Source organism: Bidens hawaiensis, unplaced genomic scaffold, assembly GCF_021521415.1.
Source record: "Bidens hawaiensis isolate Kalapana, Puna unplaced genomic scaffold, B.hawaiensis_p1.1 tig00058062_1, whole genome shotgun sequence".
NCBI lineage: Eukaryota > Viridiplantae > Streptophyta > Magnoliopsida > Asterales > Asteraceae > Bidens > Bidens hawaiensis.
The window spans coordinates 1-72,089 of NW_027500487.1; the positions used below are offsets into that span (position 1 = coordinate 1).

General features: G+C 40.0%; 1 pseudogene across 1 annotated transcript; it reads left to right on the top strand.

Moving 5' to 3' along the window:
* The first annotated feature begins 2,248 nt into the window (after nt 1-2,248).
* LOC143602159 (aquaporin NIP2-1-like) lies at nt 2,249-50,222 on the top strand (annotated as a pseudogene). Its single transcript, XR_013147782.1, has 6 exons — nt 2,249-2,426; nt 2,488-2,718; nt 33,317-33,510; nt 33,599-33,660; nt 33,737-33,854; nt 49,935-50,222. The product of XR_013147782.1 is annotated as an aquaporin NIP2-1-like (transcript).
* The last annotated feature ends 21,867 nt before the right edge of the window (nt 50,223-72,089 follow it).

Sequence of the window (72,089 nt, forward strand, 5' to 3'; positions counted from 1 at the left end):
GGTCCGTATCAAAATCACAATCCTCACTAAGGCTCGAGCTAATTACAAACCTAAGAAGAGTGGGGTAATTCAATAATAAGGATAAAATAACTCAACTTACAAACTAACCTAGTCGATAGCTAGAAAACCGCACGTGGTCTCGCAACGGGTAACTAAATCAACTAAAGCAGAGAGATAAGCTAACCACTAATGTTTTGGTCCAACTCAAAGTGGATGATCCTACTGACCTAGATGATTCAAGAAACATAAACCCTAATGGCACGCGTCTACCACAATCAATGAACACACTCAGTATTAACCGAACTAACCATTAACGACTACACGAAACAAATTCATGCAATAATCAACTACTCGGGGCTCATGCAACCTAAAATACATCTAATGGCAGCAAGGTTAATGGAATAATATCACAAATTATGAACTTTACAATAACTAAACAATCAAACACGAAATTAGCACCCGAAAAGTGATAAATCAACCGTTAAACATCAAACCTAGATGATTCAAACAAGTTTAGCCAAGCATAATGAATGAACAGCAGATAAAATAGATAAATATGATAAACATGTTCATTAGAATCTGATTACAACTTGTTTGAAAGTCTAAAACTCAAAAACGAACTCATAATCGTTAAAATACTCAAAACCGACAACCGGGTGATGAAATAACGAACCGGCTACTCCCCCCTCTTGGTATTTCGTTTTTAACTGATCTTGGAAGGCTGGAATTCTGGTCCATTCGTTTTAGGGTTTTGGGTTATTAAATATCTCATTAAACTTGATAAACAAGCCAAACTAGGTCCAAACAAGCTCATATAAGCCCATATAAGACAAAATAGTCATGTTAATGCATTTGGGCAGCCATGGAACACCCCTAGGGCCCTGAGCAACGTGACATTGAAGGGTCAGGTGGCCGCGCAGCGTGGCCATGCCCTTTGGGTCTTCGTTTATCGACTGCTGACTCGTTTAAACTTCGTTTGTGCGTACCGGCTTCATCCGAGCTCCGTTTTAGCTGATTCTTTTTTCATTTGACTCGTTTTCTCGCTCTTTTCAACATGGGAATCTAAAATAATCACAAACACGTAATTTCATGCAAGAATAATAAATAATCGTTAACGGTTTACGCATAAAACAACACAAAAACGGGATAAAACGCTATGTGTTTTGCCACACATCAAGATACAAGCATAGATGTAACGCTAGGGGCAATTTCATTTATACCCTTACAAATATTGAAAATATCATATATGCCCATGCAAAACTAAAAATATCGTATATGCCCTTACAAAATTATTAATATACCATATATACCCAATTAATCAAATAATTAAAAAATGACCATATTTGTCTAGTTTGATTAGATGCGATAAAAGGTTTTGCAATGTAGACCATTCGATGCGACAAATCTTTGAATGGTTTGCAATTTTGAAGAAGTTACGAGAGACAATTTATTTGTCGTTAAAGATAAGAAACATCAATTAAAATTAAGATAATAACATTGGGTATAAAGACATTATGTAATAGAAAGAGGTAGAATTGTCTATTCGTTATAATGGGCATAAATACAAGTCAATTTTTTTGATAAATAACTGTAAACTGGTTATTTATTAAATTATATTAATTAATAGGGGGTGTATATGATACTTTATTTGTGTTTATAAGGGCATATATGATATTTTAGTTACTTTGTAATGGTATATATGATATATTAAGTTTTGCTTTGGTATATATGATATTTGTAATATTTGTAAGGATATATATGAAATTAATCTTTTTTTATACATTATGTAATTATTTGTTTTACTAGTAATTTTTATAATTTAAATAATCATATGTATTACGCGAGTTTTAAATCTAGTAATAATAATAATCTATGATGTGATTGGACCTTTTCCCGTAATAGATTGTTTCATCGACTTACACTCGTAAATATCTAGCTTTTAGACACTATATTTTTTAAAATATTTGTGTCCACATGAAATAAGCAAGAAAACGATAACAAGGATGGTATAAGACACCACTCACTTGATTTTATTTTAGCGTCAAATAAATTAGTGTTAGTACATATGTGCTGATCAATAACCTCGTTTTATTATTTTTAGTGAAGATATTATATAATATTTTCTGAGAAAGACATTATTCATCCACTATCATGTCAAGACGACAAGAGAATATCGTATTATTGAATAGCCTTGCGATTTATTTTCAGATTTTTTTTATAAGGGGACACTACAAGTTATGACAAAGTATCAATAATATTTTATAGTTCTGAATACCCTATAAGTCTATAAGCATGCCAAAGTTGCAATCCAGTATTGATGGCCATGAGATACCCGTCATCAAAACACAAACGCCAGAAAACATTCAGCAAAAAGTGTGTATATTATCTCAACCTTACTACCCTCCTGGTTTTTCGCGAAAGGTAACGTGGCACTTAAATGGTTGTTAATTTTATATTATCATGAATTCATGGGATTTTTTCTGATAGGTGTTGGCTGTTGGCTGAAGTGGTGGCTACATTCATTTAGTGTTTGTGACGTGTGGATCCGCTGCACTTGCGAAAAGTGATGAACACAGAGTTTCACAACTTGGAGCCTCGGTTGTAGGTGGGCTCATTGTGACTGTCATGATCTATGCGGTTGGACATATCTCTGGTGCACATATGAACCCGGCTGTCACACTCGCATTTGCAACCGTTAGACATTTTCCTTGGATTCAGGTACCCGACTATAGAGGTAGGGTGCCAAAAAGACCCAAATACCCTTAAGGACTACCCGCGGGTCAATCAGAAGTCCCTCATAAGGAACCCACGGGACATATAAACCATCCGCATAATCAATTGACGAAGAAACACCCTCAAAGCACATGCGGAAGCATCATAGCACCCTCAAAGGTCATCCGCAAGAAGGAATATCCTTCCGCGTAAATAACCACGAAGTAAGTGCTTCGGAACAGCTGTCAATAACCAATTACCTTCTAGAAGATTTACCAAGATTCTTTCTTGGGCAATACGTGATCCCTCAGCCAATCAGCCAATAACACCTGGCAAGTTCGTTATAACCGTGCGCATGGTCAATATTCTCCCGTCAATCAATGGGAAAGAGACACGTTTCCAGGTTGTTATACATGCACATGCAACGTATAAGTTGACCTGTCACATAAGGACACGTGTCCAAACGGTTATGCAGACATCGTCTTAAGGGACAACTGGCCCAATCACCTTCCCACACTATTCGGCTATAAATACCCTCTCAATCATCATGAGGTATTCATTCACTCCCATTGTACTCTCTCAATTTACTTAAGTGCTTATCTTCTATAGAACAGTACTTATTCTCACGCCGGAGGGTGGTTACGGGAAGACCCCCCCTCTTGTCCTTCCCGTAACAAGCTCACGATGTCTGTTTTGCAGGTGCTTGTCATTGGACTTTAGGCAATTGGGTTCATATCGTGTTGGCAGTAAACCGTATCCTACTCTGTTGACTCATTGGATCCATGACCCATTAGTGGGGAGTGGATCCGTGTTTCTTCATTGGCGCCATCCGTGCTTGTGGTTAGAACAGCAATTTTTGTTTTCGAAGTTACGATATGAGCCAAATTCCTAAAGGGCCGACGGGGACCTCAGAACAAACCCCACGTGTTACTAACCTAGAAACACGTGAGAGAGCAACGTCATTGTTCGCTCAGAATCTTACTCCCGATGAGCAAGATGATGTTGTGACACCCGAAGGTTTTACTTTGGGTGGTTCATCAACTCGAAAGCATTTTACCCCACTGGCAGACGCTGCTCCAATGGGTACAAGAAATATAGTAACACCAGCTGGTACCCCACCCAACGATCTAGGAGGGGTTACAGCTCAGAGAGGTTCTAATTTGGGAGATCTTGGGCGAATTATGAGAGATAATCGCCGGACTCACCTAGAATTAGACCTCGAAGAACATTCAGGGGACTCAGCCCCAGTGAAAACTCATACAACAAGCCATAGATCTGAGGGACTCTTGTCTCTAGATGAGTGGTTCCGTATCCAACAGAAGAGTTTGGCCGCTGAATACGGACGAAGGGTACGGAATGAACGACTTCACGCCCGTACCCTGAGCTATGATGATCCTCCTAGGAGATCTATTTCTCCTCCAATAAGGGGAAGTCATATTCAGTACAGTCACCCAGAAGGGCCAAACCAGAGAGAAATTCCAAGGTTACGTCCTCGTCCCCGCATAAATATGCGAGTACCGTCTTACGAAGAAGAACTAGACGGACACAACTCGACATATCATCCGGGAGGTAGCTATTACAGCGGAGACAGCCGTTTTTCTTCCATTTGGAGAGGCTAGTTACCCGCGATCGGCTATTCGCCACGCAGAATATTACAGCAACGCGGAACACGATTTCTCCAAACCATATCGCCCGGAATCATTCGCAGAAAAATCAAAGTTCATTCCGGCCATTGCGACAGCTCCGTTCCCGATAAACGCAAAAATACCAACATCTGTTGGGACATATAACGGGATAACGGACCCCAGTGATCACTTGCTGAGGTTCGAAGTAGTTGGAGGAGTCAGTGGTTGGACTCTACCATATTGGTGTCATATGTTCGCATTGACATTTACTGGAGCTGCCCGAGAATGGTTTGAAAAATTGCCTTGCGGACACATTAAGAGTTGGAAAGACTTTGTAGCAAAGTTTTCCTAGCACTTTAGTCAACAAAAGAAACACACTCATGACCCGTCTGAAATACTTGATGTAGTAAGGCGAAATAACGAATCCATTGAAGATTTCATTACCCGTTTCAATAATGAGAGCCTTAATATTGGCGGGGTTAGTGAAGACATGCTGAGGGGAGCATTCCGAAAGAACGTAAATAGTGACGCTTTGATTCGTACTCTAACCGGAAGAGACGGTATGCCCAAATCTTGGGACGAAATCATGACGTGAGCTAAGTTATTTGCAAGGATTGAGAAAACCTTAGGATCCGGCAGTCAAAAACAAGTGCCAAAAGTCGAATTCCAAACCCCAAGACCAAATCGACAGGCCAAAGGGCCAATTTGGTCAAGGCTGCAACCAAGTACAGAAACACCAAAGCAATTTGATGCGAGATTATTGATTAGCAACAAGAACAAGCGTAACTTTCCCGCATGTTCGTCCAATAACAGTTGGACTCAGTTGTCAAAATCTCCATCAGAAATCCTCACGACCGAGAACCTGACTTTCCGCAAGCCTCAACCACTACCAAGGAAATCATTCTTTGACAGTAATAAACATTGTACGTACCATGATAACATAGGACACAACACAAATGAATGTGTGGCTTTGAGAAATGAAATAGAGGCAACGGTAAAAAATGGGAAGTTAAACCATTTGGTCAAAAGTGTGAGACTAGGGGCTGGTAAACCTCTCGCAAAGGACAACCAATGCCCAGCCAAAAGGCAAATAAAAGATCTGAACGTTCATAAGATTCACGGAGGCCAGCAGACCAGCGGAAAGAGGAAAGAATTTGAGGACGCGGAATGGAAGAATGAGCCTGTCATTTTTCCGCGTGTCAAAGGAGGGTCATGCAATAAAAGTCCTTTGATAATTACCGTCTTATTCGGACACTACCGGTCACAATATGTGTTCTTCGATACCGGTAGTACGTCCGACATTATGTATGAACAGTGCTTTGAACAGCTTGAGGAAGAGGATAAAGAACGATTGCGACCTATTCACACACCCGTTTCTGGGTTTGGTGGGGAAATAATACACCCGCGGGGTGTCATTACTTTCCCGGTCACACCTAGTGATGGAGTTCACTCAAGAACTGAGGAGGTTGAATTCTTAGTTTTACGGCAACCTCTAAATATGATATTATCCTCGGACGAGAGGCAATTAGTGACTTCAATGCTCACCCATGCACAGCTCACGGAGCAGTAGGGGTTCCGACCCGTACCGGTGTAGCAATAATTCATGTTAATCGACATTGCTTCACAACCGAAAGCTCAAGACCAAGTAAGGTTTCGAAACAAAATCAGAGAACTGAGCCAGAGAAATGGGTACTTAACAAGAAATTCCCTGATCAGACAGTAATAATAGGGCCAGCCATCTCCGAAATTGTTCGAACCTTCTTAAAACAATTATTGACAAAGAATATCGACATCTTTGCGTGGCAACCCACGGACATGACAGGTGTCCCGCGAAACATTTCAGAGCACAAGTTGAAGGTGAATCCGTTGATCACCCCAATTGTGCAAAAGAAGCGGAAAATGGGCCCCGAACAGACAAAAGCCATGAACGAGCAAGTGCAAGACCTTCTCCATGCCGGGATTATTCGAGAAATCAAGTACCAAACATGGGTGGCAAACCCAGTGATGGTCCCAAAAAGTAATGGAACATGGAGGATGTGTATAGATTATAAAGATCTAAACAAGGCATGTCCGAAAGATTGTTTCCCACTTCCGGAAATTGACTTAAAGGTAGACGTTGTGGCCCCATTCAAATTCAAGTGCTTCCTCGATGCCTACAATGGGTATCACCCAATTCATATGGCGGCTGGTGATGAGGATAAGACAGCGTTTCGCACCGACCAGGGCACATTCTGCTACAGAATGATGCCTTTCGGGTTAAAGAATGCGGGGGCCACGTATCAAAGGTTGATGGATCAAGACTTCAAAGGTCAGATAAGTTGAAACCTCGAAGTTTACATGGACGATTTAGTGATCAAAAGCATCAAAGAAGATCAAATGCTGAGGAACATAGAAGAAACTTTCGAAACACTGAGAAGTATCAACATGAAACTCAACCCAGCAAAGTGTTCCTTCGGGATGGAGGAAGGGAAGTTCCTCGGGGTAATCGTTACAGGAACGGGTTTCAAGGCTAATCCAGACAAGATACAAGCAGTAGCCCGCATGCCATCCCCCGCATCCCTAAAAGAAGTCCAAACACTTAACAGGAGATTGGTAGCATTAAACAGGTTTCTGGAAAACCACGCTGCTAAGTCTTACCCGTTCATCTCAACATTAAGGAATTGCCTCAAAAAGGCACAATTCAGATGGACTCCGGGAGCCGAACAAGCATTCCAAGAAGTCAAGAAGTGTTTAATGGAATTACCCACGTTAACTGCTCCACACGCGGGTGAACCAGTAACACTATATTTGTCAGCATCCGACATTGCCGTGGGGGCTGTCCTATTGACGGATAGAAAAAGTGTCCAAACTCCAATTTATTACTTCAGTAGAACATTATCGGACCCGGAAAAAAGATATTTGATGTTGGAAAAGCTGGTTTTGGCACTGGTCTATGCTGCCAGACAACTTTGCAGATATTTCCAGGGTCACCCCATCAATGTGTTAACCGGGTACAAACTCAAGAACGTGCTGAGTAAGCCTGAATTGTCCGGTCGATTGGCAAAGTGGGCCATAGAATTGGGGGAACACTCAATCGAATATAAACCAAGACGGGAAATCAAAGGACAAGTGATGGCGGACTTCGTCATAGAAGTCCCGCAGCATAAAGAACAAGAGTGTCTGATCGAACAACAACCCCAAGCACCTCCGGAACAAGGACAAGTTTGGTCATTGTTTACGGATGGAGCTTCAAGCAGTGAAGGATCAGGTGCAGGCTTAAGGCTAGTCAATCCCGAGGGGCATGAATTTACATACGCCATCAAGTTAGACTTCAAGAGTACTAACAACGAGGCAGAATATGAAGCCTTCCTGGCAGGCCTGCGGATAGCGAAAAAGCTTGGGGTGAAACATTTGGAAGCGCGGGTGGATTCTATGCTAATTGCGGGACAAATAAATGGAACATATGAAGCAAAAAACGATGTCATGGCTTCTTATTTGTCACAAGCGAAGGTCTTGATTCGCCAATTTACTTCCTTCAACGTTATTCACATTAAAAGGAGTGAGAACAAATCAGCGGACGCTCTTAACAAGTTAGCTTCAACGAATTTTGAGCATTTTGCCAAAGATATTCGTGTTGAAGTCTTAGACCACCCATCCGTTCCCTAGAATCAAGTCTTGGTAATTCAAACAGGCGTCGAATCATGGATGATGCCAATTAAAGCTTACTTATCTTCCGAAGCACTTCCAGCTGGGAAAGCTGAAGCTTGGAAGATCAAACATAAAGCTTTGAATTACCAGATGATTAATGGCATCTAGTACCAGAGATCATTTCTTGGTCCGCTATTACGTTGTGTGGACGCGGAAGACGCAAATTACCTCATCCGGGAAATTCATGAAGGTATTTGTGGACTTCATGCGGGTCCAAGAATGACAGTTGCAAAAATCATGAACGCAGGGTATTACTGGCCTGGTATGCATTTAGACGCTGTGCAAGAAATCAGAAAATGTGATTCTTGCCAGCGTCATGCCCCAAATACCTTACGCCTAAAGAACGAACTGATTCCGGTAACATCTGCCCGGCTGTTCCAGAAGTGGGCTATTGACATTATGGGACCTTTTCCAGAAGCACCAGGACGAGTCAAATTCTTGATAGTGGCCATTGATTACTTCACCAAGTGGGTAATGGCATCAACCGTCAAAAAATTCCTTTGGGAATTCATTATTTGCCGGTTTGGCCTCCCACAAGAACTGGTAAGTGATAATGGGACCCAATTTGCTGACAGCGGGCTACAGGATTGGTTGAAAGAACTTTAAGTCACTCAAATCTTCACATCTGTAGCACACCCGCAAGCAAACGGTCAGGTCGAACGGACCAACCGAACTATCAAGGAAGGGATTAAAGCGAGGTTAGGTACTAAACGAACGGGTTGGGTTGACGAATTGCCCCATGTACTCTGGGACTTCCGCACCCAAAAGAACTCAGCAATCTAGAAACACCGTTTAGCGTAGCCTATGGTACAAAAGCTATGATCCCAGCAGAAATCGGGATCCCATCCGCGAGGGTTCTGTTGATTAATGATAACGATCATGAACTCCGGATGAATCTCGATTTTCTTGAGGAAAGAAGAGAATTAGCATTGATCCGCGAACACAATTATAAGCGGCAGCTTCAGAAATATTATAATTCGCGGGTCCAAGAAAGCAAATTCGAAGCGGAAGACTTTGTCTTCCGCAACAACGACGCCTCCGGACAGGAGCCTCCGGGAAAGTTAGCCCCAACTTGGGAAGGACCTTACAGAATCAAACAAGTATTAACCAAAGGTGCCTACAAGTTGGAGAAATTAGACGAGACTGAGATTCCTCAGACGTGGAATGCAGCACAACTAAAGAAATGCTACATATAGTGCTCCTATTTGTTTTTTGTTTTCGGCCTGCGCGCCCACATAGTACAGTAATTGTGTAATTTCTTTTTCTAAGAAGGCTTATGCCAACGATTTAAAAATATTGAGTTAGTTCCACTTCATTTCGATAAGCTGTAATATTTTATTGACAAAAACGAAGCACCGGATAGACACTTATATAATAGTACATAAGACAAAGTGCACCGGAAAGAAACAAAGACTTCTTATTAAACAGTCAAATGAGATTACAAGCAACGGAAATATTTACAAACAAAGGCATATACATTTATGGGGTGGCATCCTCATCTTCCACAGTGTTGTTAGCTTCCTCCTCTTCTTCATCATCAAGATCTAATAATTCTTTTAATTGATCGATGGCACCCTCCTTGTCCGCAAGATCTGATATGTGATCGGAAAGGGAAAACTTCAGAGTGTCAAAATCTTTGGTTTTCTCGATGAGGATGGAAGCAGTATCTTTACCAGCCAAGATATACTCCTCCGGGGCCGGGCCCTCAGAACCAAACTTGTATCCTTCTTCGAAACCCATATGCCGGCCCGCTGGTTCAGAAGCACGAAGAAGTATCGCAACACAATTTCCAAGGTCATCGCTGTTGCGGACGTCAGTAACAACCTGTTAAGTAAATCAAACATGTGTAAGCTTATACACATTTGAATTGATTACGTAAACAAACAGACTTGGTACCTTGGGAATCGCCGTCGACAAAAGCCATTTCTTATCCGTTTGAGCCCGGATAAGATCCATTTTGTGCTTAGCACACTCCATAGCTTGGTCTCGGCTCCTAGCATTAAGAGCAGACAAGCGCTTGTCTTTAGCTGCTGAGTCAGCCTGAAGGGTCTTTATCAGCTCAGCTTGGTCATCCAGCTGTCTCTGGATAACAGCCCTAGCTTCCTCAGCAGCAAGTTGTTGGGCTTTCGCAGTCTCCATAGCCCGATGACTATCCCGGGCATCTGTTAACGCTTTAAGAGCTTCTTTTTTAGCGTCCAACAGTTTATGCTCAGTTCTTCCAGTTCGTCGTTCATAGCTAACCAATCACGGCGTAACTCCTGATTGGTGGAAACAGTGTTCGCCATGTGGTAAGAGTTGGAATCTAGAAGTTCCTGGCGGATGCGACGACGTTTTCGCTCCCGTTCTACGGGAGGAAGGCTTTCGTGAAGGTACTCGTGACAAACGTCCGCATCGTTCAAAATTGAGTTCCGACGCAATGACCAACGAGGATTATGCGGAGCAGTATCCTCCTCCACTCGGGATGAGGAAGCCTGCCCCCTATACGTGAACACATTAACCCCCCCTTGATCCCGGAAGTGATGCTGGTGGTGGGGGGAGATGTGGGAGGCTTCTCGAACTCACCAACCTCTTTTTCCCTGATGGGAAAAGAGTCTGATAGATTGATCGGTTCTTGAGTATTGATTAATGGAGAGGTTGGCGGAGTCGGAAGTTGTACAGCAGTTGAATCCTTGAAACCTGAAATTTCCAAGGCAAAGCTTTTTTAGCCATCAGTAAGTGACAAGGCCAAAAGGTAATCATAATGATTTAAACTTACCTTTGGAAACATCTCCGGAAGACAGTTCTCGTAGACGAGCACCTAAATCAAGAACCTGTCTTCTCCTTCTTCTTCTTCTTCTTCTTCTTAGGCGCAGCACCGGAAGGACGCGCTTTCCGCTTGCCAGCGGCCTTAGAAGTACCCGCATCCAAAGCCTGAGATTCACCCTCGACGGATTGAGGACCACCTTCCTCACCTGTTGTCGGGTCGGTGGTGGTCTTCTAATCTTGCTTACGGGTTAAACCTACAGTCGAAGATGAAGGGTTAGCAGCACCAATCGATAACTTCTCTTCACAGAGTGATGATTCTTCGTTGGACGAAAGAAGAACTACCACTCCGCTTGAGGTAACGGCGGTCACAGGGCGGGGTTGGAAAATACCTTCGCATTTTCTGACAAACTCCTCACCTTGGGCATACATTGCTTCGGAGACAATTGGTTCCGGAGTAAGAGTGGTGGAAAAAAGAAAATTCCTCTCCGTGCGATCCAAAAACGGAACGTCGTGTTGAGTAATGGGGCGGCGTACCATCATGCCACCCACCTTGTCCATAAGGGTAGAAAGAATTGTACCTTCGCCTGCAATAAAAAACATGTTAAACAACGTAAATTGAGTACCCGGAAGGGTATAGATGGAAACTTACTTCCGTCCGGATTTTCATAATATGGTTCCAGAGTGGGAAATGGCCATAAACGGCTCGTCTTGGAATGAACCATCGCCCCCTCATGAATAGGACGCATGGGTGTTGGAGACTTGGTCAAAGTAAGATACCAAGCATGTCCTTCATATTCGGAAGCAAGGACTTCTGGCAGCTTATCTTTGGGTTTTCGACGCGTCATAATAAACGGGATAACATCTTCCTGAATCCAAAAAAATTTAGATTTCCATCCATAATGCTGTGGAGCCATTCAAAGCCAATAACCCCTTTTCCGGTGGTAGCAAATCTATACCAGCCTTCACGATAAGTCATTTTGTAAAAAACAGCAAACATACCGACGGAAGGGTCATAGTCACGCGCCTGACAGCAGAATTCGAAGTGAAGAATTCTAAGCATCCCGGGATGGATATGAGACAAATGAATCCCATACACTGTCAAGATTGATTACACGAACTTGGTTACGGGCAACCGGAAATTCCCGGTAGTAAAGTGGTCCACGTAGACGGCCATCTTCTTCGCCGGAGGCGCCGTCGCAATAGCCCCTTTCGACGGGCGTTCAGCTTCCCACTCTGAAGGAAAGCCATATACGTTTTTAACATCATCGAAGTCCTTCTTCTTGATTTCGCATACGACTTCGTTGATAGCAGGAGGATGTTTCTTTTGGGCAGCCATTTTTTGGAAGGATGTGAAACGGATATAAGAGAGAAGAAGCTTTCTGATATTAGCAAGAGAGAAAATATGAAAGTGATAAAAATGGGTTGAAGACCCCAAGGCTTATTTATACTCACCACAATTAATGCGACCGTCTGACTCACAGAGGAAAGAGAAAAAATCCGGACCAAGGGATGACTGACACATCAGGCGGGAGATTCGAAAACGTGCTTACAGGCTGTCAAAACAGGCGTTTTACACGTTCTATCAGCCACCGTCTAGAAACCTCTCTCCGCCACGTCATCAGTATTATCTACCCAACTTGCACAAGTTCGAAAATTCAAAGGAAAAGATATTCCACAAAAGATATTATCAACATAGAGTTTCTTTTCATTAATATTCAAAACAGTGATTACAAAAACATGAAAAGAAATTACAAGTTTAAAATTCTAACGCCTACACATAACCTAAAGGTTAGGAGGCGTCGTGTTTTCCGGAGCAGTATGAGCCACATCCTCTGTCTCGTCATCATCAGATTTTTCATCATCAGACTCATCATCATCAGATTCATCATCAATGTATACCCGCAATTGCTTCACACCATCTTCGGATGAAGCAAATTCCCGAAGCATATTTTGTAGCGGAAAGACAAGGTCATCATACTCTTGAACCCGTATACCAAGTTCTTGCTCCGCGTCAAGTCCGTGAAGGGGATGGCTTTCAATAGGTTTTCCGGATTGGGCGAATGCCAATCCTTCGTCGAAGCCTTTTACCCGGCCAACCCTTTCAGAAGCAGTCGTCAAGTTCACAAAGCAATCAGTAAGCTCTGTACTTCTCTTAACATGACGGATGAACTACAAACGAAAGTTTGTCAACACCATAAAAGTAAGAATGCGAGAGTTAATCTAAGAGATACTTACTGAGTCAAGACCACGGTTGAGGAAGTATTGCCTCTCCCACTCAACACGCTCCGCCCTGCCACGAAGTTCTTCTAATTCAGTGGAGGCGCGGGTGTCCGCTTCAGTCTGGGATTGCAAAAGGGAGTCATAAGAAGACTGCATCTCAACAATCATTTTATCTTTCAGCTCAGCCTGCTCCCCTTGCAATTTCAAAGCTTCCTCGAGCTCTTGGATCCGGGCGTTTTGCTGAGACACTTCTTATTGAGCCTTCGCCAAATCATCCTTCCTCCTTTGAGTTTCAGCCCGGGAAGCTTCGAGGGTGGTATTAGACCTTTCACAGGCCTCTTTCCACCGTTTAGCAGCATCAACATTCCACTCTTTCTCCTTTTGGAGTGCAGCTTCAGCGTCAGTTTGCTTCCACCTAGCTGCACTCGCTGCTTTGCGATGCTCTTCGGCTTCCGCCCTGGCGACCTTCAAGGCCTCGGAAGCTGCACCAAGCTTCCCGCCCATCGTTCGCCACTCCCGCAGAATTTCCTGACTACAAGCTAAGCTATTAGTCAAAGAAACAACTAGATCAGTATGAAGTTCTTGGCGGGAGTGAGTCTGTTGATATGCAATCTCAGCAGGAGGCATGCAATGTTCAACAAAACTCATACAGGTCTTGGGGTTAGAAACCCGAGACCCGTTGACAATATCCCAAGGTGGGACGAACAAGTCAAAGTCCCCTCCTAATTGCACATTCGCAAATAAGTGGGGAATTGAAGGTCCAAGGCGAATGGGAGTAGAAGAGAACTGTTGTGGACCACCTTGTGAAGAACCCCCCTGGCTCCATGGACAGAGGGTCCAAAAAAGAAGTCATCTTCTCCGCCCAACGCGAAAGGCGAAGAAGCATAATCAAACTACAGAGCAGAGCGGGGAGGAGATTCATGAACCCTGAAGCCCTCAGCAGTAACCTCAGGATTATCACGCTGGGAATCGGTGGCATCCCCACCCTGGAAAAGATAATCTAGATCTGTTTCACCAGGAGGGGTAACAGGCCTATCCGCCTCCATCTCCGGAGGAGGCGACGGCTGTTTTCAACATTTGGGGTCGACGTCGGTAGCTTTCCAGCCGCGTGACCCTCAGCAATAGATGGATCTGAAAAAGAAAGCAACAATAAGATCATTCCTACCAAAAACAGCAGGATTACAAAAGATAATAACTTACCAGTAACAGCTCCCAAACGATCCGCAAGGCTAGGTGGTAGTGGTTTCCTCGGACGATGCGTCCAACGTTTCTTCATTTTTTATCCCTTCCCGGCGTCCGAGGAACTAGTTCCCGCGTCACTCGCCTGCGATACATGGAAGGACCTCTTCCGATAAAGTTCTGCTAAAAATGAGAGACAGATGAAACTTCAGTGGCATCATCTGAGCTTTCCTCTTCAAGAATAGCAGAATCGTCACTTGGAATAACGATTATCCCATCGGAGGTCAGCATGTTAAGAAGCGGAGGGTTTAGAATGTACGCACCTGTCTCAAAGATGGCCTCTGAAACAATTGGTTTGGCACGCAGCTTGATTGGGAAAAGGAAGTGTTCAGCAGTCCATTCAAGGATAGGCTTATTCTTGGCATCACGAACAGTTTTGCCCACACAACCCTTGCCATCGTCTAAGGCGTTCAACATCGACCCAAAACCTACAAACAACATATAAGCGTTAGACAAAAAAACTCAGAAAAAGAGAAAGTAAGAACAAGGTAGTAAAAACTCACGGCCATCCAGCTCGATAAAAACAGGCTCCATAAAAGGAGAAGGCCACAAATGACTCATACCCGCCCATACAAGGGCTTCTTCCGGAAGTGCCCGCATTGGTTTAGATGGGGTAGTAAGCTTTTGAAACCAGTCACGCCTCTCATGAGCAGCCGGCGTGATGTTGATAAGAGCGTCGTTTGGAGAACGGCGAACCATGGCCTCCGGTATCACATCCTCAGAGATCCGGAAGAATTTTTTCTTCCAATCCTTGGAAGTTTCTTCAATAACATTGCCGATAGTTCTATCCGGCAAGCTATGGCAAGTATACCATCCGTTCCGATTCACCATCTTGTAAAATACAGCGAACCGATCTAACCGAGGAACCAAGTCATGTGCCATACACACGAACTTGAAATGTCGAATTCGCATAACGGCACGGGGATGAAGTTGGGATAAGTGAATCCCAAATGCCTTGACCACTCGTTGAAAGAACTTTGTGATGGGAAGACAGAAATTCCATGAACGAAGTAGTCAGCATATAACGCCATCTTTCCAGGAGGTGGAAAGCTGGCTATGGAACCAGCAGAAGGGAATTCTGGCTCCCATTCCAATGGAATACCATAGGTTGCAACAAGCTTTTGATATTCTTCTGGGTCCCAACAGACCTCTATCTCGTCGACCTCAGATTGAACAGACGCCATTACAAATACTTGGTAACAATATTTGAATTGGTTCAAAGGAAAATCCGAAGATTATAAGAAAGAAAGCAAGTTCGCATATAAGATTCAAAGGCGATAAAACTTCAAAAAGAAGTTAACTCTCCCTATTTATACCCACCGCAATTAATGCGATGTGAATTGAGCAGTAGAGAGAGAAGAAACCATCCAATAACAAATCGCCAAGTCACGCGGGAAATTTGAAAAAGAGAAAAAGTTGTACAGTCGGGTACAGTAACAGCCGTCAAAAACGTCCTGTCACCTGCACACGCGCCTGCGAGTGGTCAACTTGTCATTTTTCATGATTATCCACAACAACAAAAGATATTTCTTACCAACTTACAAAGTCAAAAATCCCCAAATCCACATTAAGTCCAGAATTTCACCCGCATAAAAGACTTCACACGGAAGAAACACTGGACGGAGGGACTTATAGAGGTAGGGTGCCAAAAAGACCCAAATACCCTTAAGGACTACCCGCGGGTCAATTAGAAGTCCCTCATAAGGCACCCGCGGGACATATAAACCATCCGCATAATCATTTGACGAAGAAACACCCTCAAAGCACATGCGGAAGCATCATAGCACCCTTAAAGGTCATCCTCAAGAAGGAATATCCTTCCGCGTAAATAACCACGAAGTAAGTGCTCCGTGTGACACCCGGTAAATTCCCGATCCCTTAAACCAAGTAATCAACCTAAATATTAGGTAATTATGTTATATGCGCCTTGCGCGAGCGCGCTATGTTAGAATCAGCGCGTGCATTTGTTATGTGCGCCCTGCGCGAGCGCGCTATGTTAGAATCAGCGCGTGCATTTGTTATGTGCGCCCTGCGCGAGCGCCATGTTAAGAACCAGCGTGGGCATATGTTATATGCGCCATGCGCGAATGTTTTGGCTTTATGTTTTCATGTAACTTAACGATATGTTGTCTAATGGGTTGACCATCCCGCATGATGCTAAGGCGGGTGCATCCTAAATCGTTTATGCGCGTGCGGAAGGGAACTAACCTCCCCGCATGGCGGGAACATTGAGAGCTAGTTTGTCTGAAGCTCCAAGATGGAATTGACTTCAACATAACTGATCACTATGTTGAAATACCAAGACCACCTGGAGAATCTACAAATGAAACTCAATGTCCCTAACTGCGAGAAGGTTACGCACCTACCCGCAGCAAAGAAATGTCCTTCACGCAGAAAGCTATGCGCACAAAGTGATACGCACAGAACACTTAGTCTATTCTCCAGACGTAAGGAGATTACTCCCGCCCAAAAAGGGAACAGTAGCATGTTTCAGAGATTTTCCACTTTTTACTGTACACTGACAAAAGTACCTGAAAAAGCACACTGTAACATGAAAAGTCAACTGTCAGCCACCCTATTCTCACCAACCCCAGACCTGCATGTCCTGACCAAATCAAATCAAAATCTTTTATCCACTACTCCACTTTTAAATAAATAATAATAATTTCCATACTTTATCATCATTACACCTAGATATGAAAAGATTACAATCCCCTAAAGCAAGGGATTGTGTTCCCTTGAGTTTGACTATAAATATGTAACCTAAGTTATCACCCAAACACACTTCAAACTTCTCTCTTAAGAACTGCAAACTTGCACTAATCATCTCCCAAGCATCCGATCCTGTTACTAGGTAAGCCGAGAGTATAACCTTGAGATCTACCTTCCAACCCTCATATTCTCCTATTTCTTGATCTTAATATATATACTTCTTAATCGTATTCTAGACCTTCAATTCAAAGGCCAACACCAAGAAAACCCGAATCTCGATTAATCCCTTAACAAGAACCACAGGTGAGTCTCACAGCCCCTATTTTCACTGTTTTCACTATTTTTAAACTGTTTTCGGGGCGAGGGACACGTACTTAAATTACAATTTATCATGGTATACTTACAAGTTATGTAAACGATTATGTTTAAATTATGTTTCATGATGAGCAATGCAAACGGTTATCTTTGGTTTACAATGTATGTGCGCCAGAATTCGAGTAAGTGATCACTTTACCATTGGAACTCTAAGGGTAGGGACTGCTGGTTTGATCCGCCCACTCGTAGGGGTCGCACCTCTTACACAGACGAGTGCCTAGTATGGTCATGGGGCAGTACTATGGGTTTGAGCCCGCTCGTAGAGGTCGCTCCTCTTACGCAGACGAGCGCCTTGTTTTCCGGCACAACGTCTGCGCGTAACCCGCGGGACGGTATTATTCGCTCGTAGTGGCAGCGCCACTTACACAGACGAGCACGGTTTTTCAGATGTGTCCGCGCGTAACCCGCGGGACGGTATTACTTGTTTCGCTCGTAGTGGCAGCGCCACTTACACAGACGAGCACAGTTCCCAGAAATGTTCGCGCGTAAACCGCGGAACGATTTTTATCAGATTATGTTTTCAGAACTGTTTTACTAAGCATGTGTTTCAATGATGCTATTATGTTTACGACGCGATACGATTTATCAAGTTACTAAAACTTGTGAACTCACTCAGTTTATACTGATTCAAATGTTTTACGTGTCTTTCAGGAGATAACTAGGTAGCGCATGGAGTCACACTTAGAGCACCTCACGCTGAACATCTAAAACTAGCTTTTTTTTGGAAGATTTTAGTTCTATCCCTTTGATGCGCATGGTTGTTCCCGCCGCGCAAGGGGATATGGCGTGGAAATCTTCAACAGTTTTTATACTTGGATGTTTTATGTAATTTTTAAACAATGTAATGTATTTGTATTAAACATTTCATGCGCAATGAAAATCTTTGAATGTTTGCAATGGCCCGTGCTTAATTATCAATCCCCACTCGCGCGCACCCGGCTGTTTCCGCCGCTCAGGGCCGGGTGTGACAGATTGGTATCAGAGCACTGGTTATAGCGAACTAGGAAAAGAAGTTTTAACCTAGACTATAACCGTTGGGGAATCGCATGAAATATTTTTTTCAAAGAAAATATTTTCAAAAGAAACTATACACACACCTAGGAACACGGGTCACACAGTGTCTAGTGAATAAAGATAAAGAACATTATGTGCTCAGAGTACATGCGCTAAGTTTAATATATTTTCACTCTTTTAAAGCGAGAATGCCTCCAACCAGAGCCAAGGGAATTACCATGACACCCGAGGAACTCGCGGAAATAATCGCGCAGGCGATTGCGACACATGAGGCCAGCAAGGCCGAATCAAGTCAGGGTCGTCAGAACGAGACCCCAGAACCCGATTCAGGAGCCTTGGACAAAGGGTGCTCCTATAAGACATTTATGGCCTGTAGGCCTTGGCCATTCAAGGGTACCGAAGGGGCCATTGGGCTCTACAACTGGATTGACAAGATGGAGACAGTTCTCTCCATTAGCAGATGTAGTGAGAACCAGAAGGTTCTTTACGCGACCTGCATGTTCCAAGAAGCAGCTTCGTCTTGGTGGAAGCTTCAAGTGAAGACTTTGGGGCGAGAAGTTGCTCTTCACAAGACCTGGGAAGAACTGAAGGAAATGATGATGAGAAAGTTCTGCTCTCGCGCAGAAATCCAGAGTCTGCAGCAGGAATTCTGGAACCACACCATGGTAGGAACGGATATCGACGCCTACAACAACCGGTTCAATGAGCTTTGCCAGTTAGTGCCAGACATGGCAAACACGGAGGAAAAGAAGATCGAGAGGTATATTTTTGGGTTACCTCCTGTCGTTAGGGTTCCGCTCAACGCCGCAGCGCCTCCAACCTTTGATGAGGCGGTAGCGCGGGCCATCACCCTTACAAGGGATACGGTCCGTGCGGGTATGTTGACTACGCGCGGAAACGAGCAGCGAACCTCTGACTCCAAGAGGAAATGGAACTCTCACCACCGAGGGTCCGACTCCAAGCAGCCACCGTTCAAGAAGCAGGAAAGCGCAAGGGTTTACGCGATCCAAGCCGCGGAGCCATCAAGGAAAGGATACAGCGGGCCTTACCCATGGTGCAACAAATGCAAGTTTCACCACGAGGGTGAATGCGCGAGCGTCACGTGCGCCAAATGTAACAGGCCAGGGCACAAGACGGTGAATTGCCGTGCTAAAGAAGCTGGAGCCAGTGACAACTGCTACGCATGCGGAAAGCCAGGGCATTTTAGTCGGGATTGCCCGCAAAGGGGAAACCAAGCTCGCGGGAGAGCTTTTGTGATCGGCGCGGGTGAAGCTAAAGAAGAGCCGAATGTGGTAACCGGTACGTTTTTGCTTAACGGCCATTTTGCATCTGTCTTATTTGATACTGGCGCTGACCTAAGTTTTATATCTGCTGAGTTTAAAAACTCCCTAGGCTTAGCAACCAGTAGGCTAGACACGCCTTATACTATAGAACTAGCCAATGGTAGGCAGTTATGCGCGAACGAAAGAACTGAGCAATGTGTTATAGTCATGGGAGGTCACGGGTTCAATATTAACTTGTTACCAATAAACTTGGGAAGTTTTGACATTGTGATAGGTATGGATTGGTTAGTCGAGAACCGAGCGGAAGTTATTTGCCATGAGAAGCAGGTTCGGATCCCACTGTTGAACGGAGAAACCTTGGTAATTCAAGGGGAAAGAAGGGGAGTTGCGACGAAACTGATTTCGTGCCTAAAGGCGCGCAAGTGCCTAAGGAAAGGGTGCTACGCCTTCCTGGCGCATGTAGTAGAGAAGAAAGGAGATGAGCGAAGAATTGAAGACTTACCAGTAGTGCGCGAATTTCCAGAAGTTTTTCCTGAAGATTTGCCCGGATTGCCACAGCCGCGACAAGTAGAATTTCGTATTGATTTAGTCCCAGGAGCTGCGCCAGTAGCTCGAGCGCCTTATCGATTAGCTCCATCTGAGATGCAAGAGCTATCCAATCAGTTACAGGAACTATTGGATAAGGGTTTCATACGCCCAAGCTTTTCACCTTGGGGAGCTCCAGTACTGTTTGTTAAGAAGAAGGATGGTTCCTTCCGGATGTGTATTGACTACAGGGAGCTGAACAAGCTGACAGTTAAGAATCGGTACCCCTTACCAAGGATTGACGACTTATTTGACCAGTTGCAGGGATCCAGTTATTATTCGAAGATAGATCTACGGTCCGGATACCACCAACTTAGGGTCCATGAGGAAGATGTGCCGAAAACAGCCTTCCGAACTAGATACGGCCATTATGAGTTCTTAGTGATGCCTTTCGGGCTAACTAATGCGCCGGCTGTATTCATGGATCTGATGAACCGCGTGTGCAAACCATACTTGGACAAGTTTGTGAATGTGTTTATAGATGATATTCTGATTTACTCTCGGACCAAGGCCGAGCATGAGCAACACCTGAGATTGATTTTGGAATTGTTGAGGAAAGAAAAGTTGTATGAGAAGTTTTCCAAATGTGAGTTTTGGCTTAGAGAAGTTCACTTTCTCGGTCACGTTGTAAACGAGAAAGGGATACACGTTGATCCTTCCAAAGTCAAGGCCATCGAAAACTGGGAAGCGCCAAAAACCCCAACTGAGGTGAGGCAATTCCTAGGACTAGCTGGCTACTATCGACGCTTCATTGAGAACTTCTCCAAGATAGCTCTACCTCTGACCGCGCTAACTCAGAAAGACAAGAAGTTTGTTTGGGGCGAAAATCAGGAAACAGCATTTCAAATGTTAAAACAGAAGTTATGTAGTGCGCCAATTCTGTCTCTGCCCGAGGGGACGGATGACATCGTCGTTTACTGCGACGCTTCACATCAGGGACTCGGATGTGTCCTTATGCAGCGAGAAAAAGTCATAGCGTATGCCTCGCGCCAACTCAAGACCAATGAAAAGAACTACACAACGCATGATCTGGAACTTGGAGCGGTTGTCTTCGCGCTAAAGATTTGGCGCCATTACCTCTATGGTACAAAGTGTATAATCTTTACGGATCACAAGAGCCTTCAACATATATTTGATCAAAAGGATTTAAACATGAGGCAACGAAGATGGGTGGAGTTGTTGAATGATTATGATTGTGAAATTAAGTACCACCCTGGAAAGGCGAATGTGGTAGCAGACGCGCTAAGTAGGAAGGAGCGAATAAAAATGCTACGAGTCAAGGCTCTAAGGTTGACCATTCACACAGATCTCTCTACCCGCATCCGAGACGCTCAGCAAGAAGCCTTGAAACCAGAGTTTGTTAAAAACGAATCCCTTGGAGGTATGATTAAGAATTTGGAGATCAAAGAGAACGACACTCGATATTTTGCTAACCGCATATGGGTCCCTCTCAAGGGAGGATTGCGCGAGCAAGTATTAAACGAAGCTCACAAGACGCGGTATTCCGTACATCCTGGCGCAGACAAGATGTACCAAGATGTTAAAACGCTGTATTGGTGGCCCAATCTTAAAGGCGCCATCGCGGCGTATGTCAGTAAATGCCTGACGTGTTCGAAGGTAAAGGCTGAATACCAGAAGCCGTCAGGGTTGCTTCAACAGCCAGAAATTCCCATGTGGAAGTGGGAACAAATCTCTATGGACTTCATCACCAAACTGCCAAGGACACCTGGGGGTTACGACACGATCTAGGTTATTGTGGATCGGCTAACTAAGTCAGCGCACTTCCTGCCGATCAAGGAAACCGATAAGATGGAAAAGTTAGCCCGATTGTATATTCGAGAAGTAGTTTCAAAACATGGAGTCCCAGTGTCCATCATTTCTGATAGAGATAGTCGGTTCACCTCAAGATTTTGGAGATCGTTACAAGGGGCTTTAGGTACTCGTCTTGACATGAGTACGGCATATCATCCTCAAACAGATGGGCAAAGCGAGCGAACAATCCAGACATTGGAAGATATGCTACGCGCGTGCGCGATCGATTTCGGAGGTAGCTGGGATACTCATCTCCCATTGGTTGAATTTTCTTACAACAACAGTTATCACACAAGCCTCAAGGCTGCGCCGTTTGAAGCTTTGTATGGGCGCAAGTGTAGATCCCCACTGTGCTGGGCTGAAGTGGGTGACAAGCAAATGACTGGTCCAGAATTGATCCAAGAAACAACAGACAAGATTTTTCAGATACGGGATCGCCTTAAGACAGCGCGCGACAGACAGAAGAGCTACGCAGATGTGCGAAGGAAACCGTTGGAGTTTCAAGTAGGGGATAGAGTACTTTTGAAAGTCTCTCCATGGAAAGGAGTCCCCCGTTTCGGCAAGTGAGGAAAGTTGAATCCGCGCTACATTGGACCATTTGAGATCCTGGAAAGGATCGGTCCGGTTGCTTATAAACTCCGTTTACCCGCCGAACTCAGTGGAGTTCATGATACGTTTCATGTGTCCAACCTCAAAAAGTGCTTATCTGACGAAACGTTGATTTTGCCGTTGGAAGAGATTCACATCGACAAACAGCTGCACTTCGTAGAAGAACCTATAGCAGTAACCGATTGGAAAGAACAAAAGTTGCGCAGAAGCAAAATCAAGTTAGTAAAGGTTCAATGGAAATCAAGGCGTGGGCCTGAATTCACTCGGGAAAGAGAAGATCAAATACGCAAGAAATACCCACACCTCTTTCAGAGCATGGCTTCTGCCAGCAACGTCTCCTAAATTTCGGGACGAAATTCGTTTAACAGGGGGAGAATGTGACACCCGGTAAATTCCCAATCCCTTAAACCAAGTAATCAACCTAAATATTAGGTAATTATGTTATATGCGCCTTGCGCGAGCGCGCTATGTTAGAATCAGCGCGTGCATTTGTTATGTGCGCCCTGCGCGAGCGCGCTATGTTAGAATCAGCGCGTGCATTTGTTATGTGCGCCCTGCGCGAGCGCCATGTTAAGAACCAGCGTGGGCATATGTTATATGCGCCATGCGCGAATGTTTTGGCTTTATGTTTTCATGTAACTTAACGATATGTTGTCTAATGGGTTGACCATCCCGCATGATGCTAAGGCGGGTGCATCCTAAATCGTTTATGCGCGTGCGGAAGGGAACTAACCTCCCCGCATGGCGGGAACATTGAGAGCTAGTTTGTCTGAAGCTCCAAGATGGAATTGACTTCAACATAACTGATCACTATGTTGAAATACCAAGACCACCTGGAGAATCTACAAATGAAACTCAATGTCCCTAACTGCGAGAAGGTTACGCACCTACCCGCAGCAAAGAAATGTCCTTCACGCAGAAAGCTATGCGCACAAAGTGATACGCACAGAACACTTAGTCTATTCTCCAGACGTAAGGAGATTACTCCCGCCCAAAAAGGGAACAGTAGCATGTTTCAGAGATTTTCCACTTTTTACTGTACACTGACAAAAGTACCTGAAAAAGCACACTGTAACATGAAAAGTCAACTGTCAGCCACCCTATTCTCACCAACCCCAGACCTGCATGTCCTGACCAAATCAAATCAAAATCTTTTATCCACTACTCCACTTTTAAATAAATAATAATAATTTCCATACTTTATCATCATTACACCTAGATATGAAAAGATTACAATCCCCTAAAGCAAGGGATTGTGTTCCCTTGAGTTTGACTATAAATATGTAACCTAAGTTATCACCCAAACACACTTCAAACTTCTCTCTTAAGAACTGCAAACTTGCACTAATCATCTCCCAAGCATCCGATCCTGTTACTAGGTAAGCCGAGAGTATAACCTTGAGATCTACCTTCCAACCCTCATATTCTCCTATTTCTTGATCTTAATATATATACTTCTTAATCGTATTCTAGACCTTCAATTCAAAGGCCAACACCAAGAAAACCCGAATCTCGATTAATCCCTTAACAAGAACCACAGGTGAGTCTCACAGCCCCTATTTTCACTGTTTTCACTATTTTTAAACTGTTTTCGGGGCGAGGGACACGTACTTAAATTACGATTTATCATGGTATACTTACAAGTTATGTAAACGATTATGTTTAAATTATGTTTCATGATGAGCAATGCAAACGGTTATCTTTGGTTTACAATGTATGTGCGCCAGAATTCGAGTAAGTGATCACTTTACCATTGGAACTCTAAGGGTAGGGACTGCTGGTTTGATCCGCCCACTCGTAGGGGTCGCACCTCTTACACAGACGAGTGCCTAGTATGGTCATGGGGCAGTACTATGGGTTTGAGCCCGCTCGTAGAGGTCGCTCCTCTTACGCAGACGAGCGCCTTGTTTTCCGGCACAACGTCTGCGCGTAACCCGCGGGACGGTATTATTCGCTCGTAGTGGCAGCGCCACTTACACAGACGAGCACGGTTTTTCAGATGTGTCCGCGCGTAACCCGCGGGACGGTATTACTTGTTTCGCTCGTAGTGGCAGCGCCACTTACACAGACGAGCACAGTTCCCAGAAATGTTCGCGCGTAAACCGCGGAACGATTTTTATCAGATTATGTTTTCAGAACTGTTTTACTAAGCATGTGTTTCAATGATGCTATTATGTTTACGACGCGATACGATTTATCAAGTTACTAAAACTTGTGAACTCACTCAGTTTATACTGATTCAAATGTTTTACGTGTCTTTCAGGAGATAACTAGGTAGCGCATGGAGTCACACTTAGAGCACCTCACGCTGAACATCTAAAACTAGCTTTTTTTTGGAAGATTTTAGTTCTATCCCTTTGATGCGCATGGTTGTTCCCGCCGCGCAAGGGGATATGGCGTGGAAATCTTCAACAGTTTTTATACTTGGATGTTTTATGTAATTTTTAAACAATGTAATGTATTTGTATTAAACATTTCATGCGCAATGAAAATCTTTGAATGTTTGCAATGGCCCGTGCTTAATTATCAATCCCCACTCGCGCGCACCCGGCTGTTTCCGCCGCTCAGGGCCGGGTGTGACAGATTGGTATCAGAGCACTGGTTATAGCGAACTAGGAAAAGAAGTTTTAACCTAGACTATAACCGTTGGGGAATCGCATGAAATATTTTTTTCAAAGAAAATATTTTCAAAAGAAACTATACACACACTTAGGAACACGGGTCACACAGTGTCTAGTGAATAAAGATAAAGAACATTATGTGCTCAGAGTACATGCGCTAAGTTTAATATATTTTCACTCTTTTAAAGCGAGAATGCCTCCAACCAGAGCCAAGGGAATTACCATGACACCCGAGGAACTCGCGGAAATAATCGCGCAGGCGATTGCGACACATGAGGCCAGCAAGGCCGAATCAAGTCAGGGTCGTCAGAACGAGACCCCAGAACCCGATTCAGGAGCCTTGGACAAAGGGTGCTCCTATAAGACATTTATGGCCTGTAGGCCTTGGCCATTCAAGGGTACCGAAGGGGCCATTGGGCTCTACAACTGGATTGACAAGATGGAGACAGTTCTCTCCATTAGCAGATGTAGTGAGAACCAGAAGGTTCTTTACGCGACCTGCATGTTCCAAGAAGCAGCTTCGTCTTGGTGGAAGCTTCAAGTGAAGACTTTGGGGCGAGAAGTTGCTCTTCACAAGACCTGGGAAGAACTGAAGGAAATGATGATGAGAAAGTTCTGCTCTCGCGCAGAAATCCAGAGTCTGCAGCAGGAATTCTGGAACCACACCATGGTAGGAACGGATATCGACGCCTACAACAACCGGTTCAATGAGCTTTGCCAGTTAGTGCCAGACATGGCAAACACGGAGGAAAAGAAGATCGAGAGGTATATTTTTGGGTTACCTCCTGTCGTTAGGGTTCCGCTCAACGCCGCAGCGCCTCCAACCTTTGATGAGGCGGTAGCGCGGGCCATCACCCTTACAAGGGATACGGTCCGTGCGGGTATGTTGACTACGCGCGGAAACGAGCAGCGAACCTCTGACTCCAAGAGGAAATGGAACTCTCACCACCGAGGGTCCGACTCCAAGCAGCCACCGTTCAAGAAGCAGGAAAGCGCAAGGGTTTACGCGATCCAAGCCGCGGAGCCATCAAGGAAAGGATACAGCGGGCCTTACCCATGGTGCAACAAATGCAAGTTTCACCACGAGGGTGAATGCGCGAGCGTCACGTGCGCCAAATGTAACAGGCCAGGGCACAAGACGGTGAATTGCCGTGCTAAAGAAGCTGGAGCCAGTGACAACTGCTACGCATGCGGAAAGCCAGGGCATTTTAGTCGGGATTGCCCGCAAAGGGGAAACCAAGCTCGCGGGAGAGCTTTTGTGATCGGCGCGGGTGAAGCTAAAGAAGAGCCGAATGTGGTAACCGGTACGTTTTTGCTTAACGGCCATTTTGCATCTGTCTTATTTGATACTGGCGCTGACCTAAGTTTTATATCTGCTGAGTTTAAAAACTCCCTAGGCTTAGCAACCAGTAGGCTAGACACGCCTTATACTATAGAACTAGCCAATGGTAGGCAGTTATGCGCGAACGAAAGAACTGAGCAATGTGTTATAGTCATGGGAGGTCACGGGTTCAATATTAACTTGTTACCAATAAACTTGGGAAGTTTTGACATTGTGATAGGTATGGATTGGTTAGTCGAGAACCGAGCGGAAGTTATTTGCCATGAGAAGCAGGTTCGGATCCCACTGTTGAACGGAGAAACCTTGGTAATTCAAGGGGAAAGAAGGGGAGTTGCGACGAAACTGATTTCGTGCCTAAAGGCGCGCAAGTGCCTAAGGAAAGGGTGCTACGCCTTCCTGGCGCATGTAGTAGAGAAGAAAGGAGATGAGCGAAGAATTGAAGACTTACCAGTAGTGCGCGAATTTCCAGAAGTTTTTCCTGAAGATTTGCCCGGATTGCCACAGCCGCGACAAGTAGAATTTCGTATTGATTTAGTCCCAGGAGCTGCGCCAGTAGCTCGAGCGCCTTATCGATTAGCTCCATCTGAGATGCAAGAGCTATCCAATCAGTTACAGGAACTATTGGATAAGGGTTTCATACGCCCAAGCTTTTCACCTTGGGGAGCTCCAGTACTGTTTGTTAAGAAGAAGGATGGTTCCTTCCGGATGTGTATTGACTACAGGGAGCTGAACAAGCTGACAGTTAAGAATCGGTACCCCTTACCAAGGATTGACGACTTATTTGACCAGTTGCAGGGATCCAGTTATTATTCGAAGATAGATCTACGGTCCGGATACCACCAACTTAGGGTCCATGAGGAAGATGTGCCGAAAACAGCCTTCCGAACTAGATACGGCCATTATGAGTTCTTAGTGATGCCTTTCGGGCTAACTAATGCGCCGGCTGTATTCATGGATCTGATGAACCGCGTGTGCAAACCATACTTGGACAAGTTTGTGATTGTGTTTATAGATGATATTCTGATTTACTCTCGGACCAAGGCCGAGCATGAGCAACACCTGAGATTGATTTTGGAATTGTTGAGGAAAGAAAAGTTGTATGCGAAGTTTTCCAAATGTGAGTTTTGGCTTAGAGAAGTTCACTTTCTCGGTCACGTTGTAAACGAGAAAGGGATACACGTTGATCCTTCCAAAGTCAAGGCCATCGAAAACTGGGAAGCGCCAAAAACCCCAACTGAGGTGAGGCAATTCCTAGGACTAGCTGGCTACTATCGACGCTTCATTGAGAACTTCTCCAAGATAGCTCTACCTCTGACCGCGCTAACTCAGAAAGACAAGAAGTTTGTTTGGGGCGAAAATCAGGAAACAGCATTTCAAATGTTAAAACAGAAGTTATGTAGTGCGCCAATTCTGTCTCTGCCCGAGGGGACGGATGACATCGTCGTTTACTGCGACGCTTCACATCAGGGACTCGGATGTGTCCTTATGCAGCGAGACAAAGTCATAGCGTATGCCTCGCGCCAACTCAAGACCAATGAAAAGAACTACACAACGCATGATCTGGAACTTGGAGCGGTTGTCTTCGCGCTAAAGATTTGGCGCCATTACCTCTATGATACAAAGTGTATAATCTTTACGGATCACAAGAGCCTTCAACATATATTTGATCAAAAGGATTTAAACATGAGGCAACGAAGATGGGTGGAGTTGTTGAATGATTATGATTGTGAAATTAAGTACCACCCTGGAAAGGCGAATGTGGTAGCAGACGCGCTAAGTAGGAAGGAGCGAATAAAAACGCTACGAGTCAAGGCTCTAAGGTTGACCATTCACACAGATCTCTCTACCCGCATCCGAGACGCTCAGCAAGAAGCCTTGAAACCAGAGTTTGTTAAAAACGAATCCCTTGGAGGTATGATTAAGAATTTGGAGATCAAAGAGAACGACACTCGATATTTTGCTAACCGCATATGGGTCCTTCTCAAGGGAGGATTGCTCGAGCAAGTATTAAACGAAGCTCACAAGACGCGGTATTCCGTACATCCTGGCGCAGACAAGATGTACCAAGATGTTAAAACGCTGTATTGGTGGCCCAATCTTAAAGGCGCCATCGCGGCGTATGTCAGTAAATGCCTGACGTGTTCGAAGGTAAAGGCTGAATACCAGAAGCCGTCAGGGTTGCTTCAACAGCCAGAAATTCCCATGTGGAAGTGGGAACAAATCTCTATGGACTTCATCACCAAACTGCCAAGGACACCTGGGGGTTACGACACGATCTAGGTTATTGTGGATCGGCTAACTAAGTCAGCGCACTTCCTGCCGATCAAGGAAACCGATAAGATGGAAAAGTTAGCCCGATTGTATATTCGAGAAGTAGTTTCAAAACATGAAGTCCCAGTGTCCATCATTTCTGATAGAGATAGTCGGTTCACCTCAAGATTTTGGAGATCGTTACAAGGGGCTTTAGGTACTCGTCTTGACATGAGTACGGCATATCATCCTCAAACGGATGGGCAAAGCGAGCGAACAATCCAGACATTGGAAGATATGCTACGCGCGTGCGCGATCGATTTCGGAGGTAGCTGGGATACTCATCTCCCATTGGTTGAATTTTCTTACAACAACAGTTATCACACAAGCCTCAAGGCTGCGCCGTTTGAAGCTTTGTATGGGCGCAAGTGTAGATCCCCACTGTGCTGGGCTGAAGTGGGTGACAAGCAAATGACTGGTCCAGAATTGATCCAAGAAACAACAGACAAGATTTTTCAGATACGGGATCGCCTTAAGACAGCGCGCGACAGACAGAAGAGCTACGCAGATGTGCGAAGGAAACCGTTGGAGTTTCAAGTAGGGGATAGAGTACTTTTGAAAGTCTCTCCATGGAAAGGAGTCCCCCGTTTCGGCAAGCGAGGAAAGTTGAATCCGCGCTACATTGGACCATTTGAGATCCTGGAAAGGATCGGTCCGGTTGCTTATAAACTCCGTTTACCCGCCGAACTCAGTGGAGTTCATGATACGTTTCATGTGTCCAACCTCAAAAAGTGCTTATCTGACGAAACGTTGATTTTGCCGTTGGAAGAGATTCACATCGACAAACAGCTGCACTTCGTAGAAGAACCTATAGCAGTAACCGATTGGAAAGAACAAAAGTTGCGCAGAAGCAAAATCAAGTTAGTAAAGGTTCAATGGAAATCAAGGCGTGGGCCTGAATTCACTTGGGAAAGAGAAGATCAAATACGCAAGAAATACCCACACCTCTTTCAGAGCATGGCTTCTGCCAGCAACGTCTCCTAAATTTCGGGACGAAATTCGTTTAACAGGGGGAGAATGTGACACCCGGTAAATTCCCAATCCCTTAAACCAAGTAATCAACCTAAATATTAGGTAATTATGTTATATGCGCCTTGCGCGAGCGCGCTATGTTAGAATCAGCGCGTGCATTTGTTATGTGCGCCCTGCGCGAGCGCGCTATGTTAGAATCAGCGCGTGCATTTGTTATGTGCGCCCTGCGCGAGCGCCATGTTAAGAACCAGCGTGGGCATATGTTATATGCGCCATGCGCGAATGTTTTGGCTTTATGTTTTCATGTAACTTAACGATATGTTGTCTAATGGGTTGACCATCCCGCATGATGCTAAGGCGGGTGCATCCTAAATCGTTTATGCGCGTGCGGAAGGGAACTAACCTCCCCGCATGGCGGGAACATTGAGAGCTAGTTTGTCTGAAGCTCCAAGATGGAATTGACTTCAACATAACTGATCACTATGTTGAAATACCAAGACCACCTGGAGAATCTACAAATGAAACTCAATGTCCCTAACTGCGAGAAGGTTACGCACCTACCCGCAGCAAAGAAATGTCCTTCACGCAGAAAGCTATGCGCACAAAGTGATACGCACAGAACACTTAGTCTATTCTCCAGACGTAAGGAGATTACTCCCGCCCAAAAAGGGAACAGTAGCATGTTTCAGAGATTTTCCACTTTTTACTGTACACTGACAAAAGTACCTGAAAAAGCACACTGTAACATGAAAAGTCAACTGTCAGCCACCCTATTCTCACCAACCCCAGACCTGCATGTCCTGACCAAATCAAATCAAAATCTTTTATCCACTACTCCACTTTTAAATAAATAATAATAATTTCCATACTTTATCATCATTACACCTAGATATGAAAAGATTACAATCCCCTAAAGCAAGGGATTGTGTTCCCTTGAGTTTGACTATAAATATGTAACCTAAGTTATCACCCAAACACACTTCAAACTTCTCTCTTAAGAACTGCAAACTTGCACTAATCATCTCCCAAGCATCCGATCCTGTTACTAGGTAAGCCGAGAGTATAACCTTGAGATCTACCTTCCAACCCTCATATTCTCCTATTTCTTGATCTTAATATATATACTTCTTAATCGTATTCTAGACCTTCAATTCAAAGGCCAACACCAAGAAAACCCGAATCTCGATTAATCCCTTAACAAGAACCACAGGTGAGTCTCACAGCCCCTATTTTCACTGTTTTCACTATTTTTAAACTGTTTTCGGGGCGAGGGACACGTACTTAAATTACGATTTATCATGGTATACTTACAAGTTATGTAAACGATTATGTTTAAATTATGTTTCATGATGAGCAATGCAAACGGTTATCTTTGGTTTACAATGTATGTGCGCCAGAATTTGAGTAAGTGATCACTTTACCATTGGAACTCTAAGGGTAGGGACTGCTGGTTTGATCCGCCCACTCGTAGGGGTCGCACCTCTTACACAGACGAGTGCCTAGTATGGTCATGGGGCAGTACTATGGGTTTGAGCCCGCTCGTAGAGGTCGCTCCTCTTACGCAGACGAGCGCCTTGTTTTCCGGCACAACGTCTGCGCGTAACCCGCGGGACGGTATTATTCGCTCGTAGTGGCAGCGCCACTTACACAGACGAGCACGGTTTTTCAGATGTGTCCGCGCGTAACCCGCGGGACGGTATTACTTGTTTCGCTCGTAGTGGCAGCGCCACTTACACAGACGAGCACAGTTCCCAGAAATGTTCGCGCGTAAACCGCGGAACGATTTTTATCAGATTATGTTTTCAGAACTGTTTTACTAAGCATGTGTTTCAATGATGCTATTATGTTTATGACGCGATACGATTTATCAAGTTACTAAAACTTGTGAACTCACTCAGTTTATACTGATTCAAATGTTTTACGTGTCTTTCAGGAGATAACTAGGTAGCGCATGGAGTCACACTTAGAGCACCTCACGCTGAACATCTAAAACTAGCTTTTTTTTGGAAGATTTTAGTTCTATCCCTTTGATGCGCATGGTTGTTCCCGCCGCGCAAGGGGATATGGCGTGGAAATCTTCAACAGTTTTTATACTTGGATGTTTTATGTAATTTTTAAACAATGTAATGTATTTGTATTAAACATTTCATGCGCAATGAAAATCTTTGAATGTTTGCAATGGCCCGTGCTTAATTATCAATCCCCACTCGCGCGCACCCGGCTGTTTCCGCCGCTCAGGGCCGGGTGTGACACTCCGGGACAGCTGTCAATAACAATTACCTTCTAGAAGATTTACCAAGATGCTTTCTTGGGCAATATGTGATCCCTCAGCCAATCAGCCAATAACACCTAGCAAGTTCGTTATAACCGTGTACATGGCCAATATTCTCCCGTCAATCAATGGGAAAGAGACACGTGTCCGGCTTGTTATACATGCACATGCAACGTATAACTTGAACCTGTCACATAAGGACACGTGTCCAAACGGTTATGCAGGCATCTTCTTAAGGGACAGCTGGCCCAATCACCTTCCCACACTCTTCGGCTATAAATATCCTCTCAATCATCATGAGGTATTCATTCACTCCCACTGTACTCTCTAAATTTACTTAAGTGCTTATCTTCTACAGAACAGTACTTATTCTCACGCCAGAGGGTGGTTACGGGAAGACCCCCCTCTTGTCCTTCCCGTAACGAGCTCACGGTGTCTGTTTTGCAGGTGCTTGTCATTGGACTTTAGGCAATTGAGTTCATATCGTGTTGGCATTAAACCGTATCCTACTCTGTTGACTCATTGGATCCATGACCCATTAGTGGGGAGCGGATCCGTTTTCCTTCACCGACTAAACTAAAACTGTTTATTCTTTGAGTACAAGACATGAATGCGAACAAAAAGATCAGACGGACGCAGCTAAAATCTTGATTTTTAATTTGTTTTATGTATATCCCATTACTTTTACTACTTTTTGATTAACTTTTTCTTTGTTATTTTATTTAACTATTTCACTTGTTTAACTAACCAATTAACCGGACACCTTACCTTTTGGAGGTTTAATCTTTCGTTTGGTAGGCGTCATGATTATTTAAACAATAAAACGCACTCCTTGCCTCAAAACGTGGGCTAACTATCTCCCTAGTTTACATAAAAGTCTAGCAGCAAGTTTATTTTCAATTATTTCAACCTCTTAATTATTCAATTTAATAGAGAGGTAGAAGAAAGGCATTAACACTCGGGTACAGTCAGATCAAAGGCCTTTATTTGATACCATAGATTTGATCTTCCTGTTTAATATATATACTGCTTATATAAAATTTGAAAGGAAATAAAAAGCATAACAAAATGTGTTTTAGACTTCTGACCAATTAACGCAATTAAACATGTACCAATATTCTTGTTTTAAGGGTTTACCCAACATACGTGTCCAATCTAATATTCTTTTACAATTTGTGCAGGTCCCTCTCTACGCTGCAGCACAGTTCACAGGAGCCATATCAGCTTCATTCGCCCTACAAAGTTGCTACAACCTATAGAGCAATTAGGCACAACCACTCCTTTAGGGACAGACATACAAGCTCTGATCATGGAAATCATTATAACTTTCGGCATGATGTTTGTCACTTCAGCTGTAGCCACCGATTCTAAAGCTGTAATAAACATTAAATTTCAAGAAAAATATCAATGCTAATGTGTAATCCGTTATTTGACAAAAACGTAAGATTCAAAAATATATGCAGGTAGGAGAGCTGGCAGGTATAGCGGTCGGATCAGCAGTATGCATTACCTCCATCATAACAGGGTAAATTTAGCATACTTCTACAAAATCAATTATTGTTCCAAGAGCAAAACTGATAATTGGCATATCGAATTTTCAGGCCAGTATCAGGAGGATCAATGAACCCAGCACGCACCATCGGACCAGCATTAACTAGCAACAACTATAAGGGTATATGGGTGTATATTGTTGGCCCAATAACAGGAACATTATGAGGGGTCACTACTAGAAAAAAGGGCTTCCATGACATGCGCACAATGACACGCGTCAATTTATGACGCGCAATTATGTAAGTCATTAAAAAAACGTCATAATTTTTGTAAAATAGAAGATTTATGACAGTCGTTTTTGCATGTCATTAAACAAAGTCATAAAAAAAAATATATATTGCGTGTCATACAAACAAGTAATCTTTCAGTCAAAATTAAAAACTCTATGCTTGTCAAACCAAGACCAATTTTGACCTATATTCAAATACATCTGTTAACCTTTCTCTCAAATTACCACCACCGGTCACCACGAACATCACCAGGAACGCCGACCATCACCATCACGACCTTTTGCCAGCACCACCAGTCAAGAACGCATCACCACCACGTCATTCCGTCACCACAACCAGTCACCAGACGCCTGATATGTTATATGATCAATTCGTGCTTAATTTCGGTTGTGTGATTGAATTTCAGCAGTTTCGTTTAGGTAATGATTATTGATTCTTGTCAAAACACTGCCTGAAGCAGGTCAATTTTGTGTTTACTATCTAGCCCTAGAAAATTAGGGAAGGTGATTTATTTGATTATTTTAATGCGTTATAATGAGATTAGGAATCAAGTGTTATATTTTGGAAATTACTTTTAATGTTTGGGTGACTATTTGTGATGGTTGCCTACCAACTGCTCGATGAAATTCCTGAATGAAGGTAACAGTTGTTCTTTGTAATATAAAATTAATTAACTTAAGTTTAGTTGAATATTCATAAATAACAGGTTAAATGTAATAGATAAATAGCTATTTTGTTTATATCTTCACATAATTGTTCGTCTATCCAGTTTTGTTCTAGCTCATTGATATATCCACGCTTTTATTTTGGTAAAATGTCTGTAAGGTTTCTAACATTTCTTAGATCAACTGGTTATTGATTACTAGTAATGCCTGATTTTGATAATATTTTTAGTTAGGCCTTGAATTAATTATTGACATTGATTACAAGCCGTGCTTTGCTACATTTTCTGTACAGCTAGGTTTGTTTGGTTTAGTGTTTAGGTTAATTACTTGCAATCTATGATGACTCAAATAAACTACTTGCAAATCGGCTAACCAAAAGAAACAACAATGACATCGTATTAACACGTACTGTCTTTGTAGCTTCAATTTAAGCTTCAATTTAAACTACTTGTATATGTTTCAGCCGAATCAGTTGTTTTATGATGTTCAATTTCCCAAAATTGGTTGGCCTGGATGCCATGAAAACTAATGACCTAAAGGTATGTTTTTACTTTCACTTTATCAAACTTCACACCTTTAGAAATGATTCTTTGTTTTATATTCAAAGTACAGTTTCTTTAATGTGTTAATGTTAATCTGCTTTACTTGGAATTTTTGTTTATTAGTGTTATTTTAATTTCAGATGTAGCTTTGTTTCCTAATGCATATCCTCCAATGAAGGGTATTTTCTTGCACCACCATGGGAGTATTTGAAATGTAATGCAATTGATAGTTGAACACATTTGGATTACTGTCTCAATTGCATCAGGTTTATTTTTTAAATAAGTTTTTTGTTTTTATTATTTTGTGAATTTCTGGCTTATATGAATCAATCCTGTATATGTCTATTATGCTTCAGTAATTAGAGAACTTTGTATTTACAAGTACTTATTCCAATTTAACGTGACGAATATTGATTGCAGCAAATATTAAAGTAGTTGATCATGTGATAGAAACTAATGGAAAAGGGGTCAAGATATAGATGTGCCTGACGATTCGTTACTGTAAGTTTGTTTTATGATAAGTAAACAAAAGTATGTGTTATTGTTTTAACTGATTTATGATGAATGATTATTATGATCTGCTGTTCTTATGAAGGAATAATGAAGCCCGTCAACAACTTTCAAAAAAGTTGAATTCTACCTTCCATGATAAATCCATACATGATGGATATTGTTCTTTTGAACAACGACAGCCCATTGAGCTAGCTGAAACATATAGGACCTAATTGAAGATTGCCATGTAAGTTTTTAACTGTCTCTCTTTTTTTATATAGCTACTCTTTATTTATATATATTAAACAAGAATGATAATATGACTTTCTGGAAGCACCATAGTTATCAAGAATGATAATATGACTTTCTGGAAGCACTATATTAAACAAGAATGATAATATGACTTTATATATATGCTCTTATATTTAGCATTCTACATGATTTGCATAGTAAAGCAAAGGGGTGATATGGAAACAAGTTACAAGTTATGGTTGTATTTGGTCATAAGACTTGGTAGTTATCAAACTTTATTATGTGTTTTTTTGTATATGGCATTAAGAGTTTTACGAAATGTATACGAGTTTACTTTGATTTAAATTCTTTAACCAATTTTCTGAATGTCAACCAAGTTGTGTTTCCGCCTCAACGCGCGGTGGTGAAATACTAGTTATGACTTAATAATTATACTGTTTGTAATTTTGTAGTGTCCGACTCAGCGGGGAAGTACTGAGTGTGGTTATTACGTCTTAAATTTCATGAAGGAGTGTAGGTTCCCTAGACGGATCGCACGAGATATCGCGGTCTACTCAGGTGCGGAATCCCTGCGTAGATCGTTACGAGTATAGAACACAAATCAAACAAACACGATACGATAAACGAACACGTTATATTGATAACCGAACACGTGATACGATATCACTATTACAGACTCGTGAACCAAAACTGCTAACAACTATCACACGATTCACTCAACAACTCGTTAACCAACTATCCGTAACCTATATATAAATACACGACAACTTCGCCTGATATGTTCAGGCGAAGTTGTCCATAACTTCGCTTGTTCAACAAGTTCGCCTATGCGAACTTGTTGACAACTTCGCTTATAAACAAAAACATAAATAACAATACAGACTCGATTACAAACTCTAGACTATGAACTACTGACATTTATGCACCAACAGACTCCCCCTTGGCAGTAGCTTCATATCTTGATCTTTAAGCTCTTGTCTTGTAATCCTGTATCTTCACGCATGCACTCCTTCTCTAACACATACCGTGACTACTCGCTGATATTTCCTTGCTTCGTCCTTCCAAGCAGGAATATAGAATATCTTCATTTCATTCAACACTTGCAGATCAGCTTTCGATAAGTTAACAAGATGCATCGGATCATACACCCTCAGCACTTCTTGTTCGTCTTCGTCTTCCATCACGGCTTCAGCAGTCTGGCAATCAACGTACCACCATTTTAGATTCTTCAACACATCTTGAGGCATAGTCTTCATTGGAACCTCCTTGATGCATCGGATCGGTTTGTACTTCATCACCATCCATGGCTTGCCATCTGCTCTCATTCCCCTTTCTGTATCCTCCACGAGCTTTCCCTTCTGTGGCTTTAATAATTCAAACTTCTTCTCTTTTATGCTTTCTTTCCACACGATCTTCCCAATCACTCTTGCCATGTTGTCGTCACTTCTATTTATCAGGCCCAACCTGGCCAAATCCTTCACCTCACATTCCGGCAACGTATTGAGAGATCTCAGGGTTCTTTTGAAGTATTGAATACCATCATAACGCTTCACCACAAACAACTTTATCTGTTCATCATATATCCAACAGATAATTCCCTTCTTCGACTCAGCATAGCCTTTGATGTTATAACTCTTCTTGAACATGGCTGGAACAGCAGGCTTCTTGGTCTTAATAAACCAATGAGCACAGCCTTCCTTCCACCTAGGCTGCTCCTCCCACTCAGTCTCATCCATCTCAGTACCCATGTCGGCTTTCTCAACATCTGGGATCTCGTGTTCAACGTCTTCTTCTACAATCTCCCCCTCTTCTATCCCATCTTCAATCACAATCTGTGCGCCAATCTTCTCAATCTCCTCACTCGGCAGCACATCATCATCAAACACATCATCATCTAGCATATCATCATCTAACTCTCTCAACGCTTCAATTACATCATCTTCATCATCAACCATCACCACATCATCACCACCAACTGCACCTGCAGACTCCCCCTGAGCTGTGGAAGTCCCAAGAGCTTGAGTAGTTCTTGGCAACTCACCACCTGCACCTTTCGGTGCATTGGGATCATCGTCTCTGTCGTTTCTCTTCTTAGTCCTTAACTCGTCGCCTCTACAGCCTGTCTCCCCCTGAGATGCCAAGAACGCCTTCATAGCATCTATAATCCTCCCATGCTCAACCAGGAGGGACGACTGTAGTTGATTTTCTGCTACAAGGCGTTGAATAGCCTGGGTCTGGATAAAGGTGATCCTTGATTGCTCTGCCACGACCCGCTCAAGTGCAGCTATTCTCTCCGAGTCTGAGATGGTTGCATCGAAATCAAATCTCATATTAGATGTATCTGGAGTATACTCAGCAGGGATTTCGAATGCAACTGGGACTTCAGAAGCAGTTGTGGACGTAACCGCAGGTGGTATCGTGACCGACAACCCTGCAGTTGCGACGACCGTCGACTCTACAAATTGTGCCACCACCTCTGAAGGAGTAAGCGTTGGAGGTGGTAACGACACAATCTCCGGAGTCGTCGTCTGTAGTGTAGTGGATGGGATGCCGACGGCTGATGTAGCCACCACAGGAACATCTGCGGCGCTTGTAACCTGTACAGAAGTAGGAACGATTGACATACCTGACAGTGCGGATGGAGCAAAACGTATAACACGTGAAGTCTCTCCAGCTCCCATACCAGCACCTGTCCTTTCACGTCTCGAACGTCTGATCAACTTGTGTATGTACTCCTCTTCTTCCTCTGACTCACTATCATCCACCGTCCTCTTTCTCTTCCCCAACGTTCTCTCTCGACTCACCATCATCCTTCTCGCCTCATGCATAACCTCGTCAAGATCTGAGTCAGCCACCGTCGTAGCTGCTCTAGTAACAATCACTTCCCTCACCTGTGCAGCAGAGACCTGCACTTCTTCATGTGGATCAAAACGATCCATGTCGAAGAAACCTTGGCCGCCAAATGCAGCATCAAGGTCAACATCCTCTTCAGCCGCCACAACAGGCGCAGCATGTACAGCTTGAGGTGCTCCCGCCTGTCGTGGTTGAGGATCTCTGAACTCGTCTCCCCGAGCTGGCACATACCCCGGGTTTATTAAGTACCCGAAGAGTGGAGTATGCCTTGGACGACGTTCAGGCTTGCTCCTCGCACTGGAAGTGCGACATTGAGCAAAGATACGTTTGCTCACATTCTCCACGTATCTTATCGGGCGTCGTTGAGGCAAATTCGGAGCCACATGGTTCAAGATCATCTGTATGAATCTTGGATACATTATGAACCGCTCACGAGCCATCGCCCTCCTCTGTCTGTCGATCTCGTAAAAGACCATCTGACTGAAACTATAACGTTTGTTATAGGTCAGAGCAGTCATTGCGGACTGCATGGTCGCACCCATACCGTCAGTGCCCGCCTTCCTCCCAGACATGCATACTATCATAACGTGCATGAGGAAGCGCCACTGATCGAGCCGGAACCCCTTCCGTCTCTGGGTATCGCCCAATGGACCAGAATAGCCCATTCTTAGAAATGCTCCATCACGAAACGGAGCCACAAACTCCGTAGGGTCGTTCCAAGTCTCCTCTCCAAAGCGTAACGCCACCCGTATCTGTTCAGACGAGAACTGAACTTCCTGGTTGTTGACTGTTGCTCTCATGACCGGGGGCTCAACACGACAATCGTACTCCACCGTCTGCCAGAAATCCTCGATATTGGGTAAGGATATCGGCAGTGTCGTCGTGATTGCGTGGAATATCCTCGAGCGTAGGAGGAATGTGATTATCTCGGGATAATCCTCCACACCACTCGCTTCCGGGTCTAAGGTGATGAACATGTTGTGACACGGGAAAAATTGTCTCTGATTATCTCCTCCGTCATCTCCTCCAGCACCTCCAGCACCGGCAACAGCAGCCATCTCTGCAACAAACGAACCAAGTTAGATAAACATTAAGACATAACACAAGTTCGCTTGTTACCATGAGCGAAGTTGTGATAAAAACTGTATAGGCGAAGTTAAAGTTGGGGCGAAGTTGGGAACAACTTCGCTTCATCTTTAAGTTCGTCTAATAATTGTTAAGTTAAAAGGATCCAGGCGAAGTTAAAGTTGGGGCGAAGTTGGGAACAACTTCGCTTCATCTTTAAGTTCGCCTCACCACAACATCGCCTCAGGCGAATTTAAGCTTCAGGCGAAGTTGAGCATCAGGCGAAGTTACGGATAACTTCGCCTCAGGCGAATTTAAGCTCCAGGCGAAGTTACGGATAACTTCGCCTAAACCTTAACTTCGCCTGAATCTGAAACGGCGACAGTAAGTTTGATTCAAACTCGAAATCTGAGGTTTTCTGGGTATTTTGACAATTTAGGACACTTAAACTCAAGCTTTTAAGGATATGTTGACGATCAGTTTGGTCATGAACACGTAAAACAAGTTTTGAAAGTCCGATTTGAGGGTCCGACGGTTCGAGGTTCATAATCGGGTCGAAACGACCACTGATTTTCATGGAAGAACAAAGATTATACATTGTATTGGCATCACGAACCTTGAAACGTAACGGAAACTGAGAAAAAGAACTAGAAATCGGAAAAACGACAAGTTCGCCGGAATATCGGAGTAAGTTCGCTGTGGTTTACGAGGATAACTTCGCTGTAATTTCAAATAATGAACTGTTTGACCCTTAAAAGTCCTTATATAGGGGCGAAGTTATACAGGCGAAGTTACGGATAACTTCGCCTAGGCGAAGTTATCCACAACTTCGCCTGTTCAACAACATCGCCTATATATTTACAAAATTTAACCTTATAAGTTTAACAGTTTTCCAATTAAGTTATAAAACTTTCCTTTAAGAACTAAATGACACGTTCAAGTCCAAGTAACCCGTTATAAACAAATCCAACTTCAGAAAAAGAAAACTTTAAACAATTTAAGTATAAGGGATCAAATTTCAGTCTCGATAGGGACTGCTACGTTTTAGAAAAGATCCGAACAGGAATCATACTAAGTATGTGACTGTCACATAGATCCGTGTTTAGCTGTATTATGACATAAGGAAACAGGGTGTAAGCAGGTAATATACTTAAGATGGTTTTCATTGTTTCTGTGATACGAGTTAGGTTCAATTATGCCTCAAAATTTAAGTGGGCAACAACTCAGAGATTATGATGCCTCCTATCTATTCTCAAAGCGTATTTGGCTTTCCCCAAGTCACCCCGAATTGACTTCGACCCTTAGTGTCTGATTAAGTTTGTAATTACTCTTCATCTCCTTCCCGTTCTCTTTCTTACTCCATGATTAAGAAGTCTTGATATGTTGAACTCTAAAATGTTTCAATAACTCATAAGTTTTTTTTTTTTTTTTTTATGATAAACTTTACATAGACTTCAGAGTAGTAACCAACTGCAAGTCCCGAATCTGGATCACTGCAGTTTCTTGAAACGCTATCTCCACGGGAATCAGAACACTTACGGGCTCGTGTATGACTGGGTAATCGCTTTTCTGCCTATCATTCGGAAAGATATATATGAAGACATGCAGAACTCGTAAGGAGTTTCCACGTAAAATCAAGTAGTTTTAGTTTGTATCACATCTACTTTTACGTACCATAAAAAGTTACCATGACATACAATGACTGTCCTAAAGCCTTTTAAGCCTAATAACTTCACTAGTTAAGCACACAGAATTAGTATATCTATCATTTTCCAAGGTTGGATCAATTTTCTGTTAAACATAGCAAACGTACTTCTTACGAAGTAGTAGACTTGAAAAATAATTTCATTTCCCAATTTTTTTCAAAAATTTTAACATTAATCGCCCCGACCAAAACAAAGTCTTCAGGTAAACGGCTATCCCGAAGATCCAATGGATCAGCTGGACCGACCACATACTAGTATGTGTCCTTATAACTAAGTATGATCGACTAATTTTAAGCGAAAGAATGAAAACTCATCATAAACCGCCCCGGTCACAATCAGTAATCTGGTTAATGGCTATCCTCAAAATCTACAAGTAGAAAATGAGGACCAAAACATATCCGAAGACAAGTCCTTTAAACTGATGTAACCGACATAATTTTAAGCGTTAGTGACCCCTTTTTTTTTATTTAACTATTACAAGAAAAGCATGGTTACTCGGGATTGATCATCCCATTTAGCTCGATAAGGTTTTGAAATCTTGTTTTATCAAACGCTTTAGTATAAAGATCAGCGAAATTATCAAGCGTATCCACCTTTTCAAGCACTATCAGTTTCTTCTCAGCACAATCCCGTATGAAATGATGACGTATGTCAATATGTTTAGTTTTACTATGTTTCACGGGATTGTTAGTTACTGAGATAGCAGCTGTGTTATCAATGCAAATAGGAGTAAGTAAGAAATTCAGACCATAGTCGCGCAACTGTTGTTGAATCCAAAGAACCTGGGAGCAGCAGTTGGATGCTGCCATGTATTCTGCTTCACAGGTTGAAATTGCGACCGAAGTCTGTTTCTTGCATTGCCACGACACCAATCTGCCACCAAGAAACTGACATCCTCCTGTTGTTGACTTCCGACTCTGATTGCACCCACCATAATCAGAATCTGTGTAGGTGTAGCTCCAAGTCTCCTCCTCTCGGGTACCACAACCCCAGCTTCGGTTTGCCCTTGAGATACCGCAAGATCCTCTTCACACCTTTCATGTGAGATTCCTTTGGGTTTGCCTGAAAACGAGCACAAAGACAAACAGCAAACATTATATCAGGCCTAGAAGCAGTTAAGTACATTAAAGAACCTATAATAGCCCGATACTGAGTTGGGTCCACATCTGCATCACCGTCTGACTCAGCACCCAATTTGTGATTGACGCAGATTGGAGTGTCGAATGGAGTGCTGTCCTCCATCTTGAATCGTTTGAGCACATCATGGACATACTTGGTCTGGTGAATGAACATCCCATCCTTCTTTTGATCAACCTGCAATCCTAAAAAGAAAGTTAGTTCACCCATAGCACTCATTTCAAACCTTTTCTTCATGATGGCCTCAAAATCTTGACACATGGAGATTTTTGATGCAGCAAAAATAATATCATCCACGTAGACTTGCACTAGCAGGAAGTCGCTTCCTTGTCTCTTCACAAACAGTGTGCTATCTATCTGACCTCTTTCAAACCCATTTTCAAGCAAGTAGTCTGACAGAGTTGAGTACCAGGCACGAGGTGCCTGATGTAATCCATACAATGCCTTGCTTAACTTGTACACATGGTCTGGAAAATCTGGGTCAGGAAAACCCGGAGGTTGCTCAACATACACAACCTCATCAACTTTTCCATTCAAAAAATCACTCTTCACGTCCAACTGAAATACCTTCATCTTTTTATATGCAGCAAACGCCAAAAACAATCTTACGGCTTCCAACCTTGCGACAGGAGCGAACACTTCATTATAATCAATCCCCTCTTGTTGATTGAATCCTTTCACAACTAGCCTCGCCTTGTTTCTTATGATAATCCCTTTCTCGTCTCTCTTGCACTTAAACACCCATTTTGTGCCAATCGCATGCACATGCTTTGGTTTTTCAACCAAATCCCAAACTTCCATTTTCTTGAACTGAGCCAACTCTTCTTGCATGGCTTCGACCCACGAGCTGTCCTTTAAAGCCATTTGATAATTTTTCGGTTCAATCTGGCTGATAAAGCAGGTGTACAAGCATTCGTTGATTATTCCTGTCTCCTTAATGCTTGTGTAAACACAGGTGTGCTCATCCAAGCTACATCTTGTTTGTACACCGGAGGACACATCACCAATCACATTCTCCAAAGGGTGATCTTTATGAATTCTCGTGGTCGGAACAGAACCGACATGCAAATTGTCTTCCAAGTTAGAAGAGAGCTCGTCAATGGTTGTTTCATGCTGAGAGTGAAAAGGATTGATAAATTCTTCTTCAGTTGAGGCAGCAGGGGTATCGATAGTATTTGATGAGGAAGGTTGACATTTATCAATCAGTTGTCTTTGCAATAGATTTTCTTCCTCATCAAGGATCATCTTCGTAGCAACTCTTTCTTCTTCTTCAGAGATATCTAAATCCGGTATGTTAAAAGACTTAAAAAGTTTAACATAGTCGAAAAACTCCGCAGGTCCGTTGCTTGGTTTTGGCGGTTGGTAACTTGTGATATCTGTGTTACACACCACCTCAATCTTGCTTGTCGATGTATTGAAGACACGTCTGTTGGGAGTCCCAACAACATAACCGACTAAGATTCCTTCATCGGCTACTTCACCAAATTTAGAATTTGTCTTCAAAATCGAACAAGGGGACCCGAATGGTTCTAGACCACTCAAGTTGGGCTTTCTTCCATGCATAAGCTCGTAACATGTCTTACCCAGTCTTTTAACATTTAAGACTCTATTCAGAACATAACAGGCTGTAGCAACAGCTTCAGCCCAAAACACCACAGGAAGCTTCGAATCAGCCAGCATAGTTCTGGCTCCTTCAATTAACGTTCGGTTCTTCCTTTCAGCCACTCCATTCTGTTGCGGTGTATAAGGAGCGCTGTATTGGTGTTCAATCCCTCTCTGAAGACAGAAGATATCCATCTCAAAATTCTTGAACTCTGTTTCATTGTCACTTCTGATGAACTTAACCCTTTTATCCATAACGTTCTCAACTTTGGTAATCAAATTCTTCACCATCTGAGCCGTTTCATCTTTTGATTTCAGGAAATATACCCACGAGTATCGTGAGTAGTCATCAGTGATCACCAAGCAGTATGAAGTACCTCCAAGACTTTTTGCATTCACGGGACCGAAGAGATCCATGTGAAGCAACTCCAGAGTACTGGCAATTGAATTTACTTTCTTGGTGAGATGGGATTTCTTGTGCTGCTTTCCCTTCTTGCATGCTATACATTTATCTTCAAAATTGAAATTTTTCAAGGGAACGCCCAGCACAAGCCCATTCTTGACAATGTGGTTCATCTTCCGAAAATGAATGTGCCCCATTCTCCTATGCCACAATTCGGACTCTGTTTCACTCGCTTTTGTCTTAAGGCATGAATCTGCCGTGGCCATTTCAGTTGATCTCATATCCATAGTGTACGTATTTCTTTCACGTGGAGCCTTCATCAAAATCCACTCCTCAGGTATCTGAAAACCTGGTTTCATCACAATCGCCTCGTTCTTTGTAAAGTGAACGGTGTACTCCTTATCACAAATCTGCGACACACTTAGCAGATTGTATTTCAATTCTTCTACAAAGTTAACATTCTCCAATGTCATCTTTCCGTTCGACACCGTTCCCCTTCCAGTAATATTGCCTCCACTCTCTCCGGCAAAACTTACTCTCCCTCCTTGAACAGGTTTCAAATCGTGTAACAAATATTTGTTACCCGTCATGTGCCGGGAACAGCCGCTATCCACAACCCAAAGATTATTGGCAGCCCTGTTCAACTGTTCCTGCACAACAAAGCAAAAGATTAGAATTTAGGGACCCAAGACCAATTGGTCTTGGATCTATACATCCCAAACTTTGGCTTTCCAAAGTTAGTATCCCGATAACTCCTGTAAGTCCCATTAGGATATCTTATTGAAGATTGATTGTAAGGCCTTCCAAACCTTTGAGAATTGAAAGAATTATAGCTTGTGGTTTGGTGATTAGAAGTGTAAAACTGAGATTTGTTTCTATGAAAACCTGAATTATTCACATTTTTGAATTTTGAACAGTTTTCATATTTAGCAGTATGATAATTATCATTAGGTTTATTCTCAGTTTTAGTAGGCCTTACTCCTCTGAATCGCTGCTTCAGGGGGCAATTTGCAACAAGATGTCCCAATTGATTACATCTAAAACAACACCTATGTTCAACCTTTTTATCAGCAGGTGTTTTAGATGTCGAGGCTATATTACTGCCCGTTCGTCTCACATAAGGTGGGACGTATGGGTTTAGTGGAGTACTTGTTTTATCTTTTTCTCCACTCTTGGGTAACACAACCTCCTCTTTTGCCTTACCAGACTCGGATGACTTATCCGAATCTGACGAGACTGGACTTTGATCAGAAATTTCAACACTTGAAACAGACGAACTTGTTTCGCCTTCACTAACATTTGGTTTTTTAACAGTTACTTTAATTGGCACTGTCTGAGCAACCTCAAAATCAATAGATTTCTGAACACTAGGGTTAAAAGTGTAATTGTGATTGTACGGTGGTGGAACCTCATGATAACCGATTTCTCCTCTCTTAGCAGAGGAACCTTGATCACTAACAAGGTGATCAAGAATAGCAGAAGAATTTCTGAACTGCTCCAGTTTTCGATTCAGTTCCACCACTTTCACCTGGTGGTCAGCAATCTGTTTTTCTCTCTCAGCAATTAGTTTGGTCTTTTCTTCCAAAACCTCATAACTTAAATCAATCACTTCAATTTTTTCAGCAAGTTTAGTTTTTAAACTTTTAACATCTTTTTCACAAGCTTTTATTTTAATTTTATAATTATTTTCTCTTGATTTAATAAAATGATGATCTTCTTTTAAGGTTTTAAAATCAGCATCCAACCTAACATACTGATCAGTTATGGTTGCTAGTTGCTCAGACAAGTTCTCACATTTTGAACATATAGGTTTAGAACATACCTCGGAGAGCTGGTCATTTTCATCTGCCATAAGAGCTTTTTCTTCTTTGGTAGCCCTCTCACTTTCTTCAGTTTCAACCTTTGCCAAATTTGCCTGCTCAAAAGTTTCTTTAGAAAGCAGGTTCCAGTTGTATTCACCATCTCCTCTGGAAATCATGGCACTATAATCTTTTCTTCCCTCATTATGCTGTGTAGACTTTCCTTGACTTCGTTCTACACGCTCATTCCTACATTCTTTTGCGAAGTGACCGTTTTGTTGACAATTGTAGCACCTTACCTTTGACTTGTCGAACCCTGGTCGTCCTCCGACAAACTTTCTACCGGTCTTATTCATAAACCTCTTCACCCTCCTTACAATCATGGCCATCTGCCATTGTAGATCCATTTCTTCCATATCGTCAGCATCAATCTGATCGTAATCTTCATCCAACATAGCTGGATCAACAATCTTCCCTTGAATATAGTTCTCATAGGAAGCAATGAAAGAAGCATAGAGGCCAAACTGCTCTTCAGCAGACTTGACACTCATAGGCATCTTGGAGTAGTTGTTGCTGGGAGCACTTGAAGAGCAACTACTCTTGCTTGCCTGGGGTTGAGAACCACTAGATCCAGCTGCTACATAGCAAACATCCCCATTTGTGTTAACTGACACATGCCCCTCATGTGATGAGTTGGGGCCCGACTCTCCCTTCGAGTAGTAAGCAGCCGATTCAGTCTTTGAGCCTGAGCTAGTGTTGACTTTAGCTCCATACATACTTGGATCTTGAACCTGATCCATAGATGTCTCCTTTCTTACCATGTTAAGCTCAAAGGTCCTGAGCTTGTTGACTGTCGTTTCGAGATCATAAGTGGGAAAGTCCTTGTCTTCCCTCATCAGCACAGTGTACATCTCCCATTTTGGTGGGAGAGCATCCAGAAGCTTCTCAACTATCTCTTCTTCTCTGTAAGAAATGGAATAGTTGCTCAGTTCAGTCATCAGATGATAATATCGAGTGATGATATCATCTAATGATTCTTTCTTCAAATACTTGAAGACTGAGAACTGGGTCTTGAGCAGTTTTATTTTTGAAGCCCGGATTCCTACATTTCCTTCAAATCTGCTCTCAAGGGCTTCCCAAAGCTCCCTTGCTGAAGTGTACTTCCTAAAAGTATGAAGGATCTCCTGTGGAAGGGCCATGGTAATAGCAGCATGAGCCTTGCTCTCAGCCTCATACATCTTCTTCTCTTCTTCTTCCATTTTACTATACTTCTTGATTTGGTCACGACCTTCATACTCCATAATTGGTGGAATATAACCATCCTGGATGCATACCCACATCTTCGCATCCTGGTATTTGACATACTGTATGAACCGATCCTTCCATGCAACGAAATCGGTTCCCTTCAGCAATCTTGGGGCCTTGGTAGCCGACCCTGTTTCAACTTCCATCTTCACTAACTCAGAGATGTTGATCGACGACATCTTTTCCAAAAAGTAAGAAACCTGAAAAGTTAAATTTTTTTTTTATTTATTTATTTTTTTTTTAAGTACTGTAGGCGAAGTTACGGATAACTTCGCTTGAAGTAGGCGAAGTTGTAGAGAACTTCGCTGAAGAACTTCGCTGATAACTCTGCTGATTAACTTCGCTGATTCTTAACTTCGCTTAAGGTAAGCGAACTTACGAATGAGGCGAAGTTGTAGATAACTTCGCTGATACAGGCGAACTTGAGAAGGTAGGCGAAGTTGTGGATAACTTTGCTTAACCTTATATCTTCGCCGAAACCCTACGTACAGTGACGGCAACTTCGCCTGATGAACACGGACGTTTTTTAAGATCTGGAATCTGGATTTAACAAGGTTTTTTATGGTGCAAAGGCTTGAATACTGTGGTAGTAGGTAAGATTGACTTAGAAACACGAAAACACGTCCCGCGAATAGTCGAAACGGGACGAAATCTATACCCGCGTGAATATCCCGAACCTCACAATCGAGCAAATGCTCTGATACCAATTGTAGGTTCCCTAGACGGATCGCACGAGATATCGCGGTCTACTCAGGTGCGGAATCCCTGCGTAGATCGTTACGAGTATAGAACGCAAATCAAACAAACACGATACGATAAACGAACACGTTATATTGATAACCGAACACGTGATACGATATCACTATTACAGACTCGTGAACCAAAACTGCTAACAACTATCACACGATTCACTCCACAACTCGTTAACCAACTATCCGTAACCTATATATAAATACACGACAACTTCGCCTGATATGTTCAGGCGAAGTTGTCCATAACTTCGCTTGTTCAACAAGTTCGCCTAGGCGAACTTGTTGACAACTTCGCTTATAAACAAAAACATAAATAACAATACAGACTCGATTACAGACTCTAGACTATGAACTACTGACATTTATGCACCAACAAGGAGATTGTTCATGAAGGACTTAAAATCCACATTGATAACAATGTAAGTGAAATTTATTTGTTTTATTATTTTTCCGTTTTATTGTGGTTTATATGCCCGTTTTAGCTTAAAGGGCAAATTGGTCATTTGGCCAATTGATTAAGATGATAAAGTTTAGGGGTGTTCATGGTTTATACCATATCAAGTTTTTTGCTTCAACTTAGGTTAGGGAATACATGAGTTCCGGCTCTAATTACCAGATGTGCAGTTGGTGCAGCTACACTTGCCATCATTCTTATAGTCTACATAGCTGTAAAATAAACATAAATATATACATCGAAAGTGTTTTTTTATTTCACACTAATGCAAATAAAAATAAAAGAGATATTTGTCGTAATTAGATGAAGTCCTTTTTAGTATTTGCTGCAAGTGTATTAAATTCTTAGGCATTTCTAATACTCAGTATTAACATTGGGTTATTTGTAATGGTTATCTTCACTCAAAGGGATGTTCATGACTTTTGACCTAACGTATTTTTTGTTTAATTTTCAACTTAGGTTGGGGGAGGCAAACACGAATACACTGGAAGATTTCGATGCGGTTCGAGAAGATTGGTCGGTGTATACGACACAATTAATATTTCGTTAGTGATATGTATTATACTAAATTTAACCGATATTTGTGTTAACTTAAGGATTATATGGATTATATGTAATATTTTGATTTAGAATGTTTATTTTGGAAATAGAATGTATAGTTTTGCTGCTATATTTTGGGTTATTAATTTAAATATTATTAATTATGCAAAACCAAAAGAAAATAAAAAATTAAAAGTTATAAGATGACATGCATACGTGCACGTCGTTAATTGCTGTCGTAAACATCCAGTATTGAAAGCGCGTCATAAATGCATGTCAAAAACGTGTGTCATAAATGTGTGTCATTAAATATGACACGCAGAAAGCGTGTCATACCCAATTTATGACAAGGGCTTCAATGATACACATTTCTGCGTCATAAGGGCCCTTTAATGACACGCAATGCGTGTCATTAAAGGCTTTTTTTCTAATAATGGGTGATGTGCTACAGCTTTATTCGGTCCACTTTATTCTGTCCACAGACGAAGTAGATGAGAAAATTTCTTCATTCAAATTTCACGGAATGAAAAGCAATGATGAAAATGTTTTTCTCTGAAATAGCCAATAAACTATCAATATGTAATCAAGTAGTGACTAGAAAATTCCTCATGTGAGTGAATGATGCTTCAATTTATACAAGAAACTTCTTAATTCACACCGTTTTGTAACATAGTGAGTGTTCCGACAACTGAAATATACATAAAAGTACAAAACTCTAGTTTTTTAAACGGCTAACACACCTCTTTATCTTACTCCTAAATTTACATCATTGTTTATAATGAGACTCGATTAACTTCAAGGGAAGGGACATCATTTTACACATGTTGATGCTGCTAAGCCAAAGATCCTTTGCCCTTTATTACTCTAGTATTAATTTGACTAAGGTTTATGCTGTAAAAGAAATATAATTAAGGTTTAAGATAGTGAAATTGATGTTTGTCATTCTAATTTTTTTTAACGTAGGTACATGTCTATCAACAAGATGAATGTAATTAATATACACTCACTTTTCATTTAAGATGGGGTCAATCAGATTAATACTCAACAATATGGAATTTACATCCTCCTAAATGATTTTATTTACGTGGGATACTCTCCAAAATTGAAGGATAACCCCTACGCATATATTCCATGACATGGAAGGTATATGGTAGACACCAGTGGCGGACCCATAAATTTTTTTATGAGGGGCGGAAATTTTTAGAGTCGTTTATCTATCACTATATGATTTTTTTTTTTTGAGTTGGGTCGGGTCAAGTATAGTGAGATTGGGTTGAATATTAAAAAAATAAAGTGTTATTCAAAATTAATATTCTATATTAATGTATTGTGTTTGTGTATATACTAGTAGGAGAGCCCGCGCGTTATGACGGGGATGAGGCAACGGGAATTTGGTTGATCAAATAAATGAAGATAAATGAACGTGAACAAATTGCATGTTCGGTTTGACGTGAACGATAACTATTTAAAGCTATAATAAGTTTGACACACTGCCTAATCTCCCAATAGTTGATCCAATAATGGGAGGTATACACAAGCAAAGTGGGCCTTTGTGAATAGATCTAAACAGCAGAAAAAAATTAAACAGTATTCGATTTCAATTTACACACATTATACAAAACATAAACAAGACACATAATAAGTTTACTCTAAAATGCAACTTACTTTACTTCAATCCCAAAATTAATTAAACAACATTAGATAGGAATCAATATTTGTGCATAAGTAAAATATAACTAGTTAAAAAACATTTGATAAGTATCAATATTTGTGCATAAGTAAAATATAGCAGGTCACTTCTAACCAGTCCATCATTTAAGCCCAAACACAGCCCGTGAGTGATTTTTTGACCTCAAGCTAATCTCGGGATAGACTCGTTATTATTTGTTAATTAGTTAATCTTATTTATATGCATTTATAACATAATGTATACGAGCTCCAATAAAGTATGAAGCTAGTTTAAGCACAACGCAATTCAATAACAAGCTAGCTAGTCATAGGTCACGAGCCCCTAAAGTTGCTGATAATTGCAAAAGCTGAAATTACAGCTCCAAAAATAAGTCATCAAATAAAGCAGAACTATTAAAATTTATGCCTTCACAAACTGTTTATGGATCTTGGCCATCCAATAGGCCCATTATTGACTTTTAACCCAACTTACATTCCTAATTTAATGATATGAATCCTACCCAAGACTTTGAGAGAACACAACATTCTTAATTGTCAAACAACATATTAAAACCGCCATGTATTTCAGATGTACAAAAATAATTAAACAGTAACAAATACACTTTGGTTGTTAACGCAAAAAAGTAATTCTTTAGTCCAGAAAATGGCCATTAATAAAATTTAAGATTTTAGGCTTTGGCGGTTTCAATAGCAACAAGAGCTGCAAGACCGTCCATGGCTGGCTTGTTCATAACATTTAGTCAGTTGGCTTCAAAAGTTACAGGGGGAAATAGATGAGACCATGATAAATGACAAAAATGCCCCTGCACACACAATATACATAAAAACTGTACTATATAAATTTATCATCACTTAGGGATTAGATGCAACAATTTACATTCATAGAGTGTCTGTTTACCATTAACACTTAACATTGTAACAATATAACAAACGACATAAATTCCCCTTACACAAACGCTTTACATAAAATTTGTCAAGATACTTTAAAATGAAAAGATATTGAAAATTAAAAAAATCACACATCAAGTGTGGTGGTAGCGTCTGACCTGGATCATTATTACATGAGGTCGTTATAAATTTAAGGATAGTAATTTAAATTTAGTATTCGCTTTTAGAAATTAAGTTATGGCCCGTACTAATACATCACAAAATATTTATATTAAAAAGATTTATGGAAAAAGGCTCAAACCCATTCTGGACCTAGCCCGTGTTGAGTAGGACTCGTTCCGCCAAAACCGGTGAGAAATTGAATACAACACCAAACACGTATAAAAACAAATTCTGCAAGCCAACAACATAATACAGTTAGCAACAAAATAATAATGATAATAACAATAATAATATTGAAAACATTTAGCTACACTAATATAATATTTGATTCATCTAAAGGTAAATGTTTGTGTTGTATGGTCTCTTGAGCGCATACTCGTAGGCTGATGCCATGCGAACATTCAACAAACATTTCGTGAACACTAAGGTAGAAAGTTCGTTTATGCCCATTCATTTAATAAACGAACGAAAATAAACAAAATTTTGTGTTCATTTAGTTTTTTTAGTGTTGTTGGTTCTTAAATTGTTAACTAATTCGGAAGTTCTGAAATAATCCTGTGTAGGAAGTTTACCTATACATGATATACATAACCAACACATGTATAAGTCCTACAAATAAATGAGTTATGTTTATGTATATGTTTAGAATGTTAAAAGTGACAATAAACATTTCATTTTAACCATTTCTTTTATTTTAAATTTTTAAAAACTAAAAAATGTGAAAAACCATGTTTTCTTGGTTTTTTGTATAGAACCCTCCCCTACGTGTGTGGGTGTAACATAGAACCCTCCCCTACATATTTAAATAAAAATCATGAAAGAAAACCAGTGAAAAAGCAACATTGTGCACCCTCTTAATAGCCTCTTTATTTGTTAGCAAATGAGCAGTCATCATTTAATGAGCAGTCATCATTTACCATTTGGTCTACGCCTAGCAACCTCATACTAACAACAACAAAAAAAAAAAAAAAGATTAATAAAACCACTTAAAAAAATACATAAACATTTTATTTTTACTTGCACAAAAACACCTTACTTAGAGTTCAAGTCATCAGAATTCAACTTCCTAGGATAAGCCTTCACAAAACAACCACTTTCATTTTACGGTATAAGATCTCTTATTGGTTGCCAACTGCCACATTTACCCAAAAAAGAAACAAATTATAAACACAATAAAAATAAACAGTCAGTTTTACAAAACATTACATCCGGAAATATTGCAGTGGCACCACTTTCATAAAACCAATCAATTTATTTCTTCCTCGATAAAAAGATCCATCTTAACACCACCCGGTCACCTTATCAGGATGAGACTGACTATATGCAATAGCAATTTTACCCCATGGCACACCAAACACCTAAAACGCATCAGACACGTTTTTTTTAAAACGTGACTCAAATGATTTATAATAAATCAAAATCAAACCTGGAATTCGGAAATTTGAAGGTGGTCTCTAAGTCTTTCAACGTCTTCAATGAGATGCCATGTTGTATTCTCCTCTAAACAAGCATGATGTGTACTTTTACCAGATCCTCTCTTGAACAATCCTAAAAGACAGAGCAGGGCAATAATGACCATCTTGTACCATAAACTCAACTCCATATGATTTCGCAACTTGAGTCTCATCCCTCAAGTTGAACCTCATAATTCGTTGCATTTATAAAATTTTGATATGATAATAAGATGAACATGATGTCAAGAACCATAAGAATGAAAAGTGATTATGAGAAAAGTACCAATAGAGTCCTTGTCTCTTCCCAGCACCCAAATTATAAGAAACATTTAAGATTTTGTTCATTTTCACTTTATATTAGGGGTGTTCACGGTCCAGTTTTCGCGGTTTTTAGGTCAAACCGTAAACCGATCCGTTTGGTAACGGTTTTTATTTTTGTAAACGAAAACCGAACCGTAGAAATATTAAACCGAACCGAACCAAACAGTTTGTAACGGTTTGGTTTCACGGTTTGAAGCTTTGAGCTTGTTGCGCTTTTATAACAGATGTCCAAAATACGCCACTTTGACAAACCAGTTAACGAAACCTAGGTACCTAAGCGATTTTAAAAGGAGCACAAGCAATTTCAATAAAAAACTGAATACATTTTTGTTTTTGAGCAGTAAGTAATACTTTGGTGGGTCTAATTAGGTTTCTAGAGTTTAAAACTTAGAATTTAGAAAATATGAAATGTGGACTTACCGAGTTATTGTGTTAAGATTTGAAAATGTGAAAATGACATAGCCCACTTCTGATATTTTGAATTTTCATTTGTTTAATAAACAATGTTTACTCTTATGAGACCAAATTATGATTTTATATTTTATGTTTATTTGATATGATAATTTGGTCGATAGAATCATAAACCAAAAGTTTTATATATTAATTTTTTACGATTCTGTCTGGTTTTATATGGTTTATTTTCGGTATAAACCACAAACCAAACCGTTTGATACGGTCTGAAAAAATTGAAACCGACCGATAGAAAATTAAGCTAAAAAACCAACCGTAAAACCAAACCGATAACCGGTTTGGGCAGTTTTACGGTTTGAAACCAAATCATGAACACCCCTACTTTATATGGGTCTGCATCCCTATACCGCATACGTCAAATTGATGTCAAAATAGATAAACATCTTATTTTTATAATTACTTAAATACTTTAGTTTCGTCTATAGAGTTTAACTAAGGTAATTTTGTCTATATCCAATAGCCAGCAAATGAATGTTTAAAGACATGCGTCAGCTTAAAAAAAGGATTTTTTAAGAAAATGTTTGTTGTTTATTTTCTAACTATGAAATAAGCACTCAAATGAAGAAATCACGCTTTTAATAAGCAATCCCACACCATACAAATAACTAAACATAATCCAATTAGCAAACTTTCAAATGTGCAACCAAGAATCTATAAATAAAAATAGAGTATGATCACTAAGATGACATGAAAGATTCCCAGATTGCTCAGAGTAGATTGTATGGGCATTAGAAACTTTCAAATACACTGTAACATTTCGATTTCTAGTTTTGGTTAATAAATGAAAATATGAGTTATTATGAGTCGGGTTAGTGTTGGGTTAAATGGATATGGGTTATGGACTTGGTTATGAAGGAAAGAAGAAAATACCATGGGCTTAAGCCCATGATCCATAATTATATAAACCATAATTACCAAATAATCCATTCATTTACACATATTCTATATACCATCCAAAATACACACTTAAGCTTTCTCTCTAATTTCTCTCTTTTCTCTAGCTAAACCAAGGAGGGAAACGAATCCCAATACAAGGTAATGATAGAATGATATTGTATGAACTTAAACTGTTAGATTTAGTCATGAAACGACGAACCGACACCGTTAAAGTTACGATATCCGGGTGTAATCGGGTATAAACTGAACCTAAGATGAGCTTAGGGGTTGCCCTAGCTCAGATCCGGATCGAACGGGACGAAAAACAGTGAAAACGGTGGAAAATGGGTCAGATCTCGTTTTTCCGGTGAAGCCGCGGTTTTCCGGCGACGACGGCGCCGGAAAGGCGGCGGGTACGAGGATGATATGTCAGAGAATGTTTCTGACATTCTCTGACCTAACCCTAATTCGTTAACGGGGAGTTAACGAACTAGGGGTAATTCGTCAAGTGATTCGCTAATGGAAGCTTAACGAACTAGCCTTAGTTCGTATCCAAATTCGTTAAGGAAAAGATAACGAATTAGCCTCAATTCGTTATGACTATTCGTTAAGAGGAGATAACGAACTGAAAGGTTCAATTCGTTTACAGAGGGGTCATTCGCTATGAAGTTCAATTCGTCAAAGGACCGGTTCGTTATAAGGTCCAATTCGTTACAAGGACCGGTTCGTTATAATAGTCAATTCGTTATAAAGTAACAAATGGATCATTCGTTATGAACCCAATTCGTAAAGAACCAAGTAACGAACTAGAAGTTTGATAGAATGACAGAACAGTCCCTGGACTTGAGAAGAGTGGTTTAATTACAAAGAAACCCTCCAACTTTTTAAGTTAGCAAATAATAATAATAATAATTAAAATCCTAATGGAAAATGTGAGTTAATAGAAATAAAATGACAGCTCGACCCCAGCCAGGGGCTCTGCCCCTTGGACCCTGCTAGGGGATGCCGCCCCTAGAGCCCCGCTGCCAGGGGCGCTGCCCCAGGACCCCCGTTCGTTGTGGGTTATAATTGAACTAGAAACACGATATAGATAGCGATAGTTAATTGATACGTGTAATTGTTATACAGTTAGCCATGCAAAGCTCAAGAAAGGAATAAAATTAATGGTGAACATAACCGTGTTTAGGTGAGTTTCTAGCCCCATTCATTGCTATGTTTTCGGGGCTGCGTGCATACTCGATGTGATTAGTTAATACACTTATCCTAAGTGATAAGTGTATGCCATACATGTATTATATGAAATGTATGAATGATTTCTTGTCGGTACATGAACGATCTTCGGATATTGCATGTACTGCCATGTAATGGTTTGATGATATATATGTTGTAAGATGAAGAATGAATGATGTATGTACGTGTGAAACTTACACTTATGTATATAGGAAAGTATGCTATGGAGGTATGGAAAAAAGGGTAACCGTACCATAAAAATATCCGAGGATGGAGGGTACCGGACCCTAATAATATTCGAGGATGAAGGGAGACCGAACCCTAATAATATCCGAGGATTGAGGATACCGGACCCTAATAATATCCGAGGTATGTAGGGTGAAATGCCCATTATAATGTAAGGTTAGCTATGAATGTGTATGAACGAATGATGATCAGGTTATGTATGTAATGTGTATCTTCGGGCACGTATATGTCTATGTAAAGTAAGTTATGTGATTAACTAGAACTGACTCAGCGACTTTTAGTATGCACGCAGGTTAATAGATTGAGACAGCTGGTTTGAGATGGATACATGGCAGGATTGAAGAGGCTGGTATCTGAAGATTTGTCATGATGTTTTGAATTTTATAAATTTACGTTATGTTTTAAAGGACAAGTTATGGATCTTTGTAACGAATGGTTATTTATTCTTATTCCGTGAAAGTTTTAATTAACTCTGATAGAGTTAAGTGCAATTTTAGTACATGTGGTTTGGTCAACTACGCAACTTTAGTACCTATTCTTTATTTTATGCAAATGGCTACCCCAGTTTCAAAATACTTGCATTTTTAGTACTTTTTTTTCTAACCCCGTTAATTTTTTCCGTTAAGTCAGGGATTATTTGGTAACTTCGTTATTTTCTTTGTTTTTTTCTTTACTTTTAAATACTTATATCTTGTAAACCCTAAATCCCCTTTATCAAAACATCAAAATTCAAATCCTAAATTCTCAAATATCGTAAAAATTCAAACCCTATGATGATATGGAGAAAGTTTAGGGATTTAGGATTTGGATTTTGATGTTATGATTGTGGATTTAAGGTTTACAAGATATAAGCGTTTAAAATAAAAGAAAAACAAAGAAAATAACGAAGTTACCAAATAATCCCTGACTTAACGGAAAAAATTAACGGGGTTAGAAAAAAAGTACTAATAATGCAAGTTTTTTGAAACTAGGGTAGCCATTTGCATAAAATAAAGAATAGGTACTAAAGTTGCGTAGTTGACCAAAGCACATGTACTAAAATGGCACTTAACTCACTCTGATATTTAGAACTATGATTATGAGTAAATCCAATGCTAAAGTAGGGCACCGGGATCGGGGCCTTACACACACGGTAGCATACGGCTCTATATCTTCAAGATTCCTATTTAACTCATTTTGAAAGAAATTGATTCAATCATGCAAATAAACTCAAAAAAAAAACCTAATCAGGGAAAACAATAACTATTGATTACCGTTAGAACGATGACGACATCTTGGGCAAGTGTTACGGCGGAGGCCGCCTTATCGGAGTCATAGTTTGAATTGAACATGCCTTTGCTGAAAACTGAAAGCTCTAAATTCACCCAAATCTGAAAAGAACATCCACTGATGAAAAATTTTAAATAATATAGATATTAATAGATAAAGAGATGTGCTAGTACCAAAACACAATCTTGGATATGTCTGATTCACAATCGCAGGCGTGTGAAATTAAGCACCCTTATCCTTTTGAAGGTTGAAGGAGGGTATTATATCGGTGGATTTCACAGGTTTTTAACCATTTTTGATTAACTGTTGAGTACTCTGAAGAGGCATGGAGTAGAATTAGGATTGGGGAAGAAATAGTAATGGATGATGGGATTAAAATCTTTAATTGAATAACTATTTATGCTTGTAACATACCAATGCGCCGGAGATAATCAATTTTGCAAGGATAGTTTGAGATAGACGTGCACAAAAAAACCGGTTCCGGAACCTAACTGGTGGAACCGAACCGGAACCGGTTCCAGTTCCAACCCGGTTGGAACAATACCCGGTTTGGGTATTTTTGTACCCGAAAATCGTACCCGGTTCTCCTATTTGTATGTCAGTACCAGTTCCAACCCGGTTCCTACCCGGTTCTTAATTGGAACCGGTTTGGTTCGTACCCGGAATAACCGGTTCCGACGGGTTTTTTTGAAGGGTCAAACAAAAGTCAAACTAGCCGTTGGAACCGGTTCCAACAGTAATATAGCCGTTGGAACCGGTTTTTTTAGACACCAATTAGCCGTTGGAACCGGTTCCAACGGTAATATAGCTGTTGGAACCGGTTTTTGAGACAATAGATCCGTTGGAACCGGTTCCAACGGTAATATAGCCGTTGGAACCGGTTTTTGGGCCAAACCTATATATAACTTGTTTCCATTACTTGTTTCACCACCAAACTCAAAAACAAACTACAATACTACTCCTTTAGCAAACCCGTTCCTTTACCCGACCATCCAACTAAATATTATTATGGCACCCATCAAAAAAACTAACAACAAGGCTAAGAAGAGTGTTTTTGTTGCCCCCGTTCCTGTTACGGAGGACCAAAGGGTTGTTACGGTAGTCAACCATAACCGCAACCAATAACTATTACAAACATTATTAAAACATAAACGATACTAAACATAACAACTAAAACATAAAAAACAAAGTCCGTCGTTTTAATCCGGGAATACTTATTTTTGGGTTGTAGAGCCGGACGACTCTCCCACTTCCGTTTTTTTAGCTTCCAATCTTCTTTTCTCTCGACAATACTTATTCGTATGTTTTCGTAATGTCGAGTTGGACGCTGCTTTAAGAAACTTCGAGCAATATTTGCAACGTGCCAACTCATGTGAGTCGGTCATGAGACACAAATCGTAATGAACCCAAACATCGGGGCATCTTGTTGTTTCGATCACCATAACAACGTCATCATTGGTTGCCATTTGTTGTCGGTTTAAGGTTAATTGTGGTTTGGAGTGTGTTTTATAGTTTTGGGAGTGGTTTAACAAGTACACAAACAAACCTTGCTATTTATAGAAAGAAGATAACCTATTTATAGTTAAAAAACCGGTTCCAACGGTCAAAAACGGCTATATAGCCATTGGAACCGGTTCCTAACGGCTATAATGTTTAAATTTCAAAAAAAACCGGTGGAACCGGTTTTTACGTAAAAATTGGTTCCGGTTCCACCCTACCCGGTTCCTAAAAGTTTGCATTTCTGGGCATCGGTTCGGGTCGGGAACCGAACCGGTTCCTGACTGGAACCGGTGTCATTTTGTACCCGGGGTGAAAAAAACCGGTTCCGAACCGGTTCGGGTTTTCAAGGTGAACCCGAATTGTGCACGTCTAGTTTGAGAGCGCATTTAATTTTACGGTGTCTCAAAGAAAGAGAGTGTAGAAGGTGAAATGTTGCCTATCTCTATTATAATGTAACTAGTATGTGTACCCGCGCGTTGCGGCGGAACACGTTAAACCATGACCAGGAAAAAGTTCGATTTTGCATTACGTATACATATGCTCAGAAGGTTCAACATCACAAAGTTTTTAGAATGTACAAAATGAAACAAAATGTATACTAATCCAATAATATGTTCTCTAAAATAAAAGCTGCATACAGTGTTTATTCATTATTGGTCCAGTGCTTTTTGTGCAAGTCTTGAGCACTTCTCACCTAAAAGAAAGAAAGAAAAGTACAAATGCATGATTTCTAAAGGGACATGAAATAGAAATGTGAACTTAAGTATTGTTGATATTGTGTATAAAGTATCCTAGTTCTAGTAAGTTTCCAACTTATTACAAGTTACTTGATTAATAGGCTTTCAATTTCAAAGCCAAAGTAGATCGCTAGTCTGCAATTCCAATACATATTTTTTTTCGCATTTTTACGTTTTTTTTACATAACTACTATATTGTTGCAGTAATAATCTAAATTTCTAGTATGCACTATAATACAACTTTTAGCTACTTTTGATCATTTGACCCGTTTTTAACACATAATTATGCAGTATAAGGAGGTAAAGTTATAAGATAAGTAGGTATACTCACATAGAGGTCATCTTTGGGCATAATCAAACGACACATAGAGAGACATTTCCATATGATTGATGTGCATATTCACCAGCTTTACCTTAGCAACTGCATCCACATTGTAACGTTTTCAGCAAGTGATGAAAAGTATATATGAATTCAGCATCAAAGAACTGAATTATAGAAAAACCACAACTGCTATGATAATTATATCACTTCTTTTTCCCCTTTTCATTTAACCCGTTGTCTTTTTTTAATCGTAGTCGCTTATAGAAACCAACACGGAACCACCAAACCTGAACTTGATTACCGAACCTGCCCCGAAGTCACCCAAAAACTGAGTAAACGAAACTAAAATACCTGAACCAGTTAACGTATAAGGCTACCGAAAATTGATCCTATGTAGCCCTAAACCCGAGTCGGGTCAACTTCGGTTATCAGTTACGGATCAAAACGACACCGGGTTAAATAAAAAAGGATAAAAAAAAACTCAAAGCTTGAGTTCCGGGTCCTTTTTAGGTAACTGATTATGGGTAGGTCAAACATTCTTACTCAAGTTATGAGTTTCATATTCCCTTTTTTATCTTAAGTTATTGTCGTTTTAAGCCATAATCGATTAACAAAACTGACCCGAAACAACCCATCTGAACTCGGTTACCCAGCCAGAACCAACTAAACAAACCTATAAAATTACATGTTATGATATCATAGTTCTTTATTTAGAGTTGTTAATGTTTACTCAATTCACCACGTGTGAATATAAATGTACATAGTATACATATACATGTATGCCATAAAAATTAAAAAAAAAAACAAATGCTAGATAGTTTACCCAATGTTGTAAAAATAGGATTACAAGACCGAGTACTCGCTACAAGGCATGTCGCCGAGGTGAGTTTCTGTAAATCCACCTAGTTATTAAAAATTGGTCAAATGTGGTGAACCTCAGCTAGAACCACATCTTATCGGTGAACTTGGACCGATTTTGGCTAAAAAAATAAAACAAAATTCGTATATCAATAATATTAATGAACAAATATGTTTTTTAATTAATCATTAGTAATTTTTAGAATATTTTATTATTTAAAAATGTATTTCTTTTTTTTTATATTGATATTCACCTATTTTGTATAAATATTAGTAAACATATTATATTTGACATATATATAATATCCAAAAATTAGTTTTCTTTATATTTACCATGTCCGAGTACTTTCCGAGTACTCCGAGTACACCCCGAGTACTCCGAGTACACCCAACTCCCCAGTCGGCCGTCTAGGGTCCGCCTAGCGACTTTTGTAACCTTGAGTTTACCTTTATATCAGTGTGTTGAAGAAACAGTTGTTATAAACTGTGCACAACGCCAAACGAATAACATTAGTGTATAACCATTTAAACTTTTGCCCATGTTTAACCTTGGGACCAAAGTGAAAGTGAATATGCCCCCAAATAATGATGAAACTTGTGTTCTCTGTAGGGAAATCATATAATAGATTAGCATTATGAAATAGAAAATAATAATCTTTCAGATCGGTTCGGTTTGTTACAATATGTGGTAACGGGTCATGACATTTTTATGGAGTTGGATTAGATCTACTTCAAATGTCACGAGCCAGATTGTGGGTCACAAATTGTTGTAGATTACGGTTTAGAACTGTAGTGTATCAGTGGTTATACGACATAACCTTTAAGCAAGTCAAAGGGCTGCACATTCATTTTGTTATATGGGACAGTTTTGGAATAATTAGTCACGACGCAAATAAATTAAAGAATTAATTTTGCTCCAGGTCAAAGATTGTGGCTACAAGTTTTACCTATTAGCATCTAAGGACAGTTTCAGGTTTGCTGATATAAAAAAAAATGTTAACGGGTCAAGTGACGTGTATTTGCTAGGCAAGTAACAAACGGGATATGTACAAATTTAGCAGATTCAAAAATTACCAAAAAAAAAACACTTCAGACTAAATAAAACAAATCTCAAATGCATATTTCTAGAGAGAAATATATGCTGCCATTCATGAACAATAATAATCAAAAATAACATCGCATCGCTAATCACGGTAGTAACCATCTATACAGCATAAGAAAACAATTTTATTCAATGAGTCATTTTTTAATCATTATCACATAAAATTACCAGCACCAAACCAGATGAATTTCAACACAATATTACCTCGATTCATCTTTTGAAAATGCGATTCTAAAAACTAAACGACCAGTTCTTCCAAAAAATGCAAAAAAAGAACTAAACAATTGATTTAATGAATCAACGGAAAAAAAAACTAAAAGATTGATCTAACGAATCAGGGCACAAAAATGCAAGAAGAACTCAAAAATTTATGAGACCATTACCAACAAAGAAAACGTAAAAAAAAAAAAAAATTCGCTTAGCAGAGGACATCAGATCCCTAAAGGTAATTTCCGGACTGAAGATACTTCAATAAACGATGTCAAATGAAATTAAAAGATGGAAGGAAACAAAAATACCATATGGTTGAAGGTTGTGAAAAGCCGAATGCCACCGCACCCCCACGCCTTTTGAGTTGTAAACGATGACTTCAAATTGCGTTGGGCGACAGAGAGCGATGATGAGTCTTAAAAGCTTCCACCCTGTCACTGCTCAAATCGAGTGTCGGTCGTGAGAATTGAGGATAACTAAATTATGAGAACTGGGATAAGTAAACAAACATAAATGAGCTTTTTATAAATGAAGCTCGAACGATCCAACTAAAAGTGAAAAAGGGTGTCTCGCCATGTAATTGAATTTATTATGCATCAATTCACAAACAAGAAGCCTTGTTTGATCATGAACACAATATCCCAATTCCCAACAAAGTGAACACATTCGGATACTAAATTTTACTCAACAGATGGTCTGGTAAAACCACAATATAATACTCAGATTATCAAATTCATCATTACAAAGTATTAATCACCAATATATTATGAACTAAAACTCTTTAATGGCATCTCGACTACCACCGTCCAATGTTTCAACCATGACATAGGCTACTGAAATGGTAACCTAAAAAGACATTAGCAAGATCTCAAAGAATTACCACACCAATAATAAAACAAAGATAACACACTGGTAGAGAAAACTATATTATAGGTTTTTGAATAAAAAAACATGCAATGCTGAATCAAATTGAAGCAAAACCCACACATCAATTGTTGAATGAATCGAGGCATACTACAACTGTAAAGACACACACACACACACTAAATCAATGGAATTCCCAAATTAGAACGAAAGAGGACATCTCAACTCCGGTAAAAATAAAAACTAAAGACCATGAATCATTTGAGATTTTGCAACTGTGCCTGGAGAGGCATACACGGTTTTAACAAAATTAGGATTTAGATGAATTGAATGGAGCAATGAATTAATATAATGTCAACTGAAGATGAATAGAGTAATGAATGAGCAATCAATTATGAATCGTAACGTCGTCGAAACAGAAGATTGAAGTCGCCAGCAACAAGATTAAAGTCGCCGGCAGCCAAGTGTAATAAATGTTCATGCGTCTTATGGGTAGAAGGTGAAGAGCCGCCTATATCCATTATATATAGGTATGATTTCAATTCAGAACTAAACTCAGTTTAAAAAACTTGAGAACCTAATTATTAATCCAAATCATCTAATTAATTTTATATAAGAAGGGTAATTTGGTTCATCTAACAACAATTTTCTTTCTCTCTATATGATTATGTCACCCCACTATCTTTATTTAATTATTTTCTCTCTTCATTTATATCATCCATCTTCAATTATTTTTTTTCAAAATAAAATACTTCTTAGATAAAAAATTTAGTTGTTAATGAATTTGAATGTGGGTTTTGTTTATAAAGGCTTGGATGAGATTTTTAGTTTTTTTATTATAATAATATGAAAAACGTAAATGGTTTTTTGTTAGTGTCTAGACTTATTTGTAAATTTCATTATATTAAATTTCTTTTAAGTAAAATAAGATTACTTACAATATCTTTAAAAAATAAATAGGTTTAATGTACCTAATGCTCATTACACGTTATCTAATATTACCATCGTGTTATGTTATATTTTTACGCATTCATAATAAGGTTTTTATATTTATAATAACTATAATTTCACATTCGGTTTGAAACAATTATCAATTTTTATAGAATAAAAAAAATTCATTCTTTAAAAGTTATTTATTATTGAATGCTATAATAGAATTATCTTATAAAAGCATATTACACAACAAAAATATGTAATTTATGTATTTGTGTATTGTACTTGTATAATTTCTTTAATTTTAGAGAATTTGAGTAATTTGCGTATGTTTGTGTACTTTATGTATCTTGTGTAATATATGTAATTTGTGCATTCCGTAGTTGAGTAATTAATATAATTTAGATAATTTGTGTAATTAGTGTTGATGTAATTAGGATAATTTGTTTAATTAGTACAGATGTAATTTGTGTAACTTATGTCATTCATGAATTATGTAGTAATTTGAGTAATTTGTGTAATTTATATATTTTTAAACTCATAGACTCATGATTTTTGAAGTATTTACCGAAAGATTCATGTAATAGTTGTTTGTAAAAAAAGTGTTAGTAAACAAATTCATTTATTATAAAAAAAATGATATGATGTGACCTTTCTAAAAAGATGGTGTAGGAATTTTTCCATAAATGCCCTTTTATAATTTAAAATAATTGTTTCTCTCATCTCTCTCATTTTTATATTATGATTTAATTACAACCACAAATCCAATACTAATTTAATTGAATGTGTGGTCATAATTGGTTCTCAAAGTTCTTACAACTCAACAAGTTCTCAAAATATTCATTCTCTCTCTATCTCTCTCTCTATATATATATATATATATACTAGTTTGAGTCATGTGTATTACACGAGGAATTGATGAACATTTTAAAATTTTAACGTTAATCAAAATACAATCAACAACACCATCATCATATATTGTTAATAAAATTACAACTTATATTAAAATTACAGGAATTACTAAAGAAACATTACGCAAATATTTACTAATAAGAAAAAATCACTTGTACAAAACGTTTGCGGTTGTGTTGGTCAATATACCTAGTTTATCAATAATCATAATTAGTCAATGCCTGCTTGTAAATCTTGACAAAACGATATAGATGTCCGTGTGAAAACACGGGTTATTTCAAGTACAAGCCAACCATATATAATAAAACAAGATTATGTATTAAATCTTAATCTTAAATATATATAAACAAAATCTTCTTAAATTCTCTTAAACCACCATATTGCTTTATTTGTAAATGAAGGTTTATCATGCATTTAAACTGAATTCATGGGTATGGGTCTCACCAAACCCAGATAGCCTTTTAAATGGGTTATAACATCTCATTATATTAAAAATTAGAATAATCAAATATTTTATATGAAAATCCTATAAAATAGGGATATACTAAAAATTAGTATTCGTTTTTTTTAAATACTATTTATAATTAAGAAACAATTTTATAGTAAAAAAAACACCGGGTCATAGGTCTCACCAAACCCATATAGCTTTTTTAAACCGGGCTATAACATCTTATTTATTTGTGATACCCTTTCATCATCAAATCCTAAGTATATTAACTTTCTTACAATAAATAAAATTAAAATCCAAAAAAAATATATTAATATTAGAAATGAATAATATAAAACAATCTCGTATTACATAGAATAAAAGCTAGTTATATATATGATAGCTAAAAAAAGAAGAACATGATTATAGCCTTCCAAAACAAAACCAAAAGAATAAATTTAAATGGTTAATATGTCGATAAACAAATATATGATATTGTAATCAATGTATATAATGAAAAATTTTAAAGAAGAAAGTATTTCAATTGACTTTTATTTTATATACCTGAAAATACTAAAAAAATAATAATAAAGTAATGTTTCGACCACTTCAATCCCATTTGACATGTTCTTTTTCTATAGCTAAATTGCTTCATTTTATTACTTAAGGATAAACATGACGTTAAAATATAAAAAGAAAAAAAAATAAACATTAACACACTTGCTTTATATATAAATAAGAATAACGTTATTTTGGGTTAAGTAATGACCCACAAGGGATCCAAATAAGAAAATGAGTTTAAAAATATAAGGATGATTGAGAGAGTGACAAATAACACATAGTAGTATTCTTTTATTAGAGTAGTAGATTATCAAATTTGCATGACCCAGTAAAAACTAAAATATTCATATTTTAGACTGAACAAACGTATCCAAACAATGAAATATAATATAATGGAATTAAATATACATAATAAAAAAAATCTCAGATAGCCTCATTGCCATAACACTCACTGAAACTAGTTAATCAGACTATTTTATTATTCTTATTCATTTTTATTCGTTCTTAAATTATTCATTTTTTACTCTTCTTCTCCATCACCATCTTAACTTTAACCTTCTCATCTTTCTTCTACTCTAGCTGAACAAACAACCACCATCTACAGACTACCACTCTCTGCCTCTCACCAATGTCTTCTGCCCTAAATGTAGTAAAGAACACCAGGGCAAGGGGCAATTAGAGGACTTGATCAAATTTTTAGGGGGGTTGGGGGGGGGGGGGGGGCAAATAGGATTTTTACTTAAAAACTACTATAAATTTTCGTTTCTAAGGTGGGCAGCTGCACACCCTCCTTATAACCTTGGTCCGCCTATGGTAGACGCATCTACATGTCCTTTGTCATTAACGACAAATCTGTTGTCATGAATCTTGTAAGATTGTTACTTGCAACAACATATATTGCTTTAATAGTAATGATAGAATTAACAATTGTAAATCTCAGTTATGTTGATAATAAAATCTATCAAACTATAATAACAAATCACTTATTTACGTGTCCCTTTAAACTCATTGTGCATAGTAAAACATTTGTAGTCAATCATTGTATCATGATACATGGTATTAGGAGCCCTGATAGTGAAAATAGCCAATGATCATGAGAGGGCCCACAATGATAACAATGAAATACCTCATGTTTATGACATGGTATCATGAACCCCTTCGATTACCTGCTAGCAAGATATTCCTAACATGAAACACCCAATGATGATGAGAGGCACCCCAATGAGGCAATTATAGTACCATGGAAATTGAAGTGGGTGTAGATACTAGTGAGGATGACAATATGGAAATTGCCAATGAAAACTCCATCCAGGTCAACTAGAGTTTCGTTCTTTCCACAAAAAAAATATGAAAATAAAAAAAGATACAAGAAAACCTAAATGAATTCATTATTGAAAAGGCTAAATATATCATCATCATCATCATCGTACTCAGTATATCCCACCAATAGCAAAGCTATGGTAGGGTCTGAGGAGGGTAAGATGTAGGCAGCCTTACCTCTACCCCATAGGGATAGAGAGGCTGCTTCCGGTGAGACCCCCGGCTCGATAGTAGTTTTGCATCAAGCCTTGGACATAAGGCACATAGCACTCAATCATCGGGACACCGGCTGATCGGTGCATGTACCCTTATCTTTCAGCTATCAACGCCACTACATGATGCCTGATTAACCGTCCGTCACTTTTAACGTTATTTTCACGAGATTAGTAAAATAACGTCAAAATTAGTGCAATTTCACTTTTGCCCACCCGAGGGTTCACACATATATACATCATATGTGCGCACCGCAAGCAAGGCTAAATATGGTATGAAAAATGTGACAAATTGCTCCAAACTATCTTTAGAAAATCATTGCATTGCGTCGGCTTTAAATAAGTAGTCTGAACCAACACTACTTTCAAGCAAAACATGATTCAAATTTGCGTGAATTCTATGATTGAATTGATGAAGGCGTTGAATAGAAATAGCATTGAACCTTAGTTGACCTTCTTAAGGTTAGAAAACGCATAATATATAAGTGAATAAATTAAATACAAATCCAAAGGTGAAACGGAAAGGTGCAAAGCTAGGCTTGTTGCCAAATGATATAGTCAAAAGAAAGGTGTAGACTTTAATGAAACCTTTTACCGTAGTAAAAATGGTCACTATCTAATGTCTCATTAGCCTTGTTGAAAAAAACTAACCTCTTTACCAACTAGTCATTAACAATGTTTCTTTTCATAACAATCCCGTATAAATGATATAGAATTTCGATATGTTTCGTTTTAGAATGTTATACGGGATTCTTGGTGTTACTAATCACAGCAGAATTATCAATCAAGATGGGAGTAGTAAGAAACTTCAAACCGTAGTCGCGAAGATGTTGTTGTATCCACAAAACCTGGGAACAGCAACTCGAGGCTGCAACATACTCAGCTTCAGCGGTTGAAGTGATCTTGCATCCTCCATAGTCTGAGTCTGAGTAAGCGGTAAGATCGAAAGTATCATCTTTGGGATACCATAAACCGATGTCAGGATTTCCCCTTAGATATTGCAGAATACGCTTGACCGCTGCCAGGTGAGTCACTCGGGACTAGCTTGGTACTTAGCACATAAACAAATAGCAAACATTATGTCGGGTCGAGAAGCAGTTAAATACATTAAAGAACCAATCATGGCACAATAGAGGGTCAGATCAACGGTATCCTCCAATTCATCCGGTGATAAATTGTGACCCACGGGAAGAGGAGTAGAAGGGATTTTTCCGGCAGTAATCTTGAATCGGCTCAAGACGTCGTTCACATATTTTGTCTGATGAATGAAGATTCCCTTCGCAGACTGATGAACCTGCAACCCTAAAAAGAAATTCATCTCTCCCATCGAACTCATCTCGAACTTAGTTTGCATTGATTTCTCGAACTCCTTACACAACGTGTCATTTGTAGACCCAAAGATAATGTCATCAACATAAATTTGAATGAGGAGAAGATCATCACCAATATTCTTATAAAACAAAGTGCAGTCGACAGTTCCACGTTTGAAACCATTATCCGTCAGATGGTCGACTAGCGTGCCATACCAAGCTCTCGGGGCTTGATGTAGACCATGTAATGCCTTGTTTAATCGGTAAAAACAGTCAGGATAATCAGGTTCTTTAAAACCTGGAGGTTGTAAGACAAACACTTCTTCATGAAGTTCACCATTGAGAAAAGCACTTTTCACATCCATTTGATAAACTTTAATATTCTTGTAACAGCATACGCCATAAAGATTCGAATCGACTCTAATCTTGCAACTGGAGCATATAATTCAGTGTAATCAATACCCTCTTGCTGATGAAAACCTTGCACCACTAAATGTGCCTTGTTTCTCACAATTACCCCACGATCGTCTTTCTTACACTTATGTACCCACTTAGTCGGAATCGCCTTCTTGACTCTAGCAGGGTTGTCGATAAGATCCCAAACACCTAAACATGCAAATTGCTGTAATTATTCTTGCATGGCTTCTACCCAAGAAGGATCTTGAAGTGCCACACGAGGAGTCATTGGCTCAACTTGAGATAGAAAACGATTGAATTTACCAAGATTTACAATCCCAGACGAGTGTAAGTCAACATAGGACGCATAGAACATTATTTTCACATGATGAAGCAACTTGATGTCGTGTTTGAACTCCCACATCAAGTTCTCCAATAATGTTTTCTTGTGGATGTTAATTATGAATCCTTAGAGTATGATTCTCAGAAACAGCAACATTTTCAAATAAACTAGTGTAATGTTCACCCAACTCGGGAGATGAAACATCACAGTCAAGTTCAATAACTTGATCCATAACTGCATTATCATCAGATGAAGTAGAAGCATTATCATAATAAACAGGAGACTCATTATCAGGTTCTTCAGTTGGAGCAACAATTGGAGCTTCAACATCATTTGAAATTACGAACCTTGGAATTTACAAATGTTCTTCAAAATAAGCACAAACTAAATCTTCATTTGGATGATAGGTTGTTGGAGTAAAAGTATTCATTCGTTGAAGACGAACTTCCTGAACCAGCAGAAACATTTGGTGATCCAGAGTTACCAGCAGTATAAAAACATGCTCTAGGATCACGATAAATAGTTGTTACATTTTCTCTTGCGTTCTGTGTCAGAAAAGCAGTGATTGGTGAAATTGTTGAACTTAGAGGCATGCTCCCACCATAGAAAGCAGGATCTTGACTTTCCTTGGATGACTTTTGACACTTGAGATCATACTCACAGAGCTTCAATCTTTTGTAAAAACTCACTTGCAGTCAAGTCTTCATTGAAATAACTGTTTTCCTTTAAAACCATTAAAGTACGAACTTGGTAATGCACTCTTAATAGTATCAATCTTGTCAATCTCAGAAATTTCCAACTTCATTTTATCCATTTCAGCAATCAAGTGATTGAATCTCGTTGTCATCTCTTCAACCGTTTCTCCTTTAAGTAAATTAAAGTTTCTGAATTGAAACTTAAGCATCACCTTTTTGCTTTCAGTCGTGTTTCCCATACTTCTCATTCGGATATGTTGAAACAAAGAGGCACATATTTTAATACTACCCACTTGGTGAAATATATTTTCAGGTAAAGCCATGGTTAGAGTAGAATATGCTTTAGTCTCTATCTCTAATGCCTTCTTGTAACGATTCCGGCAAATCCAGGTATACCCTAGCCGGAATATACTATTTACGTGTCATTTAATATTGATTATGTGAGTTATAGTACGTTTATACGAGTATATATGATTCACAGTATGAATCATACTCAATTATATAATGAATCGTATTGGAATTACGATCAACCAATGAACGATTATTGAAACCCGAACGAATCGGGAATCACATTATATATGAAGTATAAAATGTTTAGTGATGTGCACGAAGTAATAATGCTTCGGGATAGGTGAATTATAGCACGGAAAAAGGAATTCGATTTAATGGTACGTCGGTACGCTAAACGAAACCTTTAACACCAAACCAAGCAAGAGACGGTCAATCAAGCCGAAAAAGATGCGTAATTATTAATAAAATGATGTTTTAATGTCATGGGTTAAGTTTTTTTTAAAGTTTTTAAATCAGTTTTATATAAATTTTATTTTAACCGAAAAACAACTAATTTAGGCTCGTTTTAAGCCGAACTACGAGTTTAAACGAGAAACGAACTGAACCAGATTATCCACAACATTATCCGGATTACGGGAATCCGAGTGTGTGGTTAATATTGAAGTGTGGGGGCCCACCCCAACCTCTCACTTGGCCGATCGCCAAGTTGATAATATCACACAATTTTTTTTTCTTTTCTTTTTATTACAACCCATTCACTCAAGAACAACTCTCCCATTTTCTCTCAAATCCCTCTCATATCTTTCAAGTTTGCATCCAATTTCATCATATTAACCAAGATATTGGAAGGTATAAGCATGTTATATTGCATAATCTTTGATTTTATTTACTTAGTTTGAGTTATTTTTGCAAGAAACAAAAGGGTTCCAAGTGACATATGGGTGAAAACCCGAGATGGAACCAATCCTTGCACGATCAAGGAATGTATACAAGTTATACAAAGGATC